This window comes from Uloborus diversus, chromosome 2 (assembly GCF_026930045.1).
Source record: "Uloborus diversus isolate 005 chromosome 2, Udiv.v.3.1, whole genome shotgun sequence".
Lineage (NCBI taxonomy): Eukaryota > Metazoa > Arthropoda > Arachnida > Araneae > Uloboridae > Uloborus > Uloborus diversus.
Window position 1 is genome coordinate 221,697,944 of NC_072732.1, and position 72,089 is coordinate 221,770,032.

Here is a 72,089-nt window from a genome sequence, read left to right on the forward strand (position 1 = left end):
ACATCCCAGACATATATTTCCTTTCGGAATTTTTAAGCTAATGCTAAACTTTTCCATTTAAATCAGAAAATTGTATTTTTTTTCCTTTTATAGAAAAAAAAAATAAATAAGCAATGCTTTTGATATCAATTCAAGAAATATTTCTATGTTCAAAAATCTTTATAAAACTTAATTAATGTAGCAAAAGCAAGCAATTTTTTATGTTCGTTATTTGTTGCTTATTTATTTATTTTCATTTTCTTAATCATTTTTTATTCCTTCATTCATTTTGAATCAATTCAAACTATAATATAATTTTCGTTGTCTCAGAATCTTTTGATTAATTTAAAATTAATCGTATTAAAGAGAATAAGGTTAAAGAAAAAATCTGCTTTTAATTCTGCTAACACAGGGCCATTTTGTCTTTTTCTAATGTTTGAATTAAAATCGAGCGTTTCATTTATTGACAGCATGCATTTTCGAATCCGCGTGCTTACATACTTCAGAACCCGTTTCAGCCACTCTTCCCGCTCCCGCTTGTGAGTATTTTTTTGTAATGAAACTCGAAAGCGAACAAGGAGCCAATCTTGCAGCTCGGCAGCAACCCTATCTTTCTCCTGTAACCGGTTGCGCTTTCCGAGCGTAGCTGTTGTCGCAACTCTGAAAACTACGTTTTCATATAGGGACTCTAGGTAGAACAGCTGTGTTTCCGAACGCTCGTGGTTAAACCGCGGTAGTTCTAGTTCAGCAGCAAACGACACTCCAATCAAAGCGTAACTTTCATAATAGGCAAGTCACGTGCGTTACGATCAAAACATGAAACACGACCGGATTGGCCAACACAGACTTTGTGACGTTTGTGATCTCGCTAACCGCTTCCAGACAGCGGTGCCACAGGTTGCTACCAAGTCGACCGCCAGAGAACAACCGCAGCGTTTCCGAACGCGGTTAAGTGACGTCACCGGTTCCACCGAGGCGACCGATCCGCGTTTCCGAATGCACCCATTGGTTGCGTTCGATGAGCACGACCGAGAGCGACCGGTTAGTTAATCACGTGACAACTAATGATCACGTGCTCCAATCAACCAATCAACTGCTTAGAATGGTAACCAGTGAGGTAACCGGTTGATCATAGAACGCTGTGGTAAGTAACCGGTTGCTTACCGGTTAACCGGTGAGGTTCGTCGAACGCACCCATTGATTCGGCTACACTCCAGTTGCAGTCACAGCAATTCTACGTCCGCGAAGTTTTAAAAATGTAAACAAGTTCATGCTTCTGTTATGTGAATGAAATAGATCAATGTCATGTCGTCATTTCAAATAGTTTTTCTTTTTGACATTAATGCATATAATGATTGCTGTTCAAAATCTAAGTCCCAGCTAAACGATAATTTAATAAGTTTACGGTTGGTTTGTTTAAAATTATTGACTCATCTCTCATCGAAAACGTCAAGTTTCAAATGGGGTTTTAAGTTTTTTGATAGTAATGGGTGTCACACGCAAATCATGAATAAGTTTTCCTTTTCAGGAATGTGTCTGGAAAACTTCGAAACCCTTGAAAATGAAATTACCATTAGATATCAAAGACATATTTCATATTTAGAAGCATTGGCAGAATCTTCCAAGAAAGATGAAAGACTATCAATATCTACCGAACAAAGTTGTAGTAATGAAACCAAAGCGCAGAAATCGATTCCAGTACAAATTTTGCACTTAGCACTCACTCAGCTTCTTTGTGAATTTCAGTGGGAAACGTTAGATATCTGGTCTCCATCTGCTAAGAACAATTACAGAAGGAAAAATCTTTTATTCTTTGTAAATAAATGTGCAATGAATGAACCCAATTTTTTAGAGTACTTTGGATTATCCTATCCAATGAGTGCAACCAAGTTTAAAAACGTGTTACTGTCTCATTCATTGCAAAAACAAATGTTTGATCGAATGCGCATTCACTGGGTATGGTTAAACACATCAGAATACTTATTAGTAAGTTTTTATCTTTTTATTCTACATTAATGCCTGAGAGAAAAAAAAATCATATAGTTTTCGCTGTATATAAATTATCAATTTTTAAATCTGAAGCTATACAATTTCAACAACTATTGCTTTACAATATTATTTAATTCCTCTGAGGGACAGCATTTGTACCCCAAACATTTTGTTCTCAGAGGTTGCAACTTGTTTGGTGGTTTTTAGAAAGTGGAATTTGTATCATAGAAATCCTGAGCATTCGTTTTGTGGCCCAAAATTTAGATGGAAGTGTCAATATTTCTATGACCATTTCATAGTATTTGCATGTTACCTACAGTCAGAATATTTTTTTAACGTCCCTTTTAAAAGGGGGGAAACCAGTTTAGAAGGCCAAAATATAAGTTTTTCATTAATTTTTTCAACAGAGAACAATAATCAGAATTTCTTTAAACTTGCAGGAGATTTCATTCATCTTTTGAAGGAGACACCTTGCAATTTTTTAAAATCATTTTCACCAGAAACAGTCGGAATCTGCTATCCATGGGTGGTCGTCATCAAAGCTTGTTGTTGGTGGCAACTACCCAAGCCACAATTTTTATCTGTAATCATTACAATTTTCCCTTCTTGTAAACTACATATTTCCTAAGAATATAAACCTGGGGATTTAAAAAAGTTGAAAATTGCATCTTTTTGAAGTGTTTGAATACAATGTCATGTTTTTCTACCGTTTTTTAAACATTTCTTGCATAGGTTCATCCGGGGTAAAATGGGTATAAAAAACAGCATTTTTAATTTCAGTGACCCATAGCAGAAATAACATGAAATATAATTGTTTTTGTTGAATATTCTATACATTGTGTCTTACGTCTAATTTGGGCATAGTTTGTGTTAACTTTTTGCTTTAAATTTAGTGTAAAGGACAGGGTTGGCTTTCTGCCAGCAGAAACTATTTTTGCCATGCCAGTGGCAAAAACTGGTTATAACCGGTAAAAACCGGCAGAAACTGGCAAAAATTTAAAAGTGTCTTTTAATAACTCAAGTAATTAGTAAATGATATTTGTTTATGTCAACTAAAAAATTAAACATCATTTCATCATTTAAAAAAATAAAATCCAATGCAAGTGCCCTTGATTTAGTTCAGAAAGGGAACTTTTCAATTGCAGAGACTCGTAGTATTTGGATTAATTTAACAAAATATAAAAAATCTTACGGGGTTGCTCAGGAAAGAGGAGACACATACAGAATTAAATGGGCATTATTGTTTGTAATTTGCTCACTTATATGCTTCCTCTAAATTGTTTGTGATTGAAATTATCATGTCATGTACTTTAAGAAGAAAGTGCCAGAATTTTACTTGCCTAGAATTTTGTACCTAATGTCACAGTTTTGCAAAACAAATTGGCCCCATTACTCAAAACTTATTTTTCTAGTCAAATTTTTACTACAACCCCAGTTACTACATGGTGGATCAGTTATACAATAGATGAAAGTTTCACAAACATTGCTTGCTTCCTTAATGCATTGTCTGCTAGCTCTTCTGTTTCAAGAATATTCTAAAGTTTCTCATTTGTGCATATTAAATTGAGAACCTGTTTAGATTTTTGAAACCACCTTTTCGAAGAGGCAATTGTAGGGTCCCAACAAATGTAACATTTGATTTTGAATTGTGATAATTTTGTAATAAAATTACAGTACTTCGGTTAACCATTAATTATTTTTTCCATGCATTTTCTGTTGTATATCGAGAATTAATTTTTCATTTTGTGAGTTCTTGCCAGTTTCTGCCACAAATGTGGCAGAAAGTGGTTTTTGCCATGCTGGTTTTAGCCGGTTTCTACCAGTGGTTTTAACCGCCTCGGCAGAAACTTGCCAACCCTGGTAAAGGGGTATACCTATTTTACCCCTGTGTATACCCATTTTACCCCGTGCTTCGGGGTAAAATGGGTATACAGCGGGGTCAAATGGGTATATGCTGTTTAAAGTTGAACTACACTGTAACTAATGGAGAATTTTTTTTTTAAATTGAGTATAATTGCATTGGAGAGTAAAAACTTTAATCTAAAACAACCACAAAAAATGTTTACAGAACCAAATTTATGAACAAAAGGTGCATTGGCAAAGACTTGCGGTTTGGCTGAGGTAGTATTTTTACAACTTTGTGATGCCTGCACAACATCAATGTCATCTTTCTTGGGGAAGAATTTGACAGATGATTTTGTAGCAAACTTCTCACTATATTGACCTTCAGCTGAGATTTCAGTGATTAAACCTATGAATTCCACAAATTTAACAGCGGCCCTGTTGCCAATTGCTGGATTTAACAACTAGGAGAACCATTAGTTTTCACTTCTACTTCATTAGTTATTTTATCAATTATTGTTAATGTTTTTTTTTTTTTTAATTTATTTATTTTATGTGTATTTATTTATTTTTTCTGCTTTTGTTTGTCTCTTGCCTGTTTGTGTACAATCTTGCAGCCACCTGCTCTGTAAATACAACATCTCCCACCTTTGTTTAGACTCTATTTTTCTTTTGTAAATTTTTCATTTCCTTACCAGTGCTAAAAAACGGCTGTGAACTAAGAGGTATAGTAGGAGGATTAAGTTATTCAGTACAACTTTGCTATGACGCATAAGGATTCTGTTGTGATTGTATGTGAGGTTGTACTTAGACTATGTTCTGGGAATGTGGTTGGTTTGTTTTAAAAGGAAATTAAAAAGACAGCATATTAGCTATCAATACTTACTATGTTTTATAATGCGTAGCAATGAACCATATACATAATAAACTTACAGTAAATTACTAACCTACAGTAATCATGAACTATATCGATAATATTCAAAAAATATAATACCTTTAATTGGCACAAGTTATAGTAATTAAAATACAACAAATAAATGAAGAGTAATTATTTATAAAACTTTTTAAAAACATACTTTTAGTTTGATGAATAATATCTAACATTTGTCTTGCGAAGATAATTAAGTTTTTTAAACTTCATGCATTCAATTTCTTTAACTCGAAAATGTTGGCTATATCCATTTTACCCCGTGCAACTAAAAGTACTACAAAGTTTTTGTAAATATTGAAATTTACTTATTTTTTGAATTTTCTAATAGAAAATTTCTTTTTCTATCAAATCCAGATAAAAAACTTCCAAAACTCTTCCTGTAAATTTTTCTAGAAAGAAGTTTATCACTCATTATAAACGCATTGCTTTATGTTCTGAAAAATGAAATTATTGTTAAGCCTGGTAAATGAGTTGCTAGATTTTTTTTCCTCAAGTCAAAATGTTGCCTGATATGTAAACATTTTCATCATATTTTTTTATTTTCAAAAAATGTTGTCCAGTAGAATAAAATCAAGAAAAATGCAACTATACTCATTTTACCCCGGCTACCCATTTTACCCCGGGTCCTCCTATATTTTTTTTTCTCTTTATTAATAATATCATCCCAGAGTTAGGTTTATATAGAGTATAGTTGAATAAAGAATATACACACAAATTTGCAGAACAATTGGTAAATAACTCTTTGAGCTAGAATGCTCACTAGTTAAAAGAAAGTTGTTTTGAGAAAAACACATATGAAAAAAGCTGCTGTGAACGTTTTTGAATCTCCACTGTCATTTTCGTGTTCATTACCATAGGAACTAATGGGAAATTTTCATTGAAATTTTGGCAACATAATCTTGGATAGTTTTACTAACATTTTATGAGATTAAAAAAAGTGAATTTTTTGATCTGTCTGCAGCAGTCAAGTGTTTTTCAAATATTTTAATTAATAATCCTATTCCCGTTGAGCCTAGTAGGCCCTAGACTGGCAAATTCTACTATCAGTATACAGTAAAACCTGTCTACAATGATACTGTTGGGACCTAAAAAAATATCGCAATAGACAGGTTATCGTTATAGACAGTTCGATTATTCATGCTGACATTTTGCTGGGGCCAAAAAAAAATGTTATTGTTATAGACAGTATCGTTATACACAGGTTTCATTGTACACTGTTTTTACAAAAGAAGATGCCAAAAAATATTTATTTTCCCCTAAAACTTTTTTAAAAAAAATTACTAAATGAGATTTATTTTTATTTATCTCATGAAAATGAACAAGAAAATGTTCCTTCTACTGTCTAACCACAGATTGCATGGAAAGACAAACATCCGGTTTACAGGCAGAAATGGGGGCTATTAGTTTTTACGGATGTCAGCTTTTCCCATTGAGCTATAACATTAAGAGGAGAGAGAGCTTCCCATTCTTATACACTGAGGCTCACGGTCTGAATTTCGAGCGAGTTTGGCAAAACCAATTGCATTATAAAACATCTTGTTTTAATGGTAAAAGACCGCTTCTTTTGCCACAACGATTTGAACATATTAAGGATTTGAAAAATGCATGGCAAAAGGCTTTACATGATAAAACTTGAGTTTAAATGTTAAAAGTGCGATTCTTTTGCCATACTCGCTTGGGCAAAAAACAGACCGATTAGTTTGCTCTCCTCTTAGTGTTACAAGCTCAATGGCTTTTCCAGATGTATGTTGTCTTTAAATTAATCAGAGTCCAAGGGTGAATTCAGGGGAGGGTCAAAAGGTCAGCTGACCCCATGTGACAATTTTATTATGATTACTAGCAGTACCAGCGCAGCAATTCCTGTGCTAAAAATTTAATGGAAGATCGTTAAATAAAAAAAATGACGCCCCCTCCTCCTCTGATGTGAAAGGATCATTTTTCTTTGTATAAAATGCATACACACTTTAAAAAAAAAAAAAAAACCTATTAAAGTTTCTTTGGAATTTAAAACTTTTTTAGAAATTATTGAATTAGATTTACAGTTGCTTTAAAGCTCTATTTAGTGAGTGAAGCGGTTTTTACAGCAATTTAAAATATTTCACCAAATAAACAATAAAAGACATCAAATAATATCTTTCAAATGTAAAAATCATTCCACAACTCTATTGTTTATCTCCAAACTCGCCCAGCAGCCACGCTGCCATAATCCATCCAACGGAAAAAAAACCATCTTGTGGTACATTCAAAAATCAACGTCAGAAAAAAAGAAAATGTTGTACATTTCACTTGGATAAAAAAAATCAAAACTTTCTTTTTCTTTCAAAACAAATCGCCAAAACAATGAATTACATTTGCGGTTGCTTTGAAACAATAATCCTAGACTGAACTGCTCAGTGCCAAACGTACCGAGCGACCACGCTACCGGAACCCAGCCCTTTTGCGACTGAAGCGGATGTCTTTGGCAATAATAAATGTTTCGCCAAACAAACAAAAAAGTATAAATTCACATTAACAGTAGCTTTCAAATCTTTATATATTAAGAGCTGCTTTGCCCGGTCTACCTTGAGAATAAAAATTTTGTCAAGTGACATATATTCAACAATCAGGCTTAAATAAAAGAAAAAAAACACCATGCAAAATTACCCTTCCAAACAAAGACGACAGATGTTAAAATACTTTTAAGAAATTAAAATGCGAAAGATGGATTTTAAAAGCGTAACCATGGAAACACAAAATAAAATAAGTATAAGAAAATAAATGCAAAATAAAAGAAAAAAACAATGGATTCAAAAAGCATAACCGTGGAAACGCAAAAATAAAATGGTTGACAACCTGAATCAAAATGACATGTTTCGAAATTGATTTGAAAACGCTTGTAATTTTTTTTCCTTTGAAGATAGAAGCTTAGTTTATCGACCATAGGTCGAGAGAGATCTCGAGTAAAAAATGTTGCTTTTTCCAATGGTGTCAAAAAGAAAACTCGTACAATTCCTTCACTTTTTAATGATAGATTTAATGAAGAAAGAAGTGCCTAAATTTCAGCTAAGCCTTAAAAAGTTCGAGCTAAAAACGCAAATTACTCCCGCCGTAATTAAGTTAAAGCATTGAAACAAATTATTTAGAATGCGTAAAATTCTACCCTTTTCAACGATATATAATATTAATATGTGCTAGTAATTTTTCACTCCCATATATGAGAATTTATGTGAAATTTGGGCCTAAATTGAAATTAAAAAAAAGCACTATTTATTGATTTTTTTCGAATTATAGCCTACTATGTTACTCAGTAAGAAAGCACCTTTCATATAGTGAAGGAATTTTTCAAATAGGTGCTGGTGTTCCGGAGATTACCTCGAACATATAAACACAAAAATCTGCCCTCTCTCTTTATAATATTAGTATAGATTATCAAACTTCAATACTTTAGCTCAAAAAAAAAAAAAAGTACATGGAATCAATGTTAACCTCTTTTTTGCTTGGTTCTGTAAGATATTTCTCCTCAGAACATGACCAGATTGTTGGCTTAAAGAAATAGTTTTGATGAAAGTTTTAGAGAATATGATCCACGGTGCAGGTTAAAAAAAAATTAGAGGGGGATTTTTGAAAGGATTTTTTTATTATTTCGGGGGTGAGTTGCTCCGTAGTGTGGGGCACCATCATCTTTAGGGGGAATGGCACCCCTGAGCTTAACCAATATTTCTTTACTCAGGTAGTATAACACACTAGTCATTGAAACTTCACCCCCCTTAGAAAAATTTCTATATCTGCCCCTGGAAGAGTCTCGTTCAAATGAGAGGAACACGCTCATCAAGTTTTTACTTTTCCACCTCAATCAGATAGACTCTTCTTAACTGGACGTTCGCCAATTCCGTACAATTCGTGGTTGGACTGTAATTCTGAGTTCATTATTTTAGCTTTAGGGATTCGAAGGAGAAATTTCAGGCAAGCCTATGGGCAGCATGAAGAAAAATTAGATTCTGCATTTAAGCAACAGTAATAAAATATCTCTTTAATTGGGGACTATAAGTCACATTCTTGTCAAACAACTTGTCTGTCTACCTACAAAATTAATTGATTTTTAGCCACTGTAACTGTATTTTTAAATACAGTAGAAGACCGTTATAACGCACACCTTGGGACCACAGCTTTTGTGTTATACAGGATTTTGCATTATATAGATCATTTCACAAATTTTAAAACTAACATTCAGAATATGTCTAGATATTAGCACTTCAGAATGAGTTTTATCTGCAAAGAATATTAAAGCACCAATATTACAATTAGTTATTCATAAATAAATATGTTTCACAATCAAAAGAAAGTGCATTATCTTGCACTTCTACTAGCTTCATGGCTTGCATAACATCTGCCTTTTCAAGAGTCATCTGATATTTTCTGTTTATTATTACTAATTTTAAAGCTTTGAATTAAGATGGAAAGATGAAAAACTTTCAAAATTTACTTTGCCTAACAATTTTTATGTTTTCAAAGCAAAACAGAGGGATTTTTTAAGCTTTAAAACCTATTGTTTACTTCTGAAAAGCTGTGCGGTTTATAGAGAATTGCGTTACATAGGTCGACGTTTTAACGGTCTTCTACTGTACTTTTAAAATGAAGTATTAATTTAATGTCTAACACTTAAAAATCAGAGTTATTAAAAAGGAAATTATGCTACCTGATTACATGTGAAATGCATAGGACAATACAGGAGTGAGTTCAGTATCCTTTTATATGATTTCGGTGGTGTATACTTATACTTTTTTGTTGAAATTAATAAAAGTTTAAAAATGTATTAAGGAATCATTCTGTGATCAGCACAGTTCCTGATCACACCAATAGTTAATTTCAGATCACTATGTTTTTACAGTTCACTCCGGAATTTTTATATTAAAAAAATAAAAAAAGAATAAAGTAAGTTTATAGCTATACTACCCCAAAGTGGGGCAAAGACAGAATTACAAGAGTTTAATGAAAGTTTGATTATAGTTTCAATCTTAAGAGATCACCAGTCTGGAATAGCTATAAAAGTTGGAGCCAGATGTCCTCTCATCAAAGCTAAGGTTATCTTCACACTGGTAAAAGTGGTTCAAGCTCATGGCTGAATTAATGTTATCTACCACTATGAAGATAATCTCAGCTTCAATAAGAGAATGTCTGTCTTTGACTCATTTATCATTATTTCAGGCCAATGATTCTAGTGAGAATGAAACTACAGTAATTAAGCTGCTGGTGCAATTTTGAAGTAATTCAGTGTTTGTAATTGTTCTTTCTCATTCTTATTCTTGTTCAAAAAGTAATTTGAGTGTGTATATCAATCATGAAAATAAGTTTTTATTTTTATCATAAAACTTGCTAAAATACTTTTATAGTTTGAAAATGTTTTCAAGTAGGTACTTTGACTTATTGATGATATTTGTTTGAATTTCCAGGAAGGTAATTCAAACAGCATTCTGAATTTCACATGTGATGTTTTGCATTCACTCGGCTGTTCTCTGATACCAGTTTCCATATTTTCTCAATCAACTTATGCTTCAAAAGCCATTTCTAACTCGTCAGAAAATGGATTCACGGACAAAGATTTTCTGGAGTCTTCCGTCGTTCACAGTTACACTCATAACTCAATTTTGCCATTCTCTCTTTTATTTGAACAAAGTCTTTCACATTCATTTTATACAAATGAAAATGCTAATATAGTATCTTTAAGTTTTACAGAAAGTGACACAAAGTTTGACATTGTAGTGAAAAGTATCTCTACACAATTTAGAAGGTAATTTTCAAGCGTGCTTTTTTTCTCAACCTTTTTTTTCCCTTGTATAGAATTAACTGAGAATAGTGATAATCGCTCAGCTGGTGAGAGGGATGTTTTTTCATGAGGCATCTCATTTGAGCCACCCCACACAGAATTCCCCTCTTTGAAATACAAAAATGAAGCTTAGTTTATTTGAAACTGCTTGAATATAAGTTTGAATAAAACTTGCTTTTTAATATTGTGTAAAGTATGAAGTCTTAAAAAATCCCCCAAAAAATGAAATTGAATTATATATCGTAATTTTCGCTAACTTATGCTTAGAAGGGAGTATAAAATTAACAACTGTTTTTTTTTCTTCTTCTTTCTTTTGGTAAGTCACAGGACTTGATTACCAAACAAGCCATTGCCTTTATCCCCCAAATAACTAAAATTGTTTAAACTCTAGTTTAATATTTTAGTAAAAGAAGAAAAAAAAACTTTTTCCTTTATTTATTACCCTTTTCTTCTACTTACTTAAGGAATGGGATGCTCTGCACCCCAACAAATGCTTAGAGCAATTGGTTGAGCACTGCAGCGCCCTTGAATGGCACTTCTGGTTTCCAATGAATGTTTGTGAAATAAGGTTTGACTACAGAGGGCCCCAAAAAAGTGTTTGGCCTAGGGCCCTCTTAATATTTTAAACAGGTCCTAAGCTGATATTATCCTCAACTAAAAGAATTTTTGTTACTTTCTGCAATTATTAAAAGTTAATTATTGCTAATAAATGTGCAATAATTTACTGTATTTTACTTTAATAAATACAATAAAATTTAACTTGAAATTTAAAAGTGACAAATGGTTAAAAGATGAAAAAAAAAAAAGTTTTAATATAGCCTCATTCTATTTTTTCATATTTATTTATTTGTTAGCTGTCAATGAATAATTTTTTAGTGGTTTAGTAATTAAAATAAATTAACATAAAAAATGTCTTTGATGCTCTGACAAAAACTAAGTTTGACATCAAATTAATCAAGTTAACATTGGCTATGCCATGAAATTATGATTCAACCTTGAAACCGTTATATTTTATGAAATTTTAGATGCAAGTTGTTTAAAAATTGCTTTAAACGTTTTCTTTCTTAATTTAAAGCTGTGAAACACATAAGTTTCTGAAACAAATGTTATTCTTGATTTAATAAATAAATAAAGATATCAAAAATTAATTTTAAAGAAGTTTCTTGTAACTTTTTTTTTTTTTTGAATGATTAAACATGTCAAAATATTTGCTCCACAGCATGTTTTATTTCTTAATGTAAAACTTCAATGTTAGATAATAAGTAACCAACATGTTTTTAGTAAAAACATTTGTTGTGTAAAAAAATATTTCATTTATTAGGCAAATCTTATGGTTATTTTTAAAATGTTAGAACTGAAACTTTTTTGTTTCTAGTATCTGTTTTTGTAATATGCAAAGGTGAGTTTTGGAGTGACATACTATCATATGAATTTGTTTTTTTTACAATGACTGTAATTGTTTCAAAGTGGATTTTCATAATTTTGTATAATTTCAATTAAAATGCCCTGTTTCACTTACTTTTCTTCTTTTTCTTTCTAGCAAAGAAGAAGTTTTACTCGGCATAAACTTGAGGAATCAAATTGCATCTGCGAAAAATATTTCAGAAGCGGATTCAAATGTCGAATCACCAATAAGATGGTCAAAATTTGTTATTCAATTTGCTGTTCCTAAAAACCATTATGAAAATCCAAGTGGGATGTTTCTCTGTTTGCCAAGCATGCAATTTGAATCTTTTTCAGTCAAAAAGTTTAAGAAATTTACAGAAACATTGTTCTTTAATGATGTAAACTTGGTAAGCTGCATTTAAAAATATTTCTTAAAATGTATACTTAAAATATTTTTCAGTTTTTATGAGAAAGAGAATGTTTTGTTTCGATATTATTTTATCTCAAATTCAAGGTTATCATTTTCCCCCCGTCATCTTAATATTTCTGCAAAGAAACTTAAAAAACATCATTGACTTGCAGGTATGCATGTTTATGTACACACATTACTTTAGTTAGGGGGAAGGGGAGGCTATCCCTCAAAGTATTTAGTTTATTGTGTAATAAAATTAACTCAAATTTAATATGCATTGCATTAACTGCAATAAAAACTTACTGTTTTATTTTTGAGCCCCAAAGCAGAATACTGCTAAATTTGTGACGTACGTTGCAAAACAGATGCCTGAGCTGCAGAACAATTCTGCTCAAATGTGAGAGGAAAACTTGGACAAATTTAGAAATTATACAGATTTTAGCAAAATTTCTGCAGAAATTGAATTTTTCTGCAAATATTATCTTCCAATGCAAGATGGAATTTGGCATAAATTCTGCAGACTTCTTTAAATTAGAAGAAAATCTAAAATTTTCGAAAATTACGATAATACGGTGGAAAGCTTGCGAGAAGTGTTGAATTCAGTAAGTTATCTAAAGGAAATTTTAGATTTACTTTAAACTTAAAGAAATCTACAGAATTTGTGCAAAATTCTATCTTGAGTTGGAAGAATTTGTACAAAATCGGCTCTGCAGACATTTCATATTCTAAATCTGAACAGATTCTGATTTTTCTAGCATTTTTGGTTCCCCTTTTCCTTATTTTTCTCAATCGATCTTCATCCACTGCAATTTCCTCCATAAACATATGTGTTGGAAACATGCAACATTGAAACACGTCCATCACCGAAAATTGCGTGCTTAAAATTTCAATCCTTTGGCATCCTGTAAATATTTTAATCATTTATTAAGTTTTAAAATGTTTTATAAAATGCTACCCTAACTCGACTCATTTTATTTATTATTTTAGTATTTTTTTATTTATTAACATTATTTTGATTACTCCTTTATGACATGTAAAATTAACCAAAAAAAATGGTTTGACACCTCTAGGTTCTGATTTTTATAAAATTTTGTATCTTTGCTCTTTATATGCATTTTAGAAAACCTTTTAAATGTTTTTGAAAATTCTCAATCGGTTTAGGTTCTACAGTAATGCATAGCAACAGTGAAGTTTTATAAACTGAACAAAAAGAAAAAAAGAAAGAAAGAAAAAAAACACTCCTATATGAAACGATTTTGATTTAGGGCCCCGATTTGTGGAAAAGGTCACTTGTTGCTTGCTTTTGTGTACAGTGCAATGCTTGAAGTACTTGCAGAACTATTTTGGTCAAATGATTTTATGTTACAGAACATTGTTAAGTATTCTGCTTTGAAGCTTGTGAGTTAAAAGTAGTGTAAACAATATAATCTGAGTTTTTTATTTTGCCTAGCGCAAATTCATCTATTGTGACATTGATTCAATAAGAAGGTGCGTCTTTCCAAATATTTTGTTCCAGCTACAGCACGGTATGTTCATACAAGTCCTTATCAATAGAAGTACCTTGTCTCTGCTTCACTTACAATGGATGTATGAAAATAGTAGCTTAAATGCTTTTTGTTTTTCACAACTTAAAGGAAACACTTGGCATATTCCAACATTGGAAGGCATTCCCTGTTTAACTTCTGACTTAAAGTCTGATTGAAATCTCTTTGAAACTGATTCACTTGCTCTTCATTGTCAATTCCTACAATTTTGAGATCATCCACAAAAGTATTCATCTTCCCTGATTTTTTTCCCATTTACAAAAAATAATAAACAATAATATCCCTAAAATTGAAACTTGTGGAAGGTTGCATAAATGTAACATGTGTTTTTATTTGTTTATTCGAAATACTTGTATATTTTCTGTCTTAAAAATCTGCATTTTGTTAAAATGTTGTGTAGATTGTGTGTTATTACCTACTATATGCAGTGTCATTTTCCAGCCATAAAAGTTAGCTATAAATTTCAAAAATATTTTAGATTTGTATGTTATAAAAGTTTATTTTATTTATTATTTATTTATTTTTTTTAAATTTCTGTGTCTCTTAAAATTTACCTTAAATTTATTTTTCTTTTTTTTTTTTAAATTTTCATTTAAAAATATTTCCATCCATCAATCTTTTCTTCAAAATATACAGGCAACATTTTTATTATCAATTCTTTAAAATTACCAAAACTTTAGAAAATTTTGAAAGTCATTTTATGATTAGCTTTCTATTATTTTCTCTTTAAGACTTAAATATAGACATTTTTTCCACATTTTTTAATACTGTACGTATTTGTTACAACATTTATGCCTTATTTAGTTCAAAACACCAAATTTTGCAGGATGTTTTCTACCTTGGAAATGCAATATCTTCTTTACTTAGTAGTGATTTAACTAATTATAATATATTATGACACCTTATTTATGATGTTACCAGCAGGCTTTTACTAAAGCTACTTTTGAAGCAAATATTTAAATAGGGAATTCTCTTTTAGGTTGTAAATTGTGAAACAGACTCTGGGTTTAAAATGGTTGGTTTGTTGACACCTCTGACAGATCTTTCGTTTGTCATGTCTGTTTTAGATCCAGCTTTTTCTTTAATTGAAAAGAGAAAGGTCAAATTTGAGCTTATGTCAAATGATCCTGTATGTCAAGTTGATATGATAGATATTAAGACATTAATGTTCAAAGATCTGAAAGCCACAAGTGACAGTAAGTTTAATTGTATGTTGTTTGATTTTTCAGCATTGTAAAGAGTGCATGTAAAGTTCAATTTATTGATATTAATTTGTTACTTATTTTTGTAATTTTTTAAAAATTTTGATTAATAAAATATTCTTTAATGATGCTTGTTTGGTTACATTTAAATTTACTAAAACTTTTAGTTGATTGGCATTTGTCATAATAAAAGTAAATTGTGTTTTAGAATTTCAATCAGTGTTTATAAAAACTAGTTTATGATGATGCCAAAATGAAAAATCAATTCTACCTTTATCCCATCCGTATAAAATTAATTATTATTTGTAACTTCATACACTTGTCAATATTTGAAGTGATTCAACTATTCAAAACGTATGCAAAAAAATTTCTGCCAGAAAAGAAGTTTTGAAAGCATACTATATTGGTGATATAAACAAAAACAGCTTTAAAAAATAATAACAAATTAGCAATATTGGCCTTAAAGTGCTGCACTCTTCTCCATTTTCATGAATGAAAAATGATTTTGGTGTGAAAAATAATATTGATAGATTTATGCTTCTATTTTGTTTTCTGTAAAACTATAAAAGTTTTTCCTTTTATACTTTTACTGAAAACAAAAAGAGAAAACAGGCAGTAGGGAATGCCTAAAAATGTATAACACACTCACACAAATAAATAAATAAATAAAAAACTACATTGATTTATAAACTTTTTGGGTGATAAAAATAAAATAACATATATCATGCTTCATTTTGATTGTGTTCAATTACTGCTTTATTTTTATCAATAAATGAACAGAATAGTTATAAACTGATTTATGTTTGATTCAGAAAATGAGTATGGAAATCTCTTTGGAATATATCTTTGTGTTTTCCATATATGAGTTCCATATTTGATTGCTTATTTTACTTAATTTTTTATGATTTTTTTTTAATTAAATTTATGTTCAAAATGTTTTATTTACGTATAAAATTACGTGTGCTCATAGCTTTTTCTTGTTTAGAAAAAAATTACATTGCTCCAACTACATCTTTAAAATGCAAGAACTTTGAATCAGAGTGTTTAGAAAAGTGGTACCAGCCTACATCGTCTGTTTCTGAATTAATATCTAACTTACATTCTCAAAGAACAAGGTATTTCAATGTTTTTGATCAATTAAAATTTTCTTTATTTTTATTCAAACTGTTGGGTTGGATCAACAAAGAATTAAATGTTTTGTTTCTCTTTATTAATTTTTCTGCATTTTGTTATAAATCTGGCAGGAGTTCCAAAATATGTGGTGGCACCATAAAGTGCCTCACAGATGTTTGCTGTCATGAGGTACCCAAATATCAAATCTAATCTGTTGCTGATCTAATGTATTTTTAAGGGTTCCTTTACTAGGTAATATCATCAATCAAATGAATCTAGCACATATTTCATGATCTCAAGGACCAAGAAAACGGAAAAGAATTTGTTGTGTACAATTGAATTAAATTTTGAATGATGGGCAACATTCTTGGCTGAAACATATCAAAATTAGCTTCACTAGTTGCAACTCATAAGTAAAAAAGGACCAAACACTCATACATGCTCAAAAATAACTTACATGCAACAAGACAAACTTAATACCTTAATCTACATTATTCATTAGATTAGCGAGTGTAAATCTTTTTGTTTATAAAATGTTTAAGGGGTCACAGTACCTCAAAAATGATGAAACGATCAAAAATTGATTTTTGAATTTTTAAAAAATGTGGACAATATTTTAAGATTTTGAAAATAAATTATTAGTTGCGAAATGAGTGTGTATGTTATGGTTTCAAAGAAAAATACCATATTCATAAATTTAAAAAAAATGTTCAAAAGGTACTGTGATAAGGAGTACATTTTTTTACACCTCTGAATATCTAATCAAGAATGTGATGTGCCACAGACTTGAATTCCATAAAAATTGTAATTATTCCTAGGATGTAACTATAAAGTTAAGTTGGGTAACCTGAGTACCACAATATACTTTTCCTGCATTTCCATGAGATTACAATATGCTAATAAATATTTTAATTGTTCAATTTATTATTTTTTTTCTTTTGACATATTGTTCGAAAACAATTTTAATAATTACAACAATCCAATAATGGTGCCACTCTCCTGAATTTTACTTGCTCATTTTATATAATGAAAAAAAGGTTTCATGTCATTGGATCTTTATGGTTGTATAAAATCTCAGCTAATTACACTGTTGCTAATCATGACTTTTTTTTTTTTTGAAGGATATCAAAAATTGAGGCTTTTAATAAAAAATTGCAAAGTTCAAAATGTCTCAAACGAAGTGTGAAACGAAAAAGTGGGAAGAAAAGTAATGAATTATTTTCAACAGGTATGTGTTAAATGCATTCTCCTTGTTACTGATTTTCATTTTCCAAAAGGTTGATGCTTTTATGTTTCATTGTTTTTGAACAATAAATTGGTCTTTACTTCATATTTTTTTCCTTCTCCTTCATACTATATGTTATTTTACTGCTAATCTAATTTGATGTCTAAATATATAATTATGCATAATTTAGCTTTATCATAACTGCTAACACTCTCCATTCATTTGGGAGACTCTCAAAAATTAATTCCCTTTTCCTAAACTCTCTAATGAACTAAACATCTCCCGATTTTCATCACAACAAATTTCCCGAAAAGGGAGTTTTTTTTCCAGGAAAAATTGCTACAGTAAAATTATTACAGAAACGAAATCTTATCATACAAGCATTGAAAATTGTATGTCTGATCATTTTTTAAACATGTTTATTTAATTTTCTTTCTTTTTAAAACTTTTACTTCCCAAAAATTGCGGTAAAAGTTCCCGATTTTTCTCTGAACTTAATAAACTTTTACCTGGTGCAAAGAATGTCTACCATCACTTTATGAGAGTAAATGAACTTATGACTCTTTAAAAGTTCTTTCTTTCAAAATGAGGTTGTAGATTTTTTTCTAAATCTTCCAAAAAGTCAAAATGGTTATCTTAGTTTCTGAATTTAGGATTCTGCCAGATTTCTGAACACCAAATTTCGGGTCTTATACAGGTTTTATTTAAGAAATCTCTACTCAAAGTTTAAAAATTCCTTCTACGTAATTTCTTGTTGCTAAATTTATTTATGTAAAGTCTCCCTAATTTTAATCATAAGTCTTTTTAATTTTAATCTTTCAATGTTGTCAGTTGTGCATTATTAACCATTATTTTTGATGAACAACTTTTTTTTTTTTAGGAAAAAGTACAGATGCCCCTCTTGCACAGCAAAATGCATCAGAGACAAAGGATAAAGAAACAGAAACATGTATGCTTAATATAACAATTCTATTATTTCTTATGCTCTGAAAATATATTTATGAGCCAAAATTTAGAATAAAATGGTTTTTCTAATGCAGATTTTGTTCCAAACTCATGTTAGTAAAACCATTGATCCTGGAGTCAAAATTTAAAAATTTGGATAAAAATTAACAAAACTTTTGAGAAAGTAACAAACAAAAGGATGCAAGAAATTTTTATTTGAAAGCCTGTTTCAAGCCCATTGGGATAGATGCAGGGTCCGTGCTAGTGATTTCAAGTTATTAGCCAGTAACTTAGCCAAAATTTGAAAATAATTGTGAAATTTCAAGTCTTAGCCAAAGCCTAATTTTAACAAATCAATGAATCAAGTATGTTTTAGAAGTAGAAGATCCATTTGCTTGTGCTTACTTTTAAGATGCAGCATACACCTATGCACTTGAGGTAGATTAGACACTTGTTTGAATTGCTTAGTTCTCTCTAGAGGAATTTTCAACAATGTTAAGTCATGATTTTGAGGATGGCATTTTTTTTCTGTGGAGTTTTTAAAGAACTTCCTTTTTGCCAAACAGAGTTTTTTTCGCCGAATTAACGTTTTTATCTCATTTTGTGCTTTGGCAAATGCTTAGCAAGGGCCCTAATATGCTGAAAAATCCAAGTAAGGGAGAACTGGCAAGAAAAATCTAGGTTGTAATAATTTCTGACTTTCTTTAACTGAATCATTTTCCAACAAGTTTATTTTGGTTTTTTTTTTTAAATATATTATCTTGTTTAATGTTTTACTTCTATTTGTTCTTCGCTTCAAGGGTTTGTCATCATGTTATGTGTATTATGAATGCAAATTTAGGGAGCCAAATCATGTGTAACTGTTCAGTTAAAAAACATTGCAAATATTTACTTTTATTTTTTTATTGATGAATCAGGCTCCAACACTGATAAAATGGCACAGCCCTTAGATTACGATAGTTTTTTGGTATTAATTAAGCTGATAATTTACACAAAAGATTTTTTTAATTTTGCAGTCATTTATCAGAATGTTTTTTTTGTTTCTTTAATTATAACTATTTTTTTTATTTATTGACAGATCTCTCTGCTGAAGATTTAAGTACAAAATTGAAAGGCATGTATAACACAGCTTTGCTGTCTGATGTTTCAATTATACAATTAGCAAAAAGAATAATAAAAAGTGCATCTTATTTCTTTCAGGAGAAAAGCATAATATCGTATGAAGTAAGTAGTTTTTTTCCTTGTTTAGGGAAAAAATGTATTTTAAGGTTCATTTGTTACTTTTTCACGTACATAAACTATTTCTGAGCATTTCTCAATTCTTTTCCCCAAAATGCATTCAGGGAGAATTGATAGCAGAAGTAAAGAAAGAGGGTTGTTTGGTGCCAATGTTTGCCATTTTTATGAATTACTCATTGGATTGGCGATTCTTCTCTGGAACATTTTGCTTATCTGATTGGTGCTGTTTTTGCCATCCTGTTTCCATGGGCGTCGTGGCCGGGGGGGGGGGGGGTCCGAGGGGTCCGGACCCCCTCAATAATTGAGAGTCGGACCCCCATAAAAATTTTAATTTGTTAAAATAAAGTCCATTATTTAGGGGGAACTTATTACTGTTTTAGTTCCAAAAAAGGACGATAATGCACAGTTACATAACACATAATTTATTCTGTGAAATACAGTTGTGAAATGTTAAATTATTACACAATTGAGTCAAAATGAACTTTGCTTACACGAAAGGAAAGCAACTGGCTGCAATGCAAACTTAGAATCGAAGAACAAGCGTTGCTAATTATAAGAAGCCTAATAAACTACCTCGCAGCAAGTCCGTCATTTCAAATTTTCACGTAGGGGCAGGGGGGCAGCAAAGGTTAGATACTCCATGTAAACTTAAAAATAAAAAAAAAAAACTATGTTGAGTCTAGAAGACAGGTTGAAAAATGGACAAGTAGATGATAAACAAGCAAATACAATAAAAGTTTTTAAAAGAGTATTTCTTTTTTTTTTCTAAATGCAATCTTAAAATATAATTTAGGAACATCGAGATTCTGTCTTATTAAATTACCTCACCTGTGCGACCGAAGCATGTTTTAAATAGAAAAAAAAAAGCTGAAATATTGCGAGAAATATTTAAAATATTGTAATGAAATAATCACACCAAAAGTTCTAAGTACTTGAATGTTCGGGAAAAAAAAGTAAAATAAAATTTTATCAAGATATTCAGGAGACATGATATTTATAATAAAATGAAAAAATAGAACTAATGTATAAGTGTTAACAATGGCGTACCTAATCCTGAACATGAACCTAATCCTGAGTATAGTATTCACTCCATGATGAGGAGTAGGAAAAGGGGGAAGGGGCGGTCCGAGAGTTCCCCCCCCCCCCAGAAAAATTTTAAATTTGTAGTCTTAAGAATGCACTTTAGCTTCATATTTTTCAAAAACTTGAAATTTTACATTTCACTTTAGGTTTCACCCTACTTGCGGGTGACACCCAAAGGGTACCGCCTCGTCCCGTCCTCAAATTTCTTCACTGGTGTTAAGTACATTACACTAGTCCAAAATGTTAAAAGTGCATTTACTGAAGTCGCAGACGTATTTCAAATAAATATCCGACTGGAAATTGAAAATTTCTGTATAGAAAACCATAGGAGTCAAATGGTTTTGAAAAAGAAAAAGACTATCCTCAAGCCTTATCCCTTCAGGTCTTCATAAGAGGTCCCCTAAAATTGTATTTTTGTAACTTTTATTTTGAAAGCAAGGGAGAGTATCTAAATACCATTTCTTCCCCTAACGTCAGCAACAATAGTCTACAATTGCATATTTACGATTTCAATGTCGAAAAACTACCAGGAGAGGGCCTTCACCGTAATATTGGAAAAACCCCCACTCCCCACTATCAGAGATTGTCTTGACTTTCGTCTTCAGAGCTTCAAATTTGAAAATATTTCTAAGATCCCTAAATCTTTCTTCCTAACCAAAGGGCGTCTAAAACTTCGCGTTTATACCTAAACTTTCGAAAAAAGTTTGGGGAAGAAGTCTTGAAATTCCTTTTCCCTGCACCATCGAAAGTCATCTACATTAATTCAACTTTTTCGGATCTTCAACTTCAAAAAACTGTTTGTTCCCAAACATGGCCTACAATTGTGTTTTTAAAACTTCGATTACGAAATATTCCAGAGACGGCCCCCGAATTTCTCTTCTCTCAAACATCACCAAAAATCGTCTAAAACTGAGTTTATAAAACAATAATTTCAAAAATTTCCCCGGACCCCCCATTTCTGAATCAAAATTATGCTTCAGTAGGTTAACTAAGCTCAAAATACACAAAAAGCGATTAAATCCTGTTCTCTTGTGTTAACACTTCATTAGAAAAAAATCACAGAGAGGAAAATAAACACATTTATTTTTGTCACACATAACTGGCTAGGAAAAGTTTCTTTATTTTGTGTGTTTATGCTGATAAAGATATTTCAGTTTTTAATATTATGTATTAAATGACAACACTAATCCATTTTTACTATGTATACATTTTTGTTATACTTTTTTTTTTTTTTGAAGCAGCTTGAAATTAGCGGTGTTAAAGTTGGTCCCCCCCCCCCCCCCAATAAATGTTATCCGACAACGCCAATGCCTGTTTCCAATCAGACAGCGCTATTGCCAAGTGTCATGTTGCTTTACTTCCACTATCAGTTCTCGCTGAATTCACTGTAGTACCTTTTCTTTTTACCTCAAGTTCATAATTCTAAAGTTTAACTGCCACATTAACTTCAAATAAACTACATTGTTTTGGTTCCTTTTTTTTTTCTCATTATGAAAAATGAAATGGTATAAAAATAAAACTTGTAGATCAACACTTTGAACAGGAAATGAATTGAAAATAAAGTGTACTCACTTCAGCTTAGGGCACCGAATTTTGGCGTCTGCCATTTTACTTTACTTTCTACGTGATTGAAAAATATTGCATCCATGTTACCAACATGGCAAAGTTTTTACTGTTACTGTGCAGTGTTTGAACATCACAGAATATTTTTTATGCAGTAGCTTTTTAATTTTCATTCTTAAACACTAATTCTAAAGACATTTCTTTTTAATTAGTCTGTGTGCATTTGGGAAAAATCTCTTGATAGTATCTTGTGTAATGTATCATGCTTAATTCTTTCATTTGAAATATTTTGCTTTTTGTTTCAAATTGATATTTTTAGCAGTATTTAAAAAGTAATAGTATTTTTTTAGGATTTTAATAAATTGGTTAATTGATTTTCCACACATTTAACAGGAAGACATGTTGAATTTTATGAAAGCTAATTTTTTCACCACCATTCAAAAAATTACTGAGAAATACAATGTGGAGCAGATGGAGGATTCAACTGCAAAAATTAAAGAGTAATTTTAATTTTAATATCATTCATATTGATTGCTGCTTTCAACTAATAAGTATAAATTTACCTATTCAATATTGTGTTTTAGGTGTCAAATGCAAATTTTATTAGCTCTTGAAATGGAAATGCTTATACCAACAGTCGATGGATCAGATTGTGCCTCTACTGTAAGTCTTTTTTTTTTTTTTAATTAGTTTGTAGATTTTTCTGTGAATGTTTATAATTTTTTGTATTAATTTATAAATTTACTTTCAAAATAATCTGAGTCATTAAAGACCATGGTACATATGTGTCTCCTAAGTTAAAAATCCAATACAGATGATTTACAAATTATATTTTTCCCTGTTTTTGAATAATCAAGTCTTAATACAGTAAAACCTGTAAAAGTTCACCACTTTGTAAGTTGACCACCTGTCTATGTTGACCGCTTTTGTCAGGAACGGAATTTATCCTATCTTATATAATGAAGGAAAACCTCTGTAACTTGACCACCTCTCTATCTTGACCACCCAGGGGCGCCGACTTGCAAAAATTATTGGGGGGGCTGGACATAACCGGGGGTTTAGGGTGTTATGTAATCCCTCGGAGGTCCCTCACCCCCAAATAAAGGTCAGATTTTTGTACCTTGAAAATGCCATATTTTCCAGAGTGTAATTTTAACAAATGAACAGTATGTGACACGGCGTTTTCGAAGTAAAAGAATCTAAAAATTGGTTTACAAATTTTCTGGTTCTACTGTTAAATCATATCACTTGTCTTAATAAGAGATTTTTTTGTTCTATTTTATGGGGAGCAGTGCCGTAGCTAAGCATTGATATTATAAGATAGGAAGGACACTTGACTTGAATGGAAAGGCACTCCCAGAGACGCAGACTTTTTAAAAAAATCTGGGCGGGGGGAACCAAAGTAATTTTCTAAATTTGAGATGAAAAATAGTGAGTTTTAAAGTTTTTTAAAAGCATTTTAAAGTCATATAATCAACATTAGAACCCCAAAAACTCGACAAGCCTGACACATATTTTTTTGCTTTGAAAAAAAGGAAAAAATAAATACAAACACGTACAGTATTTTCGTAAAAAGGTAATTTAATTTACGCGTGTTTTTCTTTAAGACCAGTTTTTTCATTAGTTATACCGGCTAACATACTCAAGTGTGAACGCAGTCTCTCAATGTCTAGGTTATTTTTGAAAATTTAATTGATTTTTCAAAATTTGTTTCACCTCTGTTTAATAAAAGCAAGCACTCTTGTTCAATTGCAATGATCTGTGCGAGTCCAGTTGATGTAAACCGCCCAATAATGCAAGATTGCACCATTTCACAAACCTCAATGTAAAGTGCCTTTGGGATTTTGAAAGCATGCGGTGAGTTGACTTCGTTGTTTTCATACTTTGGTATACGTCGATAACGAGGAAGCGAAGGATCATCATTTTGTGAAGATTTTTCTTTTAAACACAATTCCCAAAAGTACTCAAAACTATCACGCCTCCCATTTAATATACAAATCAAACCCTCATATATTTTTTCCAGATCAGCAACACTTAGATGAGCTTGCCGCGGCGTTGCCCACCGGCAACAGATTTGACCCGTAAGTTCGTGCACTGGGACCAATTTTAAGTGTGCTTGCAGCACTATAACACCATCATTATTCACACTACTCCTTTTCAGTTAACCTGCTTACTACCGTAATAATTATTTGTTTTAACTCATTACTGAATGTATTTTACAAGGTAAACTATCTTCAAACAAGGAAAATAAAAGATAAATTTATGAGTTTAGAAAACATAATATAACTTATACTTTTTTTGATTTATTGGGGGGGCTCTGCCCCTCAAAAATATTTTTGAGGGGGCTCGGGCCCCCTCAGGCCCCATGGAGTCGGCGCCACTGTGACCACCTGTCTATCTTGACCACTAATGTACACCAAATTTGGTTTGGAGTATTGTAAAAAACCCTTTGTAAGTTGACCACTTGGTTTATTTTTTAAAACTAAATGTAGCAAATTATTTTATTTTATATTATTATTTATTTCAGAGCTTCGCAACCAGTGTGCCGCGGCACACTGGTGCGCCGCGACAAGGAACCCAGTGTGCCGCGGTATTTTCGTAGTTATACAAAAACAAAGAGCCTTGACGTATTTTATTTTAAAGTTACGACCGAATAGCGTTTGTATCGTTCTGCAACTTCTCAATTTAATCTGTCGATTATGTGCAATAAGACATACCCAACAAGGGGAGAGGCGGGGTTTGCTGCCCCACCTCTTTTTAACTTCTTGTGATCCTATTACTTTCAGTTTTTGAAAACGGATTTTAATTTCCACGAAATCAACTAATTATACAGAATTTTTTCTAAATCTTTTGCAAACGGGAGTATTGTCCTCTCCCTCAGGAATTTTAGCCCCAGCTTTAGCATTTGTTTTCCTCTTTTCCAGTTCCGATACTAATTTCCTTTTATCATAGTTTCTCAAAGCTCGATTCTGAGACTTAGTAAAATAGAAATTAAAACCATACACTGTTTCTTCCATCGTGAAACTCTCATGGAAGAACTTACCAGATGAGCTGAAGTCAGCTTTGGCTGAAGTCGTGAAAATCGTGAATTTCATAAAATCAAAGCAGCGTAATTCTCGCCTTTTCTCCGTGCTTTGTGAAGAAATGGGGGCAGAACATCTCTCCCTACTTCTTCATATAGAGATTCGCTGGCTTTCGCGTGGTGAGGTACTATCAAGAATTTTTGATTGAAGGGCGAGGTACGACAGTTAATTCTCTTCACCTGCGGATGCATCAGCTAAAGACCTTTCTTTGAAGGCGCGAGAAGAATTTATGAACCTCAAGAGCGACCGTACTCTTAAACTTAAGTTGAACAAAGTGCCTCAGGACGAATTTTGGTTGCTGGTTAAAAATGAGTGTATCTCACTATATCTTGTCGTGCTATTGATGTGCTGCTACCATTTTCAACTACATATCATTGCGAACTCAGCCTCTCAGCTTTCGCACTTATAAAAAACAGTAAAAGATCATCTCTAAAGAGCCTGGATCAAGAACTTCGTGTAGCTCTTTCCAGCATAGAGCCGAACATCAAACGTCTTTCAAAAATTAGTGTCAAACGGAAGTTAGGTGCATGGTTTTAATTTCTTGAAACATTATTTGATAAATTGTTTAACTGCAGTGTGCACTTTAAAGACACGTTTGACAGAAATGCTTTAAAACATATGAAGCATAATTTTCTGTAAATAGCTATAGTTTTGTTTGTTCATTATCAACCTCAATACATTCGAAATATTTCTGCCTTCTAAATAAATTTAAATATACTACGTTTGTTATAATTGTTTTATTCATATGAAAAACGTCCCCTCCCCCCGTTTTTTTTTTTTTTTTTTTACCAGTGAATGATAAAAACATTTCTATATTACCATTTCGAAATTAAGTTCAGTGTGCCCCGTTGATCTAGAAATTTCATAAGTGTGCCGCAAAGTAAAAAAGGTTGAGAAGCACTGATTTATTTTATGGCTTTTCAAGAATATTTTCCATGCCAGACCAGCATTTTACCAACTAAATAAAACAGCAGCATGACTAAACCTCCTTGTGAGTTTAACCACATAAACTACTAAGAACTCTTTTATTCTCCAAACTTGATTTTCTTTTCTGCTATTTGAGATTGCCTTTTGTGCTCTCTGTTCAATGAAAACATGTTTCAGTAGAAAAGTACAATGTATTTTTTTCCCGTTGCAATATTTTGTGGCAACACTGGAATTGTGCTAAAAAATGAAGTTACTCGCATTCTTGCATTGTAGTATTTCTGGTGCAAGGGATTAAGAGATAGGACATTTTCATTTTCAACTGCCTTTTTGAACTATGAGAGTCCATCTTGTTGTTCTTTGTGTTATAATTTTATATAAAATGACTTCAAAAAGAAAGTTAGTTGAACTTGAGATTGATAAAAAGTATGAAATATTAAAATTAATTGAAATGGGAAAAATCCAGAGAAAACACATATGGAAATTCTAAAACTAGTGTCTAATAAGGGCACCAAACTTCAATAAGGAGTTATTTTGTTGAACAATAGATCATCATGGTTATAAATGTATATGAGAGAAAAATTTGTTATTTTTGAATAGCTATGAATTTTTAGGAACTATTAATATTAAATAAGTAACTTTTCATAAACAATAATTTTTTTGATCAATTTACTGAAATTTTAAATATGCATGACACATTATATGTCATACTGGGAAAATAATCTCTACAAATAGTTGAATAACATTTTAAATTTTTGTTTCAAAGTAATGTTAAACAATGAAAGTGAGTTAAACAGAAAGAGTAAGTGTCAATTAGTCAAAAAAATGAATACATGGTGCAAGAAATGACAAAAAATAAAGAACATTACCCCCTTTATAAGTTGACCACCACAGTACTGCACCGCAAGTGGTCAACTTACACAGGTTTCACTGTATTGCCTAAAAAATGTTAAAAAATTACTTATACAGTGGATGCCGATTAATTGAATCAGCAGTTAATTTTATCAACCACTTTCATGAATCAAATCATCAAAAACAGAATGAAATTCAGCTTTTTTAAATTAGCCACTTTATTGAATCAGCCGCTTTATGGAATCAAAACTGTTCAGAACAAGCATGATTCATATAAGCAGCAGCCACTGTAGTTCATTTTGAAAACATTGCAATCTTTTCAGTAAGTGATCAACTGGTAATACAGTGGATGCTGGTTAATTGATCAGTCCCTTTAATGAATCAAATTGTCAAAAACAGAAGGAAATCCAGCTTTATTGAATCAGCCGCTTTAAAGAATAAAAACTGTTTAGAGCAAATGTGATTCATATTTGAGGCGGCCTCTGTAGTTCAATTTTGAAAACATTGCAGTCTTTTCAGTAACTGATCAACTGGTAATACAGTGGATGCTGGTTAATTGATCAGCCCCTTTAATGAATCAAATTGTCAAAAACAGAATGAAATCTAGCTTTTTTGAATTAGCCACTTTATTGAATCAGCCGCTTTATGGAATCAAAACTGTTCAGAACAAGCATGATTCATATAAGCGGCAGCCACTGTAGTTCATTTTGAAAACATTGCAGTCTTTTCAGTAACTGATCAACTGGTAATACAGTGGATGCTGGTTAATTGATCAGCCCCTTTAATGAATCAAATTGTCAAAAACAGAATGAAATCCAGCTTTATTGAATCAGCCGCTTTAAAGGATAAAAACTGTTTAGAGCAAATGTGATTCATATAAGAGGCAGCCTCTGTAGTTCATTTTGAAAACATTGCAGTCTTTTCAGTAACTGATCAACTGGTAATACAGTGGATGCTGGTTAATTGATCAACCCCTTTAATGAATCAAATTGTCAAAAACAGAATGAAATCCAGCTTTTTTGAATTAGCCACTTTATTGAATCAGCCGCTTTATGGAATCAAAACTGTTCAGAACAAGCATGATTCATATAAGCGGTGGCCACTGTAGTTCATTTTGAAAACATTGCAGTCTTTTCAGTAACTGATCAACTGGTAATACAGTGGATGCTGGTTAATTGATCAGCCCCTTTAATGAATCAAATTGTCAAAAACAGAATGAAATCCAGCTTTTTTGAATTAGCCACTTTATTGAATCAGCCGCTTTATGGAATCAAAACTGTTCAGAACAAGCATGATTCATATAAGCGGCAGCCACTGTAGTTCATTTTGAAAACATTGCAGTCTTTTCAGTAACTGATCAACTGGTAATACAGTGGATGCTGGTTAATTGATCAGCCCCTTTAATGAATCAAATTGTCAAAAACAGAATGAAATCCAGCTTTTTTGAATTAGACACTTTATTGAATCAGCCGCTTTATGGAATCAAAACTGTTCAGAACAAGCATGATTCATATAAGCGGTGGCCACTGTAGTTCATTTTGAAAACATTGCAGTCTTTTCAGTAACTGATCAACTGGTAATACAGTGGATGCTGGTTAATTGATCAGCCCCTTTAATGAATCAAATTGTCAAAAACAGAATGAAATCCAGCTTTTTTGAATTAGCCACTTTATTGAATCAGCCGCTTTATGGAATCAAAAACTGTTCAGAACAAGCATGATTCATATAAGCGGCAGCCACTGTAGTTCATTTTGAAAACATTGCAGTCTTTTCAGTAACTGATCAACTGGTAATACAGTGGATGCTGGTTAATTGATCAGCCCCTTTAATGAATCAAATTGTCAAAAACAGAATGAAATCCAGCTTTTTTGAATTAGCCACTTTATTGAATCAGCCGCTTTATGGAATCAAAACTGTTCAGAACAAGCATGATTCATATAAGCGGCAGCCACTGTAGTTCATTTTGAAAACATTGCAGTCTTTTCAGTAACTGATCAACTGGTAATACAGTGGATGCTGGTTAATTGATCAGCCCCTTTAATGAATCAAATTGTCAAAAACAGAATGAAATCCAGCTTTTTTGAATTAGCCACTTTATTGAATCAGCCGCTTTATGGAATCAAAACTGTTCAGAACAAGCATGATCATATAAGCGGCAGCCACTGTAGTTCATTTTGAAAACATTGCAGTCTTTTCAGTAACTGATCAACTGGTAATACAGTGGATGCTGGTTAATTGATCAGCCCCTTTAATGAATCAAATTGTCAAAAACAGAATGAAATCCAGCTTTATTGAATCAGCCGCTTTAAAGGATAAAAACTGTTTAGAGCAAATGTGATTCATATAAGAGGCAGCCTCTGTAGTTCATTTTGAAAACATTGCAGTCTTTTCAGTAACTGATCAACTGGTAATACAGTGGATGCTGGTTAATTGATCAGCCCCTTTAATGAATCAAATTGTCAAAAACAGAATGAAATCCAGCTTTTTTGAATTAGCCACTTTATTGAATCGGCCGCTTTATGGAATCAAAACTGTTCAGAACAAGCATGATTCATATAAGCGGTGGCCACTGTAGTTCATTTTGAAAACATTGCAGTCTTTTCAGTAACTGATCAACTGGTAATACAGTGGATGCTGGTTAATTGAATCAGCCACTTTAATGAATCAAATAGTCAAAAACAGAATGAAATCCAGCTTTATTGAATCAGCCGCTTTAAAGAATAAAAACTGTTTAGAGCAAATGTGATTCATATAAGAGGCGGCCTCTGTAGTTCATTTTGAAAACATTGCAGTCTTTTCAGTAACTGATCAACTGGTAATACAGTGGATGCTGGTTAATTGATCAGCCCCTTTAATGAATCAAATTGTCAAAAACAGAATGAAATCCAGCTTTTTTGAATTAGCCACTTTATTGAATCAGCCGCTTTATGGAATCAAAACTGTTCAGAACAAGCATGATTCATATAAGCGGCAGCCACTGTAGTTCATTTTGAAAACATTGCAGTCTTTTCAGTAACCGATCAACTGGTAATACAGTGGATGCTGGTTAATTGATCAGCCCCTTTAATGAATCAAATTGTCAAAAACAGAATGAAATCCAGCTTTTTTGAATTAGCCACTTTATTGAATCAGCCGCTTTATGGAATCAAAAACTGTTCAGAACAAGCATGATTCATATAAGCGGCAGCCACTGTAGTTCATTTTGAAAACATTGCAGTCTTTTCAGTAACTGATCAACTGGTAATACAGTGGATGCTGGTTAATTCATCAGCCCCTTTAATGAATCAAATTGTCAAAAACAGAATGAAATCCAGCTTTATTGAATCAGCCGCTTTAAAGGATAAAAACTGTTTAGAGCAAATGTGATTCATATAAGAGGCAGCCTCTGTAGTTCATTTTGAAAACATTGCAGTCTTTTCAGTAACTGATCAACTGGTAATACAGTGGATGCTGGTTAATTGATCAGCCCCTTTAATGAATCAAATTGTCAAAAACAGAATGAAATCCAGCTTTTTTGAATTAGCCACTTTATTGAATCAGCCGCTTTATGGAATCAAAACTGTTCAGAACAAGCATGATTCATATAAGCGGTGGCCACTGTAGTTCATTTTGAAAACATTGCAGTCTTTTCAGTAACTGATCAACTGGTAATACAGTGGATGCTGGTTAATTGAATCAGCCACTTTAATGAATCAAATTGTCAAAAACAGAATGAAATCCAGCTTTATTGAATCAGCCGCTTTAAAGAATAAAAACTGTTTAGAGCAAATGTGATTCATATAAGAGGCGGCCTCTGTAGTTCATTTTGAAAACATTGCAGTCTTTTCAGTAACTGATCAACTGGTAATACAGTGGATGCTGGTTAATTGATCAGCCCCTTTAATGAATCAAATTGTCAAAAACAGAATGAAATCCAGCTTTTTTGAATTAGCCACTTTATTGAATCAGCCGCTTTATGGAATCAAAACTGTTCAGAACAAGCATGATTCATATAAGCGGTGGCCACTGTAGTTCATTTTGAAAACATTGCAGTCTTTTCAGTAACTGATCAACTGGTAATACAGTGGATGCTGGTTAATTGAATCAGCCACTTTAATGAATCAAATTGTCAAAAACAGAATGAAATCCAGCTTTATTGAATCAGCCGCTTTAAAGAATAAAAACTGTTTAGAGCAAATGTGATTCATATAAGAGGCGGCCTCTGTAGTTCATTTTGAAAACATTGCAGTCTTTTCAGTAACTGATCAACTGGTAATACAGTGGATGCTGGTTAATTGATCAGCCCCTTTAATGAATCAAATTGTCAAAAACAGAATGAAATTCAGCTTTATTGAATCAGCCGCTTGAAGGAATAAAAACTGCTTATGATGAACTGCTGTGATTCATATAAGCGGTGGCCACTGTAGTAGCATATAATTTAACATCTGAGTTTTCCTTTACATGAAAGTTATTTAGAAGGTGATTATATTTTTTAATAAGAATTTGAATTAATTTTGTACTTGGGTACTATACTATACTATAACTTCCATTCATTGAATAAAATTGTGAGTTTGTATACTAAAAAACCCAAGTTTGTATTTAGTGCATCTCTAGTTTTATACCCAACAGATTGATTTTTAAAAATATATGTATGAAGAAATTTTTCCTTGTACTTTAGGTAACTTCTTTTCTTCGAGTCATATCATTTTACATTGGTGCTTCAGAGCTTAATATATTTCTCTTTGAAACTATTAAAGAAAAGTGAGTATTTTGTTAAATATTTATGAAAAAAAATATTAATCATTGATATGTACTTCGCTTCCTGAAGATATTTTAGATTTAAATTTTTTATATGCCTTATTCTGGATATCTGTGCACTGGGAAAGGCATGGATTAAGTCCATGGTTGAAATTTATCATCAAAAGTCATGATTTTTAGCAAAAAGTGCTCAAAAATCTTAGAAACTGTCAATCGGTCATGCATTTTTATTTCTAGAACGTAACTAAGTACCAAATTTTACCAATTAGCCTTAAAAAGTTATGTATTTTAGTTGTTTTTTACACTGTTATGCATTAGTTCAGATTTTGTTTCAAAATACGATTGCATCCGCTTCTATAAAACCGACTAGATTTTGTTTACTATGTTAATCTACCACATAAACATTGATGATTTTGTGTTTACCATTATTTAAAACCCTTCTTGTATTTTATATTGTGTAATTCAGAGATACGCAAACTTTTTTGTTTTGTTGACCCTTTGCTAATATTTTCTGTTTTTGTGGACCCCTAGAAAGGGTTATTTATAAACATAGTGAACTTTCTATCAAGGTATTTAAGAAACAAATGGATAGCAAGTACAGGAAAATATAACAAAATTATTTTCTGCAGAAAGAAAGAGAAAAAACTTTATTTTCCCCAACTTTAAAACAACATTTATAACTGATTTTAAAGGAGTTTGTTTTCTGTCATGTAAAATCGTAAGAGGAAATTAACTCTACATTAAATGTAATTATGTAGTTGAAAATTGTGTTTGGTTCACTATAGCACTTATAAAATATTAATACTAATGATAACTTGTTTTAATGGGATCCAAGCTCGTAATCCCTTATTTTCATCCCATGCACTTTTTTTTTTGGTCATGAACTCCTTAGAGACCGACATGGACACCTGGGTGAACACGTGGATCACTTTGGGAACCAGTGGTGTAATGAAGGTTTGCACACTAGTCATTTAGCCCACGCCCACTCGAAAATTTTAATACATTTGCATCCAAGTCGATTCAAGCTAGTATCACTAGTAAAAATTATCAGTAATTTTGCCAGTTTTATCTTACAAATATAAAGATTTTAGCAGATAAAATTTGTCTAGAAATTTAATTAAGTAAATTTAGGATGGTAATAGGATATAAAAATCACATGTTTCAGTAAAGTTTTTTTTTTCATTGTAATAGTAGCTCAGCTCATTGCATTTTGCTTTAATTTGAATTTTCTGAAACACATGTGCAAAGATGGTATCAATTTAATTTTCGAAGCAATAATCTAGACATTTCTTGTGAAAAGTGTTTTTACTTCCTTTTACAAAGTAAAAGAAGTATTGTATTTGCGAAAAAAATTTGACCCAAAAATAGGCCTTAACCCTTTCGGGACGGCAGTCCGCAGAAGATAGCGCTCCCTCAGGACAGCAGCTGTTACACGTGGACTGTGCGCAAAGGCCAGGGCAATTTCTCCCGCTAAGCCTAATACTCTAATACGCAATTTCGGAAAGTATGCATACATAATAATGGAAAAAATGTATACTTTAAGCAGAAATGAAACCATTTTTTAATATATAAAATATAACAAAATTTCAATCATAACAAAAAATTGGATGAAAATAATTGATATTTAAGAATAAAAAATGCAAAATATAATGTTTTTTACAATAACTAAAAGTACCAAAATTAAACAATATATTTTCTACAAAAGAGGAAAAATATTTGTGCTTAATATTATGAAATACTTGAAGAATATTGCAACAATATTTTAAAGCCGCATGAAAAATTTCAAAGCACAGATAAATGCGCATTGAGCATTTTACACTCATACGTAGTGTTACGTCTTTTATTCTGCTTTGAGCAAATTACACATCTCCATCTAAGTTCTTTGCCTTCTTTTTCAGCGTATGATTTTTGAAAGTAACTACTGTATGAAGAACTCCAACAAAAATAATTTATAGTTATTTCAATGTGAACCAAAAGATCCGTAGATGGATCAGTCATAAATTAAGATATTTCCTCCTTGGAAAGATAACGTGTTCACCATGGCTACCAAATGAACATAAAAGTAAAACCCCTTGCTAGAATATCTCCCCTCCAATGCCATTTTTAATGGAACCAAAACTAGAAAGAGCCACTTCAAAATGAGTATATGTTTCCCTTCTCACTTGCAAGCACATGTTTATATTTTCTTTCACGAAATCCAATAAATCACAGACACTTGACACACCCCATTCTGACATCAGACAGAGAAATACTAATGCAGGAGAGCAATCATTTGAACGGTGGATAAGGTGGGGTGGATAAGTAACGTTACCTAATAGTAAACATTTCCATTTCGTTCCAAATCCAAAATGCAGAATAGAGTCCTTAGGCCGGCTGCGTAGTACTTACTGTAATGCATGGATGCGTTTTTTGTTTCTGAAGAACCACATAGTGCTGATGCAAAGACGCGTCGTTCGTCCCGAACGGGTTAATTTCCATTTTGCTCATCCTCAAATGAATGTTGAGTTTTTTTTTTCACTTCGACCACATGTGGATACATGCCTAAGGACGTATAGAAACCCGAAATACCCATTTTAACGTTCCCCAAATTAATTACAACGAGTTTTCTCGTGACGTCTGTATGTACGTATGTATGTATCTTGCATAACTCACAAAAATGGTATGTCCTAGAAAGTTGAAATTTGGTACGTAGACTCCTAAGGGGATCTGGTTGTGCACCTCTCCTTTTGGTTGCATTCGGACATTCCAAAGGGGGGTTTTGACACCTTTTTGGGGGGAAATCATTGTTAATTTCAATGAAAACTCAAGTGGTGTTATAATTTGGCAAACACTTGGCGATAGATCGCCAAGATTTTGGTTGCAAAGTTTTTTGCCAACTTAACAACAAATTTGGCGGGGTTTTTTTTTTTTTTTTTTTTTTTTTTTTTTTATTTGGTTTTATTTTGGCTGCTATTGGCAATATAGTGAAGCACCGTTTATACGTTTTTGAAGGGACTGTATGAAAAAAGCATACAAACGAAAAAACGTATAATAGGTATAGGTTAATGTGTATTAGACTTTGCAGGGACCAATTTTAAAAACGTATAATTGATAAAAACGTATAAAAGAGAAACGTATAAACGGTGCCTCACTGTATTTAGAGTTTTAACCATTGAGTCACATTAAAATGTCCAATATTGAGAAAATTAATCTGTATAAAATGTTTTTTTGCTTCAGTTTGCAACAAACTTGGGGCAAAAATACTTATTCTTTGTTTACTCCAAGGCACTACTATTATCATTAAATTGGTGTAAAAGGAGGCGCACATCAGCTTGTTTCATAAAAGAGTGTATTCTTCGAGTCAAGAAAAGTCATGGATTTTAAAAATCTTATTGTAGTAGATTTCCTCTATGGTACAATTGAGTTGGTTTGTTTCTAACATTGCTGCATATTGACTACTCACTATTTGCAGATCTTGTACATTCTCTAAGCCTGATATTTGAACTGTTCGATGCATTCTTACAACTGAATCCAGCACAAATGTTTTGCATTGGTTCAACTAGGAATCACAAAAGAGATGAATGCCAGATAAATGTGTTTTTTAACATCTGAAAAGAAAGTTGTTAGTAATAGTGGTCCATGTGCATAATTCTGTTTTTGAACATTAACAGGTTCATCTTTAAAGTATTGAAACATGATTTGAAAGTTTTTTCTTGTTAGCAAGTAGTTTCATTAATGTATGATACTAACCTATGTTTTTGTAATATTTCAGTTACATGCATAATTTACCTCATGTACTGGTTTTGATTGGGGATCAGTTGGATATTCCAATAATAAGAGAAGATGATTCTGATGAAAGTGCTTCATCAGAAGTTATTATCGACTCAGAGTTATTCGGTTCGGTTGCTTCTACAACTGCATCTGTTAATTCAATGTCAAGTACTTCTAGTCGGAAAGGAATAAGGTGAACATTTTTGTCCCGCGCTTTCCATGCAACTCAAAGCCAAACAGATTGATGTGGTTTGGTTAACATGGATGAACAAATTGATATAAGTTTCCAAAAAACTGCATTACATAAATTCTAATTCATATGAAGATAGTTTCTTGAAATTTAGCTTAATGTGATGAAGACCAACCTTCAAACTAAAGAACCTTAATTTTCGAAAATGTTGCAGGGGTCGGAGTGGAGATTTTAAAAACACTAGGACTCTTGTTTGAGTAAATTCTAGAACAACAAATGACAAGAGCTATAAAACAAATACCATTGTTTTGAGCATTTGTATGTTGCAGACTGCTCCCCCTGCCCCCTGCTTTCTCTTAAAGGAAAATTAGGAGCAATTCTTAAGTTAATTTTATCTCAAAATATAGGTGTGTTGCAAATTTTCCCTATTTCCCTTTTAGAGCTTAAATGCAAAATTTTCTCTTCTCAAAGAAAAAATCATTCATGAAGGTGAATTGCTTTGGGACCCACATCAAATCAATAAAAAAAATTAAGTTTTTGACCTCACCATTTCCGATTTTAACGACAACTGGTGTGAGGGACACATATCTGATAAGATAAGTGCCAATTTTTAGAATTTTATGAAACACAAGGATGTTAAAAAACTGAAAAAGTACGAAAAAACGAAACGTTGTGACATACAAATGACTGTAACTTCTCTCCTAAATATAGTACAGTCGACACTCATTATAACGACCACACATTATAAAGACCATTCTATTATAACGACCAGTGGTAAAAGCCCGAACTTTGTCCCTATGAACTTAATGTTAATTTGCTTTCGGTATAACGACCGTTCTGTATCTTCTAATCCAATACAACGACCGAACTCAGCGGACACTATTTCCGGTGTTTTTTCCAATAAAGCAAATTTGTAACTTGAAATAACCTTGATTATTGTTTGCGGATAGCTGCATGTAGTCTTCAGTGTTCAATCAAACTTTGAGAGGGGGTGGGAGTGGAGGGGGATTACTACTTAAAACAGCACAGAAAAAATAAAGGAGGAAAAAGTGAAATTTCCAGATTCCGAAGGAAAAGGGGTTGACACATTTTATGTTAGTTTGGCGTTTGATCACGTGGTTGTGGATCTTTACAGTTTTGCATCTCTCTGAAGCAGCATGGAATGAAGCCTCAGAAAAGATCATCAAGAATTGCTTTCATCATGCTGATTTTGAAAAGCTAAAGGAAATAGAATTTACTGCTGTAGTGCAAAAGCAACTTGCTGAAGTCAGGCAATCCAAGATGAAAATTTCGATGAAGAAGATGAAATGCTGTAAAATGTTTTTAAGAAAATTAAACTATATGAAGCGTTAAACTTAAACAATTATGCTAACATCGATTCTGATTTAGAATGTGTCGAACATCTGTCAGAAGATGAACTATTTCTCGATACTGGTGCACAAAAATGAATTGATGTATCATGATCAGATGAAGAAGAAATTGAGACCAAAGTGTGAAAAATGTTTCGAATGTTCAAGGGACTTTTAAATGTTCTTTCAAAGGCAAAAAAAAAAAAAAAAAAAACACTACTTGTCATCTATAACTGAAATGGAAAATTATGTTTTGCAAAAATCACGTGCACTAAAAAGGCAAACAAGTGTTTCTGATTTTATCTTCAGAAAATAAATGATTTTTAAGTATGATTTTTAAGTAAATGATTTTTAAGTATGTAATCAGTTTTTTTTCCGTATTTTCTACTTTAAAATCCGTCACAATATTTTTCACCCATTATTTTTTTCAAAAGATCTATGATAAAAAATACCTTGGGCATTTAACTGGGCCAATTTTATTGGAGCAACGTAACATGCATGATGCATGTATATATGTTTTTTAACTTCTACCTCTTATAACGACCACTCATTATAAAGACCTTTTTCTCTGGGACGGAGATGGTAGTTATATTGAGTGTCGACTGTAGAATAAAAATTTAAAAACCATTGTAAAGCTAAAGAATAGAACTTTATATTAACATAAAGCATGACTTTCTTATGACAGTTTAAGTTTCAAGGTCATTCCCGTGACTCTTGACCTTGAATATTTCAAAACATACCCCCTTAGAATTTCTTCAAAAAAAATATTTTGTAGGTCTAATACTATTCTTCCACTACACCGAAACTTAGACTGGAATCACTATGGCAAGGTATTGAAAAAAAAATCAGGAATGTTCACATGTTTTACATTGTAAAATTCCATATGTCAGGTCAGTTACCTTCTTGACCACCTCACCATTTCCGATTTTAATGAAATTTCGTATGAAGGACACATATGACAAGATAAGTAATCCTGCCAATTTGCAGATTTCTACTTCAAAAATTTACAAAATACAGGGCTGTTAAAAACTTAACATGTGTGAAATAAATGGAAAATTGAGACATGCAAATGGCTGTAACTTCTATCCTAATTACAGTAGAATTAAAATTTTAAAGCCATTGTAAAGTAAATGAATAGAGCTTTCTATTGGTATAAAACATGGCTCTCTCACGACAGGTTTAAGTTTCAAGGTTCACCCTGTGTCAACAGTGTGAACATTTTCAAGTGTTTACCATGGTTCGAGTCACCGTGAATTTTGACCTTGAATGTCTCAAAACACTTCACCTAAGAATGTCTTAAAAAATATTCATATTATACATAGCTTTAACACTTATCTTCGAAAACTTAGGTTGGGACTGCATTGTCAAGGTACTGCAAAAATACTCAGGAATGTTTACATACAACTTCCCGTAGCTCGAACTATTGATAACTTGAAGCTGTTAGCCGGTCCCTTGGGACTTTGAGTTATAAGAAACCTGTTGACTTGTCAAAATATGCATACTTTATGAAGAATTTGTCCAAAAAATCAAAACAATAATATTAGGACAGAAATAATGCAAAACATCTTAAAAAAAAATGTGTGAACATTCCTGTTTTTTTTTTTTTTTTTTCCAGTACCCTTGCCATTGCTATCCCAGTCTAAATTTCAGTGTAGTCAAGAAGGTGATTTATCTGACATGGAATTTCCCCTTTGTCAAATAAAATTCTTGAGCGTAGATTAACAACCACTAGTTTTGAAACCTGTCCATTGTGTCTCCCCTCCCCTCTACGATTCAAACTTTATGAAACATCATCCACAGAGGTAGAAATCTATACCTATTCTTAGTGGGGGAAAAAATTATCTTAAAACTCGACACATGCTTACTTTATTTAGCCCACTTTCAAAGGGGGGGGGAGGGTTTAATAATAAACTTTAAAATCAAATAACTCAAAAAAAGAAAATAAATAAAAAAATAAATAAATTTATTTCAATAAATATTTTTCAAGTTGTTATGAGATGAGGAGATACGTTTGTTGTCCTTCCTGTTTATTTTTATTTTTTTTTAATAAGGTACTTTTAATAGAATTTATTAGAGAATGCTACTAACCTTTTTCTACCCCCTTTCATCTTTGAAATTCTTGAGATTGTTTTAAACTTCAAATGAATATAATCTTACACTTATTGTTATTTATTTATCCTGAGTTTCAAATGTTTTTCAATGATAGAATGATTTTTTTAGCATAAGTTTTCTTTGTCAATACTGCGCAAAGTGGAATAGTACATTTTATTTATTTATTAAATCATATACATATTTATTCAATAATTAATTGATTAACATATTCATTCATTTATACCTGAGCACTTATTTTATAGTTCATTTTCTTACCAATTCATTTGTTTTTTTAATCAGTAATCAATTTATTTATTCATTCCTTTATTTTTTCATTTATCTATTTATTTTTAAAAAAATATTTTTAGTAATTAAATAGAAAATATTTCTCTTTAGAATCATTAATGTTGCCGCTTTTAATTTTTCACTTGAAAGTACAAATTTACAACCAAGAATTAAAAATATTCTCATTTTGTAGTAAAATATATGTTCTCTCTTTATGTACTGTAATTTTGAATATAAATATCCAATTTTTCACTTTTTAAAATGTAATTAATCTTAATTATTTCACTTAACTCTAAATTCACTTACTCTTTTCATTTGTAAGTAATATTTAATTTGTCTTTTTTTAATGTCCTTCAAACATCCCTATTTCAGTTTGACTTGGAGTCATCTCTTTCTAAGAATATTGTGCTGTAGTGCACATTTTTAAATTAGAATTGTTTTGAAAGATTTTTTATAAAGAAATTTAAATGTTGTGATTAAAATTCTTTACGAAACTAAAATATGAGAAAGTAGTTTGGCATTCACAGTTGGAACCTGTTCAAGCTAATAAAAAAGCACAAGCTGTACCAAAACATATTCAATCATACCTTACTCAAACGTTTCATGCAAATTTAAAATTTGACTCAAGCGCTGGCTACTGAAGTCAAAAATTAGAACTTGATGATTATTTTAAGCTGACTGCACACTCTTTTCCATTCTTTCCTTGCGGTTTTCCAGGAAACAATTTATTGTGAAGTTATCTAAGTATAAATTTTCACAATAATAGTTTCTTGATGGAAAGTGTTTGAAAAATGTTTTTTTAAACTGTTGTTGTAATTCTTCAGTGTGAAATTTATTTTTGGCCTGAGATCTAATAAACATACTTTTGAAAAATGTCACATTTAGGTATCTTTTTATTTGACTCTCATGATAATCTTTTAATTTCAGTACTTTAATCCGTCATCGTAGTGATATAGCCGATTCTAAAAAGAGTCGACAAATCCTACTGCCTGGTACTTCTCCCAAAAAGAAGAAGAAGGTGCATATTTTTTTCTGAAAGCTTTTTAACATTATTATTTAAATAATTAGTACCAGAAAAAATTAAATCAAACCCATGTACTTAGGTTAAATCAAAGCAAGCCTCAAGTCAAAAGAAACCAGTTCGACATTCGCCTCGACTATCATCGAAGAAACTAAAGCACCTCAGGGCTGAAAAGGAAAGAACAGCTAGAGCTTGTAGAAATTTATTTCCTGCAGGAAAGGTGTTGCAGACACCAAAGAAAAGCAAACCCTCTTCAAATCAGGATGTGAAACTGCGGGGCTCACCTCGAAGTATTTGAAGGATTTTTTATTTTATTTTTCATTCTTTGAAAGTTTTACTTAAAAATATGGTTGTATAAAAGAAATTGTGCATAAATAACTCTTTATTGTAATCAAAAATTGGTGACAAGGAATTTCCAAAGTATGGGCCTACCAGAATAAATTAAAGTGCAGTAACTATAAAAGTACTATTAATGAACCCTAAAAACTTTTCTTTTATTATATTTTGCTCCCTATGTACAGATAACATATTCACATTAGGGACAACACTTCCAATAATTTGCTTTGATTTGTAGACTATTATGGATTTACAGCATATCCAGCATTTCAGTGGCATTACCTAGGAGAGAGATTTGGTAATGTATCCCCCCCCCCCCCCCCCTTCCACCCAAACAAAACTTCTTCTTTTTTTACCACGGAAAAGGACCAAAACTAACCATTCCCCTCTCCCTTGAATTTGAACGATATCTCCCTTCTTTTTTTTTCTCTTTTTGGCTATCTACTGCTGTATTCAAAATGTATCCATAACTAAATAAATGAAATTTAGGTTAAGAAATTCATAACATTTTTAAATTCAAAACTCAATTCTGTAATTCTTATTCTCTTTTGAAGCAATTGTGACTTAATACTTAAATTTCATCTTTAAGACTTTGTATCATCAAGTTATTTTGTATGTTATAAATGAATCTTATTGACTCCCTTTGAATATTTCCTGTCAATTTATCTAAACATTTAAGCAATTGTTGAGTTAGTAAGAAGAGTCATGCCTGACAGAAACAAGCAGTAAATTAGGGAATAGAAAAATAGCTGTCAAAAGTCTGGGAAATAAAGTAAAAATATTTTTGAAAAACTAAATAAATGTATTCCTATTACTCTATTTTCAAACCAGTAAACAAAACCGTCTTATATAAACTGTTGAATAATATAAATTTATTCAAACTTTCCAACTTTTTTTTAGTTTAGTTTTAGTATTTTGATTTTTTTTTCCTATTAAAAATTTTAGGTTGCTAAACACTAAAGAAAGCTACTTCTGTTCATGTTAAGAAATGTTTGAGTTAAAATTTATTTGCTTGTATAGTTTTAAAAAGCCATAACTGGAATGAATTTCACTATTCTTGCTTGTCCATTTATGTTTTAATATTTTCATTCTGCTTTTAAAAATTATTTTCTTAATTATACTTCACAGCTAATCAACAAGGGAAAAGCTTCATTGCTGAAACACCAGCTCATAAACGACGTAGGTCTCTCAAATCTTCCAGTTCAGATCTTCAGTCTCCCAGATCTTCTAAAAGCCAAATAAAATCATCATTGAAAAAAAAAATATCACAAGGTACTTTCTGTAAAAAAATTATTTCTGTAACATTTCTTGCCTGAATTAACTTGCTTCATAATATTATAAAAATATGATATGTGACTGATTTGAACTGACTACTTACTGTGTGAAACAGCACAGATGTGAATTTAAGAATTGAAAATAGTAAGAACATTTATGAATTTTATAATTACAGAGCTTCTTTTTATTTTTCAGGGGACAACTCTGTGGCGGAGGATTCTGCAATTGACTTGGTATCAAAAACGTCTCTTGTTGAAATAATTTCGCCAGATCCAAAAGCTTTTAAGCTAGAAGAAATCCCTGCGAGTACTTCAAATAAAAGTATTTTGCTATATTGTTTATTCATTGTTATTATTAGTATAATCATTAGACAGTTATATACTTGACAAAACTGGTTGATTTTAGGAAATAATGTTACATAGAAAATTAGGCTCGCGAAAGCCTGCTGTGATGCAAAATGCACAAGAACACATATTAACTTTATTTAATAACAAGTCATAAAACTTTAAATATAAAAAGATCTTTTTAAACTAATTTTTCAATTTTGAGGGGTTTCCCCCCCCCCCCCCATATTATGTACTGTTTGATTTTACAGGGAAAGGTTTATATAAATGAGATATGTAGAGGTATGTTATCAGATGGCACTTTTTTTCATTGTAAGATTTGTCTGTTCTCTTGAATTCTTGTTTTGCTGAACTATACCTGAAACAGAAAATAGACCATTTTATATTTCACCTTTATTTCTCAATTTTACGGTGATGCAGAGATAAGCCTTAATTTTCTGAATTGTATCTGGACTATTATAAAACATTATCATAATTTATCTGTTCCTTTTTTTTTTAAATTAACAGTTAACTTAGGGAAAAAAATCAACAATATTTTTGCCTCTTGTAATGCCTTTATTTTGTGACCATGGATTCTGAAAAAATGGTGGTAGTTAGAAAGATTTTAAAAATAATTCTTAAATGAAATTTTAAATTCAGCTATCCTTGCTTTATTTTGTTGGTAATTGGCGGAATTGCGTGAATTTTCATCTCCAGATTCCAGAAACTCCACTTTCAAAAATTTTTTTTTTTTTTTTTAAGTTTTAAGAAAAAAAAAATGCAGAAATTTAAAAAATAACCCACGTTTCTAAAAATGATAAGTTTTTATTTTTACTCAGCATGTTTTAGATTCTCTGCTGTTTCTGAAATGTGAAGTAATATAGAAAACCAATAGCAGAGAGTTTGCTGCTCCATTTCAGGAATGCTGCTGTAAAATAAAATAAGCCTACTTTTCCACATGTATGAAAAATAATGCATATTTTGTTTTCAGATTCTGTTTTCAGTGCGCAATCTTTGCATCCTGCACAAAAATAGATTTTTTTTTGTTTCAACAATTTTTTAAGTTTTTTTACGAAGTAAATAAATTAAATTTCTTTTTATTTCCATTAAAAGTTTTAGGTTAAAAACATAGATGCACTATATGACCCATAAAAAGCTAGTAAATCAATAAAACAACCAGTAATAAAAATAAACCAAGATAAAGCAGTTCCCAATTAGTAATCTGGTGATAAAAAGCTGATAATCGTGAAAACATATTTATCATGTATGTTTTTCTAGCATTGAAAATTATTTTAAAAAACAAACTTTTCTGCCAATTAGCAGCATTCTGCAGTTTTAAATCTTTAAATTCGGGGAGTAACACAAGAAAACTTTCAGCTGTTTTTGCTTCTGAGCAATTACAGAAATGCTATAAGGATGTAACTACATGATGATGATGATGTTTTAACCGATAAATTATCTGTATGTATGTAATTCAAATGTGTATGTAATCAAAATTTATAAAAATGCAACATTTATTTTAACATTGCTTTTAACTTAATAGCAATGTGCTTAATTAAGCATTTTTTCCCCTTCAGGTTCAAACAGTCTCGAATTATTACAAACTCTACACAGAAGAAAATCTGTTCCCACCAAATATGGAATGGTGCCATCCAAAGTTCTTGACTCGGGGGATCAGAGCTTTGTTCATTACACTCCTGAAAGCAAAAGAAGACTTTCTCTAAAACTCTTTTCCAAGGTTCTTACTAGTCCAACTGCACGAATGGGCTTGAAAAGGTGTAGCAAGAGATTATTTGATCAAATGTCACCTCAAAAAGAAAGAGAGGCTAAAAAACTTAAACAGTGTGATCAAGGCCACAGTTCAACACATAAATCTTAATTATATTAAAATTAAAGAGAATTTCTTGTTAACCTAAAAGTGTGCTATTGTATGTGCAAGAAATGTTGTTCTGCGCACAAATGTATAAATGAAAAAATATTTTTTTATATAAAATGAAAGTTATTTCTTTATTCATAGCATTTTATTTTTATCATTTTCATGCTCAATTTATCTTGATGCTTTTAGCTAAAATAACATATTAAACCAATGAGTCCATTGTGCTTTCGAATTAGGGATGTGTTGTTCATAAAGGAATGGGTCAAAAGAACGAATCCTTAAAATGAACAGATCCGTTCATTCACTTAAAAAATAATGACCATTCTTTTGAACAATGAGCTGTTTGGAACAGTGTATTGATGCACTTGTGACAAAATCACATTTTTTTTTTTTTTTTATTACATTCATCTTCAAATTTTTGTTTCTCAATAAACCTCAAATTTCCCTTTTCTCAATGCAGTACGAAACATTCATTCAAACTTTTTCACCTTCTGCTTTATTCATTATTTTTCTTTAATTGTTGCAGTTCATTTGTAATTTCCCAATGTATCCATAAGTAATGATTTGTGTAACTTGTTAGGGCTACTAAAAAAATGTTTGGACATTCCACTCCCTGTCCAATGCACCTGCTAAAATCCTTCTCACACTTTCTGTTGCTAAAATTATTTCTAAAAATACCTTTTATCACTATTCTGGCAAACCTTTTGTCTTCTATATCATCCCTACCAACTACCGTCTATACTGATTAATGTCTAATGTTTTTTTCCCATTTAAAAAAGTGTTGCATTTTAAATTTTTTCTATCTCATCGGTACTGCGGAATAATTTTGAAGCGCATTTTTTAGGCAAGTTTTTTAAAAATTAAGTTATCGGGCACTCTGGCTGAGCTATCGATATATTTGTTGTTATTTTTTCGTTATACATGGTCTATTGGCAATACTATAATTATATACAGTGGAACTTCTCAATTAGTTACACTAAGGGGACAGAGTATTTTGTCCCTTAAATAGAGGTGTCCCTTCTTCGGAGGTTGATGAGTTGATACATGCTATGTAATTCACTCAGTATAATTTCGTAATAAAAGTAAACTAATAGCATTCAAGATTAAGTATTGAAAATGTTTCATACATACTAAAATTCAGAACTATTCAAATTGGGAAAAAACTAAGTTATAGATTTAAATACAGTTTTGAATTGATGGGTTACATGGATTTGTTTGATGTCATGTAATTTACAATGCAATACAAAGAAAAAAACTGTGGTCCCTTTTCAAGTTTTTTATACAAAGCTTATCATGAGCAGCGCACTACCAGTTGGGTCTGAGTTCACATGGAGCGATTCTCGAAAAAATATTCTGTGCTTAACGCTTGTGCTTTTTATTTTATTCAAGTAACTATTAATTAGCATGTGATAGCCACAAAATGTCTATTCAGCTTTTATTCTCACCAATTCATCTTAAATGATAAGTGTAAGATGTATTTGCTCACATGTTTCTTTATTAATGCGTGAACTGTTGTCCTGTCCCATTATGGATGCTTGTTACGAGTCGCGGATCGGAAAGTTACAATGTGTAAACATCAAATTAATAAATGATTCAAAGATGTGACGTAAGTGCGTGAGCGGATGGATGACACAATCTCCTGCTGAGAAGGGATAGATAGAAGGTTCCAGAAGCTTCCAGGGTCTTAGGTATGCAATTCCGGTGTGACGTACTCCATCATTCGATGTAGGATATAAGCAGAAGGAATTGAGGCAGAATCACTCCTGCTCGCGATTTTCATCCCTTCGGCTGTAGATAGCCGTTTCTTTGACGAACTCTCGCTTATTGAAGTGGCGCCCGGAACTTAGTATAGGAAAATGGCTGTTCGTTTTTGCCATGAGTGTCAGGGAATTAAATTTTTTGAAACATATTTAGGAAACTTAAGTTGCATGCTGTTGAAACATGTTATGATTATTTTACTATTTACAGAATTTATATAATTTACAATTGTTAATTATTATATTGTTCAATAAAATGAAGTTAGTTTCAATTGACTTCTGTTACTTCAATACTACGATGAAACTTTCACATATGACACGAAGGCATCTGCTAACCTGTGGAGTTTACTTTTTTTTTCAGAATTACAAGAGTTTAGCTCGCGTGTTAGGCTAACAATGTGGGATTAACTGTAATGCTTTGATAATATATTAACGCATGTATTATTCCCCAACAGCATTATTTTTTGAAGGCTTTGGTTAGATGGAAAAAATAAAAAACTTAGCGTTACGCACGGGACATTTTTTCGAGAATTGCCTATGAATGAATATATTTTTGTCAGTAGGAAAACCATGAAAGTAGGTTTCAGCAACAATTTGAGAATATATATGTTTCTTTGAATGTTTATGTCAAGACAAACTATTGCCAGTTATTTTTTGGGCGAAAAAAGAACCTTGAATTCCAACAAATTCAATACTTCTAATTCATTTATGTATTTTTTTTTTAACTTTTCTCTATGACTGTTCCATAATAAGAGGCAAATACATGGAGGTCCCTATTCAAAGGGACTGGGACCAGAAAAAATGTCTCTTAAATAGAGGTGTCCCTTAAAGGAGGTATTACAGTACAGTCAACCCTCGTTTATCGCGGTTAATTTGTTCCAGGCTTTACCGCGATAACTGAATTTACGCGAAGTAAGATTCTGTATTTATAAACCGAATATTTCTCTAACTAGAGCGCATAAACTTACTTAGGATAATTTTAATAGGTTTTTAACATAGTTTGAGCCCTCTAGACATGAAACAGCACCCTTAGCCACCATTACATTTGCATTACTTAATATATTACACAAAATATGAGAAAATAAGATGTATTAGACGTAATAGATATCACATAGTTATTATTGGGAAATAAAACTACATACACACATACATTTCTTACACACTACTATTAATCTATGAAAATAGCTTAACTTGTTCGATGGAGAATTAATTGCCAGTTAGTGACCGTATATGCCCCCATTCTTCTACATTTATCCTTATTAAAGGTATTGCGCATACAACTTAAAAAGCTAGTACACTGTTGAACACCATTTACAGATTTAATTATCCACTAGTGATTTATACTTTCCAGTTATAGTGTTTAACGGTTGAAATGAAATAGTGATTTGCTACACTTTCTTCGGCGATTATATACCTCCACTCCCTCAACCAGTACAACTACAGCCCCTCAGAAGAGCTTACCTTACTTGAAAGACATACTTTGTTATTCTTTTGTAGGAAAAAGTTTATACGAGTGCATGATGAACGGATCATTAAAAAGAACATTGCCCACTTCTATTTCAAATGTTATTAAAATCTTCACACGTTTGCATTGATAAACCATTCGAAAATACTAAGATGATAGTGGAATGATCAGGATATTTGATAGTAAAGAATCTTTGACAAAAGAATACTTAATGTGTCACACCGAACTCGAAATATTGTGTGTGTGGGTAGTAAAAAGCATGGAATGAAAAGGAACCTACCACACTTAAAAAGTGAATTTTAAAAATGTATATCTAATATTCTATTGGGTTGTCCCCCCAAAAAAGCCACCATGTTGTCCCCCATGGGACAGCTCATACATTTCATTAAAAATAATGATTTTAATGGGTATTAAACTATTTTTTTTTTTTTTGCTTAGAATATCATACATATGTTTAACAGTATTTTGTTCATTACCCTTTTAAATGTTTTATTCAAATGTATCTACTGTTATGTGCTGGACAAAATGCCCTTTTTCAGAGGATTGGCCCTATATTAGGGATGTGACCATAAAATCACAAACTGTTTTATAAGAAGCAGTAATTTACCTGAGTGAAATTGCTGTTTGGTCTCAATTTTTCTTGGGAAAATTACTGTTTTGTTTAGTGGTTCAAGAAAAAACGAGCTGATGTGTGCATCACATGACTTCCTTTTACTACAATTTAATGTCATTTCCCCATTACTGGCAATTTTAGTGAGATTCAATAGTTTACTCTCTAAATATCACCAACAGTGGCCAAATTGAAACAGATTTTTAAAAAAAAAATCGCCAAATTTGTCACCAAGTTGGCGCCAAAACTTGGCGACCAAAAGACTGGCAATATATCGTTAAGTGTCCGCCAAATTGTAACACCACTTGAGTTTACATCAAAATTAACAATGATTTCCCCCCCAAAAAGGGGCAAAAGACCCTCTTAGAAACACCCGAATGCAACCAAAAGGGAAGGTGCACAACTAGACCCCACTAGGAGTGTACATATCAAATTTCAACTTTCTAGCACTTACCGTTCTTGAGTTATGCGACATACATAGCACATACAGAGGTCACGAGAAAATTCGTTGTAACCAACTCGGGAATTGTCAAAATGGATATTTCGCGTGTCTATACGTCCTTAGGCACTTATCCACGTGTGGTCGAGTAGAAAAAATACTCAACATTCATTCGCGGGTGAGCAAAATGGAGATTAAGGTCGATTTTTGAGCGAAAATTTTTTCGCGAATACAATACCTTTTTTGTAAAAAGAAGTAAAAATTGAAAAAAAAAAAAAAGAATTTCTACTAATATTCTGGATTTATTATCTAAATTAAATGGTAGGGTAGAATTTTTGTAATTAAATAATTCATAAATTCAGGGTTCGTACGGGTCATGGAAATCCTGGAAAGTCATGGGAAAAAATAACAGAATTTCAGACCTGGAAAAGTCATGGAAAATTGAAATTTTCATTGAAAGTCATGGAAATTTATTTCAAGTCATGGAAAAATGTCCTGGACAAAGAGAAAGGAACAGTAGCTAAAGGAGCATTAGAAATCTTGAGTGATTTAACAGTATATCACATAAAAGCTATTAAAAGTGGAAAATTGAACGATCCCAAAATCAAATCAAAATTTTGAAATCTCATTGCATCCACTTCTGTCGCAGCCACTTGCCATTATTTTGCGATGTGATTTTACTGCCTGGATATCACTTATTTTGAATTTTCTGTTATTTTCAACACTTCTTATGTTTCATATTCTGTAGTAGCAAAATTTCACGTTCTTAGTTTTGCCATGCCCACTCAAAAAAAAAGCAATTCAATTGCATGCGAGTTCGATTCCATCACTCGTAATGACTTTATTATTAAATTTATCAGAGTTTATCTTAATTTGTTAAATGTTTTAGAAAATAAAGATCTTAAGTCAGGCGATAGAATACAGAAAAAGAGGAATTCTAATGCTCTAAAACAGTAGTGCCCAACATACGGCACACAAAACTGATCCATGCGACCCACTGCTACGTTCAATGTCACGAATTAAACGTGTTCTGGAATTTCTGAACCTATTAATTTATATGCATTTTAAAATATGCAAATTTGTAAACAAAACAAATGTACTTTTGAATCAGAAGATTGATTCATTACTGAATGTTTTTTTTTTTTTTTTCAAAAAACATAAGAAACATAAAGAACTAAACTATGTGGCTTTACTTTAAAGAACCAAAATACTGTCAAGTTACGTGGATGATTAAAGGCACTGCTGACACTAAAAGGTAACTTTTGAAGCAAATTTATTGAAACTTAGTGATGACTCATTCAACTTTTGTCCCATGCAATATCATTCTGCCTGTTTTTAAAAAAAATATCAGTCATTTAGGCATCATCATATTCGCTTCACTGCATTTTTACTTTACTTAAATTAATATGATGAAGGCAAATAAGAATAGTTTAGTTTTTTAAGTGTACACTTATATTTTTTCCATTACGAGTAAGTGCTTCAATGAGGCTGTGGCATTCATATAGACGTTTTGCTAGTTCTCATTTCCAAATATTACAAAGTTTGAGATTAAATAGTGCTATTCTCTTCATGTAATGAGGTCATGAAAATTTTCATTGAAGTGATGAAAAAGTCATGGAATTTTTTCATCCAAATAGAGCATGAACCCTGTAAATTTGATGAATTTTAGTGCTGAAATCAAAAACATTATTCTTCCAAAAAAAATAGAACTCAAAACTAACAAGCAGTTCCGTCTAGAGCAAAACGAGCCTACTTTCCAGTATACCCATACTACTTTCTAGTACCTGATCAATATACTCAAAAAACGAACAAATAAAATAGCAGCACCTTTTAAACAAAGCAGCTAATGCACTTTTTTCCCTTAAAATTTTTTTTAACAACTTTCAAAACGAAATAATAATAATTAAAATTAATAAACTCATTAAAATAAATACATCATATCAACAAAAAAAATTGTTTCTTTTTCCCCTGCTGCCAAAAATAACTTTTTAAATGAATTAATGCACTTATCAAAGTAAATAAAAACAATAAAATGTCAACTTAAAGAAATAATTTTCATTGGCAAAAAAAAATTGTCTGCACATATCTTTATGTAGAAACATAAATGATTTCGAGCTTATCCGCCGAAAACTAAATACCTAATTAAAAACTTTAGTGTGAAAATAACTAGATGAGCCTACTTTCCCGTATACCCATACTACTTTCTAGTACCTGATCAAAATTCTCAAAAATAGCTAAAATCGCAAATTTTTTCAAACATATTTTAAAAATACTTTAAGCTGATTTCTAGGAATAAAATAATCCCCACTCATCTAAAAAAAATTTATGCGTAAAAAAAAAGCAGCAACTTTTAAACAAAGCAACTAATACACTTTTTTCCATTAAAAAAATCTTTAACAGCTTTCAAAACGAGAAAATAATAATTAAAATTAATCAGCTCATTAAAATAAATACATCATATCAAAAAAAAAAAAAAAAAAAATTGTTTCTTTTCCCCTGTTGCCAAAAAACATTTTTTTAAATGAATTAATGCACTTACCAAAACAACAACAAAAAAAAAACAATAAAATGTCAACTTAAAGAAATAATTTTCTTTGTCAAAAAAAAAAATAGTCTGCGCATATCTTTATATAGAAACATAAATGACTTCGAGTTTATTCGCCAAAAACTGAGTACCTAAATTGAAACTTAAGCGTAAAAATAAAAACAAGTCATATCAACAACAATTATTTCACAGTTAAAACCATAGCTGCGGAGTCGGAGTCAATCTCATTTTGAGATAAAGGAGTCGGAGTCGAATATTTAAGAATCGGAGTCAGTCATTTGTCCACCGTGTATAAATTTTTGCCAAAACTACGAAGTCAAAGTCGGGGAGTCGGAGTCCGATTAATTGTCGGGCACAGGAGTCGGAGTCGGAGTCAAGTGCCCCTAAATTCTCGGAGTCGAAGTCTGGAGTTTGACGTCAAGAGTTATTTCCAACAAAATTTGTTTGAAGTAAATCCGCCTTCAAGTACGGAATCTTCATTGACTTTCAGTTTCCCCGTAGGCACTATTGTTAAGGGATTTGAACTGTTCAAAATTAAACGGAAAATTGTTCAAATCAAAAAGATATTTTATATACAAGTTTTTCATCAAAAACTTTTTCCTACAAAGCTTGTTTGAAGCAAATTCGCCTCACAGTTCGGAATTGCTTTGAATTTTCCCGTAGGCGCTAATGTTAAGTTTTTTTGAACTGTTCAAAATTGAACAAAAAATTGTTCAAATCAAAAAGTGAAATATGGGAATGAGGTGTCCTCGCCGAGATCTTTCGAACAAAAAAAAGTTTGTTCGAATCGGACTATTCATTCAAAAGTTATTAGGGGGGGACAGACAGACAGACCGACAGACATTTTTCCCCATCTCAATACCCTACTTTCCAATTTTTAATTTTTCAATATTTATTTAATTATTTTATTTATTTTTGACTTTTTTTTGTTTTTCACGATATTTTTAAGATGCATTAAGCCTTCTTTCATGCTTTTTTCTTCTTTTTCTGACTTTTACTGGGAAAGTAGGCTAAAAACAAGTCATATCAACAATAATTATTTCACAGTTAAAACCATAGCTGTGGAGTCGGAGTAAATCTCATTTTGGGATAAAGGAGTCGGTGTCGAATATCCAAGAATCGGAGTCAGTCATTTGTCCTCCGTGAATAAATTTTTGCCAAAGCTACGAAATCAGAGTTGAAGTCGGGGAGTCTGAGTCCGATTAATTGTCGGGCTCAGGAGTCGGAGTCAGGTGCCCCTAAATTCTAGGAGTCGGAGTCTGGCGTCAAGAGCTATTTCCAACAAAATTTGTTTGAAGTAAATCCGCCTTCAAGTACGGAATCTACATTGACTTTCAGTTTCCCCGTAGGCGCTAATGTTAAGGGATTTGAACTGTTCAAAATTGAACGGAAAATTAATCAAATCGAAAAGATATTTTATATACAAGTTTTTCATCAAAAGCTTTTTCCTTCAAAGTTCGTTTGAAGCAAATTCGCTTCACAGTTCGGAATTGTCTTGAATATCCCCGTAGGCGCTAATGTTAAATTTTTTTGAACTGTTCAAAATTGAACCAAAAAAGTTCAAATCAAAAAATTAAATATAGGAATGAGATGTCCTCGCCAAGATCTTTCGAGCAAAAAAAAAAATTATTCGAATCGGACTATTCACTCAAAAGTTATTAGGGGGGGACAGACAGACAGACATTTTTTCCCATCTCAATACCCTACTTTCCAATTTTTAATTTTTAGATATTTATTTATTTATTTTATTTAATTTTGACTTTTTTTTTTTGTTTTCCGCGATATTTTTAAGATGCATTAAGCCTTCTTTCATGCTTTTTTCTTCTTATCTTGACTTTTACTGGGAAAGTAGGCTAAAAATTAATGATTACATATTTACATCTTTAAAAAAAAATCAGTTTTCATACTAAAATAAATTTTTGGATAATTTTAACTATTAATAATCACGTGCAATGTAAGTAAAATGTGAAATCATGGAAATTTCCGAGTATCGACATAAATTTGGAAATCCGCTGTAGTAAAAATTATTTCACAACTTTCAAAACAAGCGAAATATTTTTTCGATGCCAAAGGATTGAAACTTTAAGCACGGCATCATGCAATGTATTTGATGATGGCATGCTTCCAAAACATGTTTTTTATTTTATTTTTTTGAGCAATCACGATTGCTTATTGCTTTCATTTGACTGTTTTGAGGTCCAATCATTTTATTTTCCCACCAGCACCCTCTGCTGCATCACCTTTGACCGGCCGCCTCACAATGCTGCTCCTCTAGTGAAAACCGTCTCCAGGTTGCATCAATATCCCACACTTGCACGCATACATACACGCACGTACACACTCACACAAACATACATACTCCTACGCACACATACACACGACTACCCACACGCATACCTGCACGCAGACAGAAACACATTCCTACACACACATACACCCCTACACACAAACACACATACCCCCCTCCCCCACACGCATAAACACACGCCTATATACACACACTCGTGATTGCGAAAAACATAATTTGAATTCAAGAGGTCAAAATTCAATTTTTTTTTTTTTTTTTTTTTTGACAAAGTAGAATTTAAGAAAATTGAGTTCAAACAGTGGAGATCTTTAATAGTTTAAAAATTATTTTAATCAAAAATGAAATGAACTTTTATCAGGTCATTAAATACTAAATAAGAGTGTGTTTAATGATTTAATAATAACTTTTCAATGCATTACTACGGTAATTTCCTATAAAAACGCGCTACATTGGCATAATCGCCGCACCTTGAAAAATGTATATCAAAAAAATTTAAAATACTCAGAAACGCTGCGCTTAAAAACGATGATCAACTCAATTATGGAGTATCAGAGTAGAAAAAACAAATTAAAAAGAAAGAACTTACACGATATACTTGCGTATGACCCTATCCCTCAACTTTAAAAGAGAAAAAAAAAACGGAATCCCGAGGTTGAAATCGGAACATTTTGCCGCGGGTTTTTTTTTTTTTTTTTTTCGCAAATCAACTCAAGAAAGGCAAAATATTATATTTTATAATCATGTTTACGATCTAGAAAGAACAATAACCATATTTCTGTATGAAAAGATTTTCACGATTTTTTAAAATGATTCGTTTTTGCGATTTTCTGTTATCTGTCGCTTTTATTCTGTACTAACATCAATAAAATATTGTACAGGGTATTTCATTTTTTGCTTCCTTACGTTCCTTTTAAGGTTTTACATTACTTATTTAAAAACGAGCTCAAATGTTTGCTTGTAATCAACTATACGAAAAATTCGCGAAAAGGAAATTCGGATTTTCCGCACTTTCCGAACATTCGGCCGTTTACTGTAATTAAAGCTTCTAATTACGGGGTAGATAATATGTAATTGTATTTCTTTATTGTTTCGTTAAAACAGTTGGACTGAAATCGTGGCGATAACAAAAAAAAAAAAAAGGTCGATCGTAAATGCCGCACTTCCGTTTCTTCGATAAATAATTAGTACATTTATGCATTCATTCTCGTGGTAGAAGCGGCGGATGAGTTGTTGATATCATCGTCGACGAACTATCACAAAGATTAACCAATGAAACGTTAAGCTAAATTTTTGAAAATCCGAAAATTAATAAAAACTATAAAAAGAAATCATTGATCGAGAACGCAGAAAAATCGACTGAAACGCGGGGGTCTACCGCCAAAATCGGGAGAGTTGACAACTTGGGCTTAAGGAATAAAAAAAATCTAGGATAAGCTCATTTCTTCCTCTTTTAAATTTGCTTCTTCGCTAAAAAGTGACTGAGAGAGGGGAAATACCTTTTGTATTCGTACACAATCTATCGTACAATATAATCCAAGAAAGGTGCAAAGATGTAGTAGTTTCGATTTCGTTCAATATGTTTGCGATTTTGTTGCAGAAACGGGAAAAAGCACCACCTCCTATAGTACAGTAAAAATAGGGGTCGGACCCAAACATCCAAAAAAAAAAAAAAGCTAAACCTGGTGCAAATTGTTTATTACCTTCCCAATAAGAACAGGTAAAAAGTCCCACCCCATTGTGCGTCGGGTTTCGGAATGGGGGGGGGGGCATCTAAAAATTGCTGTTTTGAGCATTTTTTCGGAATTTTTAGAGTAAATTTCAAGAGGGAATATTGTGTCATACTAAATTTAAAAGCATGAAAATAAAGGCGTTTACCCCCAAGAGGGATGACACAACCCACCTAGAGCCCCCCTATCCCCGTAAAACGAAACAGTACCCCCGTTCCCCCCTCCATACATTTCCAGTGGAGATGTTATTTTATGCAAAGTTCAAGTTAGTAATCCAAGTGTGTCCATCCTCCAAGTGCGATGGTGCCCCTTCTCCCAAAGCTACAGCATCCCCCCGAAAAAAATAATATGCCAATCCCCCCCCCCCCTCCTTCCCATTTCAAGTAGAAGTATTATTTCATGTAAATTTAAAATGCATTAAATCGGGACTGTCCACCCCACAAGAACAGTAGCTCACCTCCCAAGACGAAATAATATACTTAAAGATTACCCCCCCCCCCTCTAATGGCACATTTGATTAAATGGTCAGAAACTTATACTGAACTGGTATTTTTTCCCTTTTATTATATTGCTTTTTTGCAGTACTTAAAAGCAAAATTTTTAGTTTGCGTTATAACATGCATGCCTCAAATACGTCATTAGATTGAGATAAAAGCTCCATCAGAGTTGGAGTTTTCAAAGCTTGTAACAAAAGGTTTTCGTTATTAAGATCTTTTTTGGAATCTAGATCCTCGGCAAAATCGTTATTTTTGCAGCTACAGGTATGTCTAACACAGTTTGCGCATATAGTTGAGCACTTCAGTCCACTTTCAGACTTATCAAACATTCATTTTTTCAATAATCCCTCAGGTCAAGCGCAAGATATGAGGCGAAGAAAGTCTTCTAGAGCGGAAAGCTTGGCTGTTGTAATAGGACGCAGATATTTCTGTGGTGCTTTCTCCTTCTTTGTACCCATCAAAAATGGTACTAGCTTTCCCATACTTACAAGTGACATATACACTGCATTGCTGACATATTTCCTTGAGGCTTGCAGATCATTACCAAAAAAAAAAAAAAAGAAAAAACATGATCGAGAAGGTATCTTCCATCTATAACATATATGACACCAAATGTTTATTTTTGATGGTGGCGTGGATGGATATTTTGCTTCAAGGGGGGGGGGGGATAATAACACTTAACCATACAGGTTTTCTTTACTTCTGAAACCAGATTCGTCGAATACTGATGGAGGATCAGCGCACAACTCGTACTAGAAGTTTTTAGCAATTTGTTGTTCCATCTTTATTACTGTTTATAACTATTCGGTGTGATGGTTTGGGCTTACACATGTCTGCAGATAGTAAGTACACTCGTAACAGAAGCTAGAGACATAACTGCATACCTCTTTTACAAAGAAATGCAACTTAATTTTTGCCTTCCATATCCTTTTATGTTTCTACCACAACGTTAAAGGCCACATCACAGTTCACCTTATTATCAGCGACACAACCAGTATCGGCGAGCAACACCACTACCAACTTGAGTCAATACCCGTAGAGAGGGAAGAGCAGTATTTAGCATTCTACTGTTGTATTGCTCATTGCTATCATCAGGACTTCTTCCATTGTTGAATCACTACAGTTCTGGACCACCTAAATTTGTCACTGCGTTGGATCGTTGGGTAGCTAAAGTGACATATTTATTCAATTTTTTTCTTAAATTGCATAATGTACTCGAAAGTTTCAGATAGTGTTGCAAGTATATGTTCGCATGTTTAGCATAATTCACATAACCGGTTGCGTAAAAGAGAGGCGGCTAGGTGTTTGCAAACGGGAACCCCCACCGAGGGTGTAGAATTGCAGCATTGCCCGTCTCACTGTTGGCAATTTCGGTTTATCCCCCCTTACGGTAATGGCAAAAGATTAAAGAAAAGTTGAAGTAAATTAATTAAGAAGAAGGAGGTAAACTGCAGTCAATTTGAACTATTTTCTATGCTGCACTGGGATTTTGTTTTAGATATCACCCCAGCGCTCTAAACAGTTTAATAACTCCAGTCACAACTAAATTGGTTACTGAGCTTCATGGGCGGATTTATGGGGGGCGAGGGGGGTCAATGCCCCGCCAGTCTTGGGAGGACTTTATACATAGTAACAACGCACCTTCAAAAATGTGAAAAGAAAAAATCATGATTTTTTTTTTCTTTTTTTGAAAGTTCAGAAGTGAAAATGAAGAGAACAGCGACTGTAATTTTGATGGGGGGGGGGGGGCACCAAACACTGCATTACAAAGAGTAAAGCTGTTACCGGGTTGTTGAAATGTGTTGAAAACGACTACTTTGAATTGAAAACCATTAGAGCAAGTATATGAGTAAAAATATAAGTAATCAGCCGCTATACTTAAAATAATCAACGGCTGTTTCAAGAAATTGTAAACTAAAACAAAGATTTTAAAAAAAAAACTGGATTTACCTATAAACTAAACAAGCTATAGTTGAGGGCACCCGCTTTGTTGAAGGCTCCCAACTCCGGAAAATTTCATGATTTGTTCTTTAAAGAAAAGGAAAAGTAGTACTTGAAAAAATAAATTCCATTTTAAAGTGCTTGAAAACCTTGAAATTTTGGAAAAGTGTGGATACAAACCATAAATTCAAAAATTTATAACAAATGAAGGGGGAGGGGGAGAGAAATGCCAAAATGTGTCAAATTTAGTTCCTTGAAACATCTTGCATCAAAAATATAAAAATCATGGTTCTCACGTTTCTGTAGCATATTACTTAAGATAAATTTTTGTGACTCACATGTTTCATATATTGCTGTTTGTTTAATCCCGAATGCAGTAATTTTGGAAATTATTTTGTATTACTTGCGTTTATCTCACTTCTTCTGCATATTGTTAATCTGTTCAGCCCAGAAGGAAACAAACAAAAAAAAAAAAAGCACTACCTCTCTTTCTTTTTTCCCTCATTTTTGCCCTAGGTACTTGTAATTGAAAATAAAAAGTTGTTGTAATGAGAAATCAATAGTTTTTTTTTCTTTTAAACTTAAAATGTTGTTGTTCCTGATGCCCCTTGGAGCACCCAAGGTAATGAATAACAAAGGCATTAATCAACTTTTGAGGCTAATATGAGCGGCTTCCGTTTGACTGAGCCCCATTTTAGGTGGAAGTCCGACTTTTGCTCAGACACATAAGACAGATAGCACAATTCAGATTTATTACAATACAAGGAAATCAGAAGAACACCCAGGGCAGTTAGGCGGGAATCGAACCTGAGCAATACCGCTCGGCCACCGAGATCCCAAACTTAAAATAGTTGTTTCTTATAAAGTTAGAACAATACTGTAAAACAGTACAATCAAGTACTAAATTTCAGAGACTGGAAAGGCCAATTTAAGTGCCTTAAATAATTTTAACTGTTCTCGAGTCCTTGAAACTGATTAGATGAGTCTTAGAAATTCCTAAGCAAAGTGCTTCAACTTTATTTTTATCAAGTGTATAAATTATGAATCGTCCAATTGGGCCCATTTTCTAAATCTATACACCATTTCTTTTAAAGCATTTTTTACTATTGATCATTTTGTATTTAATTCATTGTTGTATTTGTCGGTGGGTTGGAGGCGTGATCAAAAACTGGTTGAATTGAACCGACAGCCAAAGTAAGCAAAAACCAATGCATAATCTTCTATTCTTTCTCGCTTTTTCTCTCTGAGAACTGCTGTAATTGATTTGTCAATCCGAAAACAATTTTTACTGTGTATTATCATAATTTGCAAAAGAGTGTTTTGCTATCTGTCTCCGAGATTTAGATTTCAGTAGTTCCAATTACCTCTTCTAGGGTTTCAAAATGCAGAATTTTGTATCTATTTTACGAAAATTCCTGCGGAGGAGAAACCCCCGCACCCCCGAAAATTGGACATATTCTATCCCCTACTTAAAAAGGACTCCATTTTCCACCTTAGACCTTATGTGTAATGCATGGGGGGGGGACTTTAAAAAATGGCCTTTTTTCCCACCGATAGAAAAGTTGACCAGACTACTAAAGACACCCAAACCCTGAAAAAGCTTAGAAGCATGCTAAGTCTAAATCCAGCCAATTGTAATCAATACAACTGATAATGCTAAAGAAAAAAAAAAAAAAATTCTGCCCCCCCCCCCCCCCCCAGGAACTCAGTTCTAAATCCGCCTATGCTGAGCTTGCTTAGATCTTTTAGAATTATCCTTCTGACATTTCTATATCATTGTGTGGCATTTTGTACTTCGGAAAAGTTCTAAATCGGTGAAATTTTTTCATGAACTTCACTGCAATCGTTGATTTTAGAATGCAAATTCATGGTCCCCCCCCCCCCCCCCCCCCCAAAGCGATGGTGCATCCCTGAAGTATGACAAAGTACCCATCCAGGGTAAAAGCCCTCAAAAAAGAAAGAAATAACCCTTGAAAAAATGGAAAAACTGCCTTAAAAATTCCAATGACGCAATCTGCGCCATGAACTCCCGCCCCCCGCCTATGCACCCCTTTTAATTAGCATTTTTTTCTATGAGAGTTTATTATTTTACTATTATAGAGTGTGATTTCTGCGACTTTTGAGCATTTTTTTAAGTAATAGAAATTATTTTTATTTAAAAAGAGGATTTTTTCGTTCCCCCTTTCCCCCAAAACCCAACGCGCAAAGTGCTGGGACTTTTTACCCCTTCTTGATGGAAGGGTAAAAAGTATAATTTGCAACAGGTTTCATCTTTTTTTTTTTTTTTTTTTTTTTTTGATGTTTGGGTTTGGCCATTTGTGGATTTAGAAAATCTCCTTTTTATAGTTAAATTAATTCTGCAACAATAAAGGCATTTTAGTAATCTTACACTGTAATGAAGAATGAAAAAGAAATGAAAACTTTGAACTTTAACGATCTATGATGGATATAATTTACAACATAAGAACAGGTAAGAATTTTGTTTTCTTTTTCAAGCCATCAATGGCTTGTTCTTTCTCGCAAATTAAATTTTGGCAAAGAAAGAAATATTTACAGAACATTTCAGATATTTTTTTACATTTTGCATAAAAGAAATTCTGATCACTAAATTTTTTGTCGTCATTTTAATAATTTTAATAGAATGCAACTACTAAATTCGCGAAAATGTGTAAGAATAAAGCTAAAAAATTGTTTTAGTTGATTGGAAAAGATGTCGCCAAGGAAAGTAAACAAAAAGAAAATATTTCACTAACAACTGACATTTTTTCAATATATTGCTTCCTTTTTCGCATCATATTCATTTGACTACTTTGTGTTGTAAATAGTGACGCATGATTTACATTAATTCCCATGTGTATCTTTTCATTTTTTTGCAGAAGACGCATTTCAGATTCAATTATAAATTTTTTTAGAATACTTTTATGAGTTCAGCCACTTCAAGAAATTCTTTAATGACGACACAGTTCTTCAGAAAAAACAGATTTATTTACAACTATGTACAAGAAATATCCTTAGCAACTACTAAATTAACCATGGCAATTAGGCAAATATCAATTAACACCGTAAACTCAACGGTCCCACACGTATTCACATCGAAATACGCAAAAATACAGCGCAAAGGCTAATACACACTTCCAGTGGAGCGCTGAAAACGAGACTCCACGGTTAGAAAATAAACAAACTGACTCCACCATAGACTAATAATAAGAGTAGACCGAGCTATGGCAACCCTTTTGCTGCTCATAAACCAAACCATGTGACTGGTGGATATCCTAGCAACAGCGGGCGTTAAACGTAGCAGACGATCAACGCCAGCACGAAATAAAATAAATAGAATTGATGGAACACGGAAGAATGATCTTTTATGGAGTCCGATTTGTAAATTTGTTATTCTAAGTTGTAAATATTTTGTTAATATAGTGAGTTTTTCGTTTAGATAGTATTGTGCATTTTCTTTAGTCAATTTCAATAACTTTCTAAGCAATAAAAGATGCAAGCGACCAAGAAGAATCAGCAAACGGTAAGATTTTTACCTACAGTTTCAATTTAAGATACCGATTAGTACATTTTTGCGTTAACGCAAAAAGTTTACGCCATTTCGTTCTCGCCAACGCTGACAGCTCCAAATGAAATAAAAGTCACCGAAAACTGATCAAAAACTATTACTAATGTCAAAATAATGCATAACTAAAAGCAAAACAGTTCAATCTCTGCACCTGGAAGTTTTTTTTAATGAAAACATTGTCTTAAAATACATGTCGAGTGCCAAACTATAGATAATGCTGCCATCTAGCAACCATGCTGCCAAAGTCTTCGCCAAGCCCTTCCACTAGTCACATGATACATCTATGAACCAATTTTCTTTATCAGCAAGAATGAGAAAGCTCGGTCTACTCTTATTATTAGTCTATGGACTCCACCATTCACAAGACGCCCGGCGCACAGTGGTTCAAGGGCGGAAGAAATAGCCATTTTTAAATTTTAAAATAAAAAATATTTCATGCCGTAATTATTTAGCCCTTGAGTTGTAACTTACTCCATAAAAGTTTTTTGAAAAAAAAAAATCGTTTTTACAAAAAAAAAGAAAAAAAGCCGAGATTGTTGAACAATTATGTTTTTACTTTTTTCGGACGTACGACTTAATACTTCAGTTTTAATTCATTCGTTCAATTCGCAACTCCAACGAACTATAGGGGGCACTGAAGTCACTGTCTAATGGCGGACTTAAAAACCAAAACAAACGCACATGGTAACGAAGAAAATGCTAAAAGTGTTGTGATTTTTGTTCGTACGTATGATTTTTTCGCTTTATTCTTTTTAAATTAATTTTCAAAGTCTTGTGGATATTCTGGCCCACGTAGAAAGAAATGAGAATTCAAGAAGCATTACTAAACGTCAAAGATTAATGCAAACTACGTAGTTCGTAGCTCTAAGCAGCTATTTCCACGATGTTGAATTCGATATTTATCAATTCTTGATAAAACTAAATAATAATTGTGGCCTGACAAGAATAACAATTAATGCTAGAAAATTCAATATGACATTACAAATTGTTATCGAAAGAAGATGATACTTCTTTGCCTTGCTTGGCTAGCACTTATTGTTTTGCATTTGTTGGCTGAGTTATTTCTCTCGAATTCCCGAATCGGTTAATTTAAAAATTTTCTGTTTCGATTTTTCTAATTTCTGAGTTACGATTTAATTGTGTCATGTTATGCAAATCATCAACAAAATTCTCACGGATATATGGTGGTAGTTTTCTTTTCAGTTGATTGACCATTATTTCTTTTCACTTATCGAATTCTGTAATCTTACTACCATTTTATTCCACTCATGATAAAAATTAAAAATGGTTTAACTAAAAACGTAAAATCTCGCCAAGGCTACTTTGCTCGCACTATACTATAGAACTATAACCATAAACAAATTTGGCGAAACCTTTCAGCTGAGAATAAAAGGAATAAAGTAAATTCTTTCTCGGTTATTCATTTTGTTCTACGATAATATATTCAAGAAAATATTTTGCATACTGTCCATTCCAACTAAATGCTGCTGTAAAATATGATTAGTTAAATTAATTTAAGATTAAAAAAACTCATATTCTTACAAATTCATACAAAACAATAAAAAACTTTACCTGGTATAACGTTATCCAATTTTGTTAATCCAGAGTTTTCTTGTTTACGCTTCCACCATTTAATACTTTTTTTGAAAGAAATAAGGAAAACTAACATTATTTTGAGAAGCTCGAGAGTACTACTAAGGGACGAATTAATTTCTGTAGCTGAAAGCAAACTAAGACACATCGATTGCGTTAATAAATACTCAGAACAAACTGCCTGTGTTTACGTCAACAGACACACGTGGAACGCAACGTGGCAAAGTTTTAGTTTCAGCGGCAGTTTTGTAAATCACCACAAGGTAGCGTATTCGAGCGCTGGAGTTTCGAATAAGGAGGACTAAAATTTAATAAAAGTCATTTCTGATTGGCTTTTCACACTTATAGGATGCATATTACATCGTAATTAAAAATTAAAAATTTATCAAAATGGAAAACTACCTGAAATAAGAAAACATTATTTTCTTAAAAATATAATGAAAAGTATTCGGAACTCCAGCGCTCGAATACGCTACCTTGCGGTGATTTATAAAACTGCGTCTGCACCTAAAACATTGCCACGTTGCGCATCACGTGTGTCTGTTGACGTAAACACAGGCAGTTTGTTCTGAGTATTTATTAACGCAATCGATGTGTCTTAGTTTGCTTTCAGCTACAGAAATTAATTCGTCCCTTAGTAGTATTCTCGAGCTTCTCAAAATAATGTTAGTTTTTCTTATTTCTTTCAAAAAAGTATTAAATGGTGGAAGCGTAAACAAGAAAAGTCTGGATTAACAAAATTGGATAACGTAATACCAGGTAAAATTTTTTATTGTTTTGTATGAATTTGTAAGAATATGAGTTTTTTTTAATCTTAAATTAATTTAACTAATCATATTTTACAGCAGCATTTAGTTGGAATGGACAGTATGCAAAATATTTTCTTGAATTTATTATCGTAGAACAAAATGAAAAATGTTTAACCGAGAAAGAATTTACTTTATTCCTTTTATTCTCAGCTGAAAGGTTTCGCCAAATTTGTTTAGGGTTATAGTAGTTTTAGTATTGTGCAAGCAAAGTAGCCTTGGCGAGTTTTCGCATTTTTAGTTAAACCATTTTTAATTTTTATCATGAGTGGAATAAAATGATAGTAAGATTACAGAATTCGATAAGCAAAAAGAAATAATGGTCAATCAACTGAAAAGAAAACTACCACCATATATAAACTGTGAGTACACATTTTATTTATTTTGTTCTGAGTGAATTTGAATCAGTTTTTCAATTCGATGGGAAAAAAAACGAACTTAACAACATTGACTGGACACTTTTCCTTAACCTAATTCCACATAAATGATTTAAATAACCATTGTTACTACAGTATCCTACTGAAATAGACAGTATGCAAATAAATTTTCTTGAAAATATTTATCGCAGAACAGATTGAAAAATCCAGAAAGAACGTTAAGAATTTGAACAATAAAAAATAAAAGTTCGCCAAAAATCTGTTTATAGGCTTATGGTTTTAAAATTATGTGAAAGAATAATGTATCTTGACAAGATTTCGCATATCAGGTAAATCATTTCCATGACGAATGAATTAAATGCATGATTTCTTTGGATATCCAATCATATAGTCATAGAAATAAATTATCTAGTGTTAAACGTTACTCTTGACAGTCTGCCAACGTATGTGCACTAATGTGACAAAAATGTCAACAAATGCTGGAAATGTCACGAAACTGAACTTAATATGTACTAATGTATAGAAAAAACGGTACAAAATGAAAATGCCGTTCGAAGCGAACCAAAAATTTATGAATTCCGAATTCAACATCGTGAAAATGGCTGCTTCAGAACAACTTACTGTGTGTTCTGCATTAATTGTTTACTTTCGTAATACTTTTTGGTTTCTAATCTCTTTCTATATGGGTCAGAATAACCAAAAGACTTTGAAAAATCTTTTCAAATGAATAAAGCGAAAAAAATCATACATACGAACAAAAATCACAACACTTTTAGCATTTTCTTCGTTACCATGTGCGTTTGTTTTAGTTTTCAATTCCGCCATTAGACAGTGACTTCAGTGCCCCCTATAGTTCGTTGGAGTTGCGAATTGTGGAATATACTTTTATCGGCGGCTTCCGGTGAAACATCTGCCACGACTGCAGTCGCAGGTGGTCGCAGTTAAAATGTAGTTTTTTTTTTTTTTTATAGGAAGGATTAAACTATCGATATATGTAAATATGATTGAAATACTTTGTTAGTATTTGTCAACGATTTAGTGCTCAAAATGTTGGTTAACCAGCAAAAATAGTGTCTGAATGTCACACCCGTCACAATGGAATAGCCGCAAAGCATTTTCTCTATTTCAAACCTCCTGTTAGCAGCGAGTTTTTAAATAATGAATACAATAAGAATTGCAGCTGCAATGAGTTCAAAACTTATTAAAAGATCCTAAAATACTTCACTAAAACTTACGAATTCGGAGCAGGAACACTGATTTCCAGCCTTGTTTATATCTCCTATCCATGTCTACGGCTGGCTCCGTGAACGCCGATCTGTCCGATGCTTAGTGAAGGAATCGTTATTTTTTTTTACAAGCACTAAGCACTCAAGACAAGTAATTTTTTTCTGGCGATAAAAGTTCAAACTAAGGAACCCCTACACAACGAGAAGACCACGTGATATGACGTCAGAAAACTATCACGTGACATCACGTGATCATGAACTAGCCAATCAGATTTGCGTATTTCCGAGTTCCTAGTGAACTCTAATGACATGTGATGTTTTTGTTTGATCTTCGCTTTTTACGAATACCAATATAGTAAGTTAGAAAATAACTCGTAACGGTTTGACGGGGGTAAATTGCTTTTCTATCAAAGAAATTGGTCATCAAATTTGACATGCTGCAGACTAACGTATGTCACAGTTCAGAGGCGCCGACTTGCAAAAATTATTGAGGGGGCTAGACATCACCGGGGGTTTAGGTGGTTATGCATTTCCACGGAGGTTCCCCCCCCCCCCTCAAATAAAGGTCAGATTTTTGTACCTTGAAAATGCCAATTTACATATTTGCTGGTGTTTAATTTAAACAAACAAATGTTACATGGCGTTTTTACCGTAAAACAATCTTAAAAATGGTACACAAATTTTCTAGTTCAACTAGATTATGTCATTTGTCTTAGAAAGAGACAGTTTTTTGTTCTTTTCTACCGTGCAGTGCCGTAGCGAGGCATTGAAAAAGGTAGGGCACTTGACTTGCATGGAAGGGCACTCCTAGAGATGCCGACTTTAAAAAAAATATTGTGAAGGGCGGGGGGGGGGGGGGGGTGTCTTGCCGCGGGAAATTTTATAAATTTGAGATAAAAAATAGTGAGCTTTAAAGTTTTTTTTAAAGCATTTTAAAGTCATTTAATCAACGTTAGAACCCCGAAAACTCGACAAGCCTGACACATATTTTTTGGCTTTGAAAAAAGGAAATAATAAATACAAACGCGCACAGTATTTTTGTAAAAAGGTAATTTAATTAACGCATGTTTTTTAAGACCAGTTGTTTTTTCATAAGTGATATCGGCTGACATATTCAAGTGTAAACGCAGTTTCTCAATGTCTAGGTCATTTTCGAAAAACTCACTTGATTTTTCAAAATTTGTTTCACTTTTGTTTAATAAAAGCAAGCACTCTTGTTCAACTGCAATGACCTATGTGAGTCCAGTTGATGTAAACCGCCCAGTAATGCAAGATTGTACCATTTCACAAACCTCAATGTATTGCTTTGTAGTACTTAGGGATTTTGAAAGTGCAGTGAGCTGGCTTTGTTGTTTTCATACTTCTTTGGTATACGTCGATTCCGAGGAAGCGAAAGGATCATCATTTTGTGAAGGTTTTGCTTTTAAAAACAATTCCCAAAAGTATTCAAAACTATCACGCCTCCCATTTAATATACAAATCAAACCCTCATATATTTTTTCCAGATCAGCAACACTGAGAAGGGCGCGCCGCAGCCCTGCCCACTAGCAACAGACTTGACCCGTAAGTTCGCGCACTGGGACAAATTCTTAGTGTGCTTGCAGCACCGTAACATCATCATTGTTCACACCACTCGTTTTCAGTTAACCTGCTTACTACCATAATAATTATTTGTTTTAGCTCATTACTGAATGCATTTTACAAGGTAAACTATCTTCAAATAAGGAAAATAAAAGATAAATTTATGAGTTTAGAAAGCATAAAATGACTAATAATTTTCTTAATTTATTGGAGGGGCCGTGCCCCTTCAAAAATATTTTTGAGGGGGCTGGGGCCCCCTCAGGCCCCATGGAGTCGGCGCCACTGTCACAGTTTCACTGCTTTGCAGGAGAGGCTAAAAACGTTCGTTTACTGTTTCCGAAAGTTGGGGCTTTTGAAACATTCATCAATAAATATAGAGGATTTTTTAAAACAGATTTACATTGTTATGGCTTAATGCGGAGCATTATTCTACTTGCAATGCAGTAGTAACCTGAAAATAACAATTTTCGGAACCGTTTGGCTTTAAAGAAGACACATATGAGAAAGGAATTTTTAAAACTCATACAGAATTCTATATAAAAAGTTAAATAACCATTCTGTTCATAAAACAATGAAATTAGAAAATCATTAAATGTTTGAAATTTCTGATTTCTTTTTCGAAATCATTCCAGTATAAAGCTGTTCTCAGTTTGTCAACATTGCCAGAAAATATTGTTCGAGGGTATCAATTGCAATAAATAAATCTTGCGTGTGTCATACGACTAATTTAATTTATATTTTTCATTAAAAACAGAAATGAATTTGAACTACAGAGAAACCCCGATTTCACGTTTCTCAGAGGCCTGAATCAAACATAATGGGGTTATATGCATGGGTGTTATATGCATGGGAAATGGGTGTTATATGCATTATGAAAGAGGTAAAGAGTGGGAAAGGGGACAGGTGGATCTCTTGTGATTTATGTCATATGTTCTGCCTGTATAAGGGGGAAAATGAGTCTGTTTTTGAGGAGGATTATATTTGCACTAAATGTGCTGAACTCTCAGACTTAAGACTTAAGATGCTAGTTTTGGAAGCCCAGTCAGCATTAGGGTGTAGGCCAGTTGTAGAGGGTATAAATGTTCCAGAGATTCAGGGGGAAGTTTCAAATGAGGAGTTAGATTGGGAAACTAAGGGTGTAATTTTGGGGGACTCTATGGTAAGGGAGGTGGGTAACACAGTTGGGAGAGTAAAGCGTAAGGTGGCTAGGTGTTGTTTACCAGGGGCTCGGGTAAAAGACGTTAATATGGTTGCTGAAAAGAAGGGAGTATTGAATAAGGAGGACATGGTTACTTTGTGGGTGGGAACAAATGATGTAGGCCACAGTAAAAATGAGGAGTTTTCTAGGGAATGGGAATCCCTGTTGGATAAAGCAACTAGCTTTTCGACGAATGTCCAAGTGGTTGGTTTGCTTCCCAGGTATGGAGTGCATAGGAGCTGGCTAAATCAACGTGCGAGGTGTATGAACTTGCTACTGGAGTCAATTTGCGAAAAGCGCAGTATCAGGTTCATTGATGTATGGAGTCATTGTAAACGGGATTGGATTGCTAGGGATGGCCTGCATTTGAGCTCTACAGGGGTCAAAATGGTTAGTGGATTAATTTAAGGGCTTCGGAGTCAAAAAACTAAGTTGGAATGGGGGGCATGGTTCAAGCATCAGGTATCGAGAGAATGAAATTTTTTTGGGTATTGCTAGAAATGGAAATAAAGTGACGAACAAGAGTAGTAATGTTAACAATTGTAATTTAGGAAATTTCAGGGTGTTAAATAAAAGCAACTTAGGCATGCTTAAAGTTTTCTATACCAATGCTCGCAGTATTTGGAACAAGATGGATGAATTGAAAAGCATAGTTATGGATGAGAAGTTGGATGTTATTGGAATTACAGAGACATGAGCTACCGAATCTGATGCAGAGTTATTACATATTGCTGGGTATAATTTGTTCAGACAGGATAGAGTAGGTAAAAGAGGTGGTGGGGTTTTATTTTATGTTAGAGACAATTTTATTTGCAATGAATTGGTCATAAATGATAAGCCTACTGATATTGATATGGTTTGGCTGGAGTTGATGAGCAGTAAGGGCAAAAAGCTACGCTTTGGAAATATTTATAGGCCACCTAATTCAAACCAGGGACAAGATGAACAGATGTACCGTATTATTAGTGACATGTCCAGTAAGGGATCCGTTATCATAATGGGGGATTTCAATTTTCCGGATATTGATTGGAATAATTTTTATCCTGGTAATGGCAAAGAAGAGGAATTTTTAAAAGTAATTGGTGACTGTTTCTTAGATCAAGTTGTAACTCAGGGAACTCGAGAGGAGGCAATTTTGGATCTAGTTTTTTGTGACATAGGTAGTTTTGTTCAGGGGTTGAGTGTAAGGGGAGCATATTGGAGATAGTGATCATAACAGCATTAGGTTCCGGGTTAAATTTGAAGTGTGCAAAGATGATAATTTTAGGTTTGTGCCCAATTTCAGAAACACTGATTTTGTTGCACTTAGGCAGAGCTTGAGAGAGGTTTTTTTCGTCAGGGTTGGAAAATAGCAACGTAGATCAGCAGTGGACGGAATTTAAGGATAAACTTGCTAAAACCGTTGGGGACTATGTTCCATTTAGGAGAAAAGGTGTTAGTACCAAAATTTGGCCCATGTGGTTCTCCAGGGAGACTAAAGAAGCTCTTAATTATAAGCAAGCCACTTTTCGTAAGTTTAAAGAAACTGGTCAGAGTGCGGAGAGGCTCCAGTATGGTAAGGCAAGGCGAAATTTTAAGTATTTGGTACGGATTCAGAAAAGGGAATTGGAGCAAAGGCTGGCAGATGACATTGATGGGAACCCTAAGAGGTTTTTTGCGTACGCTAATTCTGGGAAAGCTCGAAACAGTCAAATTGGGCCTTTGGTTGATGAGTATGGACATTTAATCCATAACGATAGGGATATTGCAAATGTTCTTTTGGAGTATGCTGTTCAGTTTTGGTCGCCTTATCTGAAGAAAGATATTTTTGTATTGGAAAGTGTTCAAAGAAGGGTAACTAAATTAGTAAGGGGACTCTCAGATTTAGATTATGATACCAGACTTAATAGGCTTCACATGTATAGCCTGGAGCAAAGGAGAGTTAGAGGGGACATGATTCAGTTATTTAAATTTATCAAAATGAAAGATGTAAATGGATTAAATTTTTGCGGGGAAAGCAGGACAAGGGGTCATTGTTTTAAGCTATTTAAATCTCAGGCTAACTTGGAAATCAGGAAAAACTACTACTTTAGCAGGGTCGTGGGCACTTGGAATAGCTTACCGGAAGAGGCGGTAATGAGCAAGGGAGTGGATAGCTTTAAGAGGGCCATTGATCTTCATTGGGGACTAATTAATTGACTAGGAGCAGCCTAGCTGGGCCCAGAGCCGGTTGCTGGTCGTCACATTTGTATTTGTATTTGTATAAAATACATAAAATGTGAGAAAACGTCAATTCAAATCCAAAAACATAAAATATGGGAAAACGTAAAATACGTGAAATGTATAAAAAGCAAAAATCATACAAGGAAACAAAAATAGTAATAAAGGTTGCTACGATGACGCTTATAAAATGCAAAAATGCGGTATTTTACGAAAAGAACATTTTTGTACACACCAGTTTAGATCATTCTATCCGGACGTTTAGGTTGAAAATAGTAATGAGTCATTGAATCCAAAGTAAATACAGAATCTTCCAGGATTGGAACATTTTGCAAAGTTTTTTCCTGGTCTTTATGATAAAGAAAATAGTTTTTCACTATTATTAAGCTCTTAAAGGCAGTATTGAAAGAAGAGACAAGTTGTGTTTCCTCTTCTTGTTCATCTTCAGTCCATAAGGTCAGCTACGGATGGAGCAGAAGCGTTTCTGATTTCATGGATTAACTTTCAACAGAGTGGATTATGTTTAAAAATGCACAGAGGGAAACACTTTTCTTAATTTTAAAGCATTTTTTCTCTTTTTTCAACTGCCGAGGGAAAACGTTAAATGCGGAAAATTCATGAATAACAAACTTTCCATCCGGGTTAAATTAATATTATTAGTGTACGGAAAAAATGGGACCTGATGATAAAAAAAAACGTAAAATGCGCAAAAAAACGTAAAATGTGGGGAAAACGTAGATTCGAGGGACGTAAAATCGGGGTTTTGCAGTGAATACGATTAGCAAGCATTAAGATAAATATTACCATGTAAAAATTTTCTAAAGCATTTTTTGAGAATATTCAAAATTATTAAATTTTTTCCGCTTTTTTGTCGTTTCGAACCACTGTGCGGCGTTTTATACTGAGCGAAGAAATGTCTAGAAAATCCTGCAAAGTTCTACAAATTTCTCATACTTTCTTTTTATTCCATTCACAAATCTTATCGTTCAGAAATGGGGGACCGTATACTTCATTCGAATCTAAGGGGGTTGCATATTCATTACAAGAAACTGTTTACAGATTAAGTTACTAGATTAATTTTAGATGAAGAATAATGGAATAAACGCCAGATTACAACAAATTAATCAAAAAAATAATTACTATTTACAGAATTTGTACTAATACTTTATTGTGATAGCCATTGCGTTACTAAGTACGTACTTCTACGATAGCGGATGGGAAAACTTAAAGTATGTTGTTTCTGTTTAAGTAAGAGTCTATGATAGTTAAAATGTAAATTTTTCATTTATGTTTACTTCGTTATAATACTGATAACTAAGACATTATTTTTCGAATCTAATAAGACTCTTTAAAAATTATGCGAATATGATACAATGTATTGAAATATTTGGTTACTGTAATCTTGTTATACCCTACGTTCTATCTTATATATTTGCTCAATTTAAAGAGCGTAAACTTAGAAAATTAACTTTTGATTTCTCCTTTGATCTATGTTGATATTTTTGGTGAACTAATGTTCTCAAAATAATAGCTTTAGTATTTTACGAGACATTAAAAAAAAAAACGATTTTCATCGGGAAATCTTCTTTTTCTCGGCCTTTTTCGGTCACGTGACGAAACCAGTGATTGGGCTTTCATATAGAAGGTAGTGGTAAAACACGAAGATATTTTTTTTTTTGTCGCTAAATTTCTGATAAATAATTGTTTTACAATTGTTCAGAACAAGACAGGAAATTATAATTCAAAAATAACAAAGTACAAACATTGGTACAAAATAAAATTACAGCTACAAGAAAATTAATACAACATTTCTCCGGCTGAATGTTAAAAAATATACATTAACTTTGAAAAAACCTTTAATGGGACATCATATCCCTCAATAACTCAGTAATTATAGTCGATAATAA

At 32.6% G+C, this 72,089-nt stretch overlaps 1 protein-coding gene across 1 annotated transcript; it reads left to right on the forward strand.

Annotated features, from left to right (window-relative positions):
• The first annotated feature begins 17,326 nt into the window (after positions 1-17,326).
• Positions 17,327-44,395, forward strand: LOC129216839 (uncharacterized). The gene is made up of 12 exons (XM_054851056.1): positions 17,327-17,429; positions 18,307-18,375; positions 19,450-19,595; positions 22,650-22,756; positions 22,841-22,919; positions 31,773-31,855; positions 35,604-35,795; positions 40,445-40,535; positions 40,621-40,828; positions 42,003-42,146; positions 42,345-42,470; positions 44,050-44,395. The coding sequence occupies exons 3-12, from the start codon at positions 19,488-19,490 to the stop codon at positions 44,349-44,351; spliced, it is 1,440 nt and encodes a 479-aa protein (XP_054707031.1). The 5' UTR covers positions 17,327-17,429; positions 18,307-18,375; positions 19,450-19,487; the 3' UTR covers positions 44,352-44,395.
• Positions 44,396-72,089: the final 27,694 nt, after the last annotated feature.

What these genes read in the sequence shown, in the direction of transcription:
- LOC129216839 (XM_054851056.1), top strand. Translation starts at nt 19,488, where the DNA reads ATGTATAACACAGCTTTGCTGTCTGATGTTTCAATTATACAATTAGCA. An exon ending in AAAGCATAATATCGTATGAA is followed by an intron (nt 19,596 to 22,649) that starts GTAAGTAGTTTT and finishes CACATTTAACAG; the next exon opens with GAAGACATGTTGAATTTTAT. An exon ending in CTCCCAAAAAGAAGAAGAAG is followed by an intron (nt 40,536 to 40,620) that starts GTGCATATTTTT and finishes CCATGTACTTAG; the next exon opens with GTTAAATCAAAGCAAGCCTC.